General features: G+C 43.9%; 4 protein-coding genes across 13 annotated transcripts in view; 2 read left to right on the forward strand and 2 right to left on the reverse strand.

The window, feature by feature from the left end:
* Positions 1 to 6318: 6318 nt before the first annotated feature.
* Positions 6319 to 15169, forward strand: nap1l4a (nucleosome assembly protein 1-like 4a). 2 transcript variants are annotated; one of them, XM_030365128.1, is made up of 15 exons: positions 6319 to 6517; positions 7709 to 7744; positions 7840 to 7906; positions 8375 to 8519; positions 8636 to 8728; positions 9213 to 9344; positions 9677 to 9748; positions 10024 to 10163; positions 10323 to 10468; positions 11060 to 11079; positions 11200 to 11319; positions 11412 to 11450; positions 11531 to 11581; positions 12021 to 12059; positions 13589 to 15169. In XM_030365128.1, the coding sequence occupies exons 1-14, from the start codon at positions 6397 to 6399 to the stop codon at positions 12024 to 12026; spliced, it is 1188 nt and encodes a 395-aa protein (XP_030220988.1). In that variant the 5' UTR covers positions 6319 to 6396; the 3' UTR covers positions 12027 to 12059; positions 13589 to 15169. The 2 variants fall into 2 exon arrangements, with proteins under 2 accessions (XP_030220988.1, XP_030220987.1); XM_030365127.1 differs by lacking the exon at positions 12021 to 12059.
* A 103-nt stretch (positions 15170 to 15272) lies between these two features.
* Positions 15273 to 53693, reverse strand: acot19 (acyl-CoA thioesterase 19). The gene is made up of 10 exons (XM_030365126.1): positions 53418 to 53693; positions 31638 to 31737; positions 31346 to 31536; positions 30107 to 30276; positions 21519 to 21638; positions 21131 to 21213; positions 20702 to 20795; positions 20221 to 20301; positions 19605 to 19746; positions 15273 to 15735 (listed from the first exon to the last, which is right to left on the reverse strand). Exons 1-10 carry the CDS (start codon positions 53611 to 53613, stop codon positions 15605 to 15607), a joined length of 1308 nt encoding a protein of 435 aa, XP_030220986.1. The 5' UTR covers positions 53614 to 53693; the 3' UTR covers positions 15273 to 15604.
* Positions 53694 to 58624: 4931 nt separating this feature from the next.
* On the forward strand, positions 58625 to 66781 carry LOC115550841 (cytochrome P450 2D9-like). Its single transcript, XM_030366175.1, has 4 exons — positions 58625 to 58631; positions 61338 to 61372; positions 65696 to 65837; positions 66225 to 66781. Exons 1-4 carry the CDS (start codon positions 58625 to 58627, stop codon positions 66416 to 66418), a joined length of 378 nt encoding a protein of 125 aa, XP_030222035.1. The 3' UTR covers positions 66419 to 66781.
* A 3318-nt stretch (positions 66782 to 70099) lies between these two features.
* ap3b2 (adaptor related protein complex 3 subunit beta 2) overlaps positions 70100 to 72089 on the reverse strand; it is a 59480-nt gene continuing 57490 nt past the window's right edge. For 5 of the 9 annotated variants that reach the window (XM_030365120.1, XM_030365121.1, XM_030365122.1 and 2 more), the window contains one exon: positions 70320 to 70558. In XM_030365120.1, coding sequence (XP_030220980.1) covers positions 70369 to 70558 — 190 coding nt within the window. In that variant the 3' untranslated portion in view covers positions 70320 to 70368. Of the gene's footprint in view, positions 70559 to 72089 lie in introns of all 9 variants that reach the window. The other 4 variants (XM_030365123.1, XM_030365124.1, XM_030365119.1 and 1 more) reach the window with 2 other exon arrangements.

Here is a 72089-nt window from a genome sequence, read left to right on the forward strand (position 1 = left end):
GCAGTAAACTGTTATTCTTTAAATCAATGATATTAGGATAACACAAACAAACATGATGTCCAGACTCTTGTTACATTAATACAGGGCAACCCAACACATTAACCCTGGGACCCCATTATCATCCCATTTTCAGGCTCACAAGGAAACATGCAAACTTTAACATTTATACCTTGATCAAATCCATAGTCTCTCATGTGACCCCAACCGTTTATGGTAGTAAAACGGAGGCTGCACCTGCAGCAAACTATTATTCCTCCTGTAGAGAGGAGTGCTTCTACCCTGGAGACCATCCTGATCACGTGACCTCACATTCTGCGTCACTACATGGATCAGTCTGGACCTCTAGCCACCCACAACAATTTCCAGAAATCTCTATGTAGTCGGGCCAATCAGGGACTGTGTTGTAATTGATAACTTAAACGGGCCAATCAGGGACTGTGTCGTTGTGGTTCCCGCCCCCGACTCTGTTCCATCCCCCCAAGTGTTCTGTTATAACTTAGAAGGCCTGTATCCAAGACTTCCTGCTAGCTGCCTATGCAGATATTACAGTTTTGTATATATTTTTGCATTTTATAATTGTTTTGACATTTATGTATTTAAATTAAAAACATTTGCTCACACAAGGAATTTGTAAATTGTTTTAATATATTTAGTTACGATATATATTTTTTTACTATCAGATACATATCAATCTTGTTTTAATTTGAACATTTCTGGTTGTTGATGTTGAAGCCGCTTGTTTCTCCTCTCCGGCCTGACACATGCTCTGTGGCTCCTGATTAGATTTACCTCCCTGTAATGGGCCCCTGTCAGACAGTGGCCTCCAGGGGCTACGAACAACCCCATGATCAAGTCAAATGACACCCACACCCGACCAACACCCTCAACCCTATCACAAGTCAACTACCGACCATTAATAAACCATATCTGTTCCACAATGTCCCTCACACCATGGTGAACTCATAATTTTTTATTTTTTTTCTATTTAAACCTGGTCGGTGTTATATATTTAGATTCATTTTGTAGGTTATCCTTTATTTCCGGGTTACTCTCGCTAAAGATCCATTCAGAGAGATATAGAAAATACAATGTGCGGCAATGTTATAATATGATTATATGATAAACAATTTGTATCATAATATGTTTATATGACCGTGATCATCAATATATTTGTAGAATAATTGCATTTTCTTGCTTAAACAGCAAACCTCATGCAAAAAAGGATAAAAACCACAGACATGGTTATGACGTTGCTATCAAACCTAATCTTGGAGTGCGCCTTGGTTGTGCTTTGACAGCTTCAACAGGGAAACACTTCCTTCTGGATAATTGAGCGTGATTATATGCTAGCACAGAAAAAAAGAAAAAGAACATCAGTGTCGTTTGTATATGTCCTTGATGCTGCATGACATCCTGGAGTTTAACATCTGTCCTTGATGCTGCCTTACATTGTCGTGGAACATCTGTCCTTGATGCTGCATGACATTGTCCTGGAGTTTTACATTTTTCTCTCTCTCCAGCCAGAGAGAGAGAGAGAGAGAGAGAGAGGGAGACATAGAGACAGAGAGAAGGAAGACAGATTGAGAGAAAGAGGGATGGGAGACAGAGAGAGAGAATGAGAGAGAGAGAGAGAGAGAGAGAGAGAGAGAGAGAGAGAGAGAGAGAGAGAGAGAGAGAGAGAGAGAGAGAGGGAGACAGAGAGAGAGACAGAGAGAGGGGAGACAGAGTGAGAGGCGACAGACGGAGAGACAGAGAGAGACAGAGAGAGACAGAGAGAAAGAGGGGGAAGACAGAGGGGAGACAGAGGGATAGAGCAGAGTGGCAGGGATTGTTCTCGGGGTGTCGCAAATGTTTGTGTGACACAGGTAGAAAAAAAAAAGAGACACAGTAGCAAATTGCTTATCGGAGCAGATGAGAGCAAATTGCACTCATGTCATAGGAAGCGTGACCATAGACGCCCGCGCGGCATGAGTTGGATCGATGGCGCCAGCAGACGTGTCGTGACGCAAACGTGGCTGTGGAGATGTAGTAGTTCCGTTACCCCTTCTATCCTCCCCCTTCAGCCCAGACCCCTGCAGAGAACAACGAATGCAGCTGGCCTGTGTGTGTGTGTGTGTGTGTGTGCGCATGCATGTGTGAATAAGTGTGTGTGTTTGATTACAGTTTACAGATAAGCCATTACTGGTGCTTTAGCAGGCGGGGGTCCTAATGGAAGACAGAGCATGCAGGGGCAGGCCGGTGGGCAAACACAGCGCGGCGCTCATGGCCCTATCAATACTATCATCAGGCAGCTTGACCACTTCATTCACATAACCAATACCTCAGTGGGATGAGGCTGTCTGGGCTCCCAACAGCCCCAACAACAACCTTAATAAAAGGACAAGGTGCTATCGTAATGATGGGCAATTTAGTGCAGCAGAATGCTACAATGTGTGTGTGTGTGTGTGTGTGTGCGTGTGCGTGTGCGTGTGTGTGTGTGTGTGTGTGTGTGTGTGTGTGTGTGTGTGTGTGTGTGTGTGTGTGTGTGTGTTTGTGTGAGAGGGAGAGAGAGAGAGAGAGAGAGAGAGAGAGAGAGAGAGAGAGAGAGAGAGAGAGAGAGAGAGAGAGAGAGAGAGAGAGAGAGAGAGAATAAAAGATAGAAAGGAAAGAAAGAAATTAAATAAATAAATTCAGAATAGAAGAAAAAAATAATAATCGAAGAACGAAAGAGCGAAAAGGACAGAGGAAATCAAACGAGTAGAGACAGGATAAATGACCCAAGGAGAAGGGAAGAGCCAGGTCACATCCACTGACAGATAACATATATCTGCCTGGTGCATGTTAAGGTCAGGAAGGAGGCTGCTATGCCTGCGGCTGGGCTCACTATCACATCAGCAGGTCATGTGACTGATGACCTCACTACTGCGCTCTGTAAATGTTTCCCACTCCCCATAATCTGTTCCCCAAAGGCCCACCGTGTGACGCTACCGAAGTACACCAGTCAAGTACCATTGAAATTCCTTGGTTCAACACTCAAATGCAACGACATTTGTGTGATAAGATAGTAAGACAGAATTTTATTAATCCTTTTTATTTGGGAACAAAAATGATAATAATAGACCACAAAAAAATTCTGAAAATGTTGTATGCATAATAAGTAGAAATGAATGGGCAAAAATAAATGTAATCATGCTACAGATGAAGGAGATTAATCTTTTATTCAGGGGAGGGTCTGCCACTGCTACTCTGTGATGTATAATTACCAAACATGGTACACATGTGGTCCCAACAACACTTAACATAAAAGTAAATGAGAAAATGAATCATGTCCATCTGATATTCCACCATTCATTTATGTTACTCTCTTCAGACCAGATCTTATCAAAACAAAAGATTACGAACTTATCCAATATCGATTTAGCCTGCTATATCATAGTAGGACTGCTGGATACCAGGTTAGGAAGAACAGTACCTTGATGGCAAGCTACCTGAACCTTGAAGCCTGTGTCCCAACGCCAGGATTAGTTGAGCTGAAGAGTAGCTAACATTGGATTCAATGCCCAAGCACCATATGGTGCTTATGTGGGGGAGGCCCACACAGAGGAGGATGACAAGGTAATTGCTGAGTTTGGAGCAGGTAGACAGATTTACAGGTGGATCATGGGTGGACAGGTGTACAGATGTGGTGCGTGAATGACCACCTGAAGAATGTAAAAGTGGAGGTAGCATTAATGAGCTGGCGAGTGGTAAAGTGCTAGTTACGTGGCTGCAGCAGGTGTCCCTATTGTCTCAATGCTAACAGATGCCAAACCAATGAGGGAATCATCCTAGTTGCTGGTCAGCTTCATGGTTATTTTGTCTGCCTTCATCTGTCAGTGGAAAACAGAAACAAATGCTACATTACACCAGCACCTTAAACACAGTAAAATACATGTCCAAGAAACTCAAGGGGAGACCAAGGAGACAGAAATAGAAAGGGCTTATGCAAAGCTTTCTTACTCTAAATGTTACCCAATCACATTTGAGGTTTTGTGTGTGCAAACTGTTCTGGTAAATGTCACTCTGACAGAGACCCCCAGGGGCCCTGGCTGCCGCTCCTGTTAAGCGTGAGTTCTGGTTGCTGGTTGACGTCAAACAGGACCCTGACTGGCTGGCTGGCTGCCCGCTGCCCATAGGCCACCACCTCTATTTAAAATACACGCTGTGCACTATAGAATTATTATATTGGGTCATAAAACACTATATTATTCAGTATTATATTATATTTAATTATTGTGTTATACCATATTATTTATAATTTATAGTATGAACAGGGCTTATTGGATTGCTACGCTGCATTTTTCTATTCTATTATACTATATTGTGCTTTATTGTTGTAATATATATTCAGTAATACTTTTTATTTTGTATTGTTATCATGCATCCTTGATGTAATATGTACATACATGTGTTTTCCGAATGACTTATAATTATATACCTAAAGAGCTCAGTCCAGTCCACGTCCGACCTGTCCCTCTCTGCTGTATCACAGAGACACTAACCCTGCCTGACAGGGTGGCTAAATGATAGCTCTCTCCCTTCTGCTTCACTACTGCATCGGCCCACTGCCATTCGTCAGCACCAACTGCCACTTTATGACGCCCGTTTTCACAGTCCTTTCAGTCTAATGGCAACCACTTGTTCTGCTGCACTAAACGCCCCTTCTTCTCCGCTGCCTTTTGTTTTTGCACATTCAATGTCCATGACTTTCCATTGATGAATTTTAAATGATCAAACACCAAAATGTAAACGGGCAAACAATAAACAGATAAAACTCACAAACAGATAAAAACAGATAAAATATGTAACTAAATATATATTTTATATATTGATTACATTAGCGTAGTTTGCAGTTAATATAGTTTACAACTTATCAAGCAACAAGCAAATGCTTATTTACTATAATGCATGGTCTTCGTTCAAACCGTGACTATAATCATACTAGTGTTATGGCTATTTTTCAATGGTAAATACTGGCCAGTATATCATTTGTGTTAGGAAGGAACCGGCAGTTTGGTTGCATTGTGGTATATTTTCTTCTTCTGACCAAGGAGGAGTTTATGTGATCCAAGGAGAGGATAAAATCCATAAAAATATATAATGATGGATCATTTACAACATCCCACTCTGAGTGCAGTGGTTCAAGAAGAAACGGGGACATATTGTATGTCTTTCTCCCATTGGGGAGGAGGGTCAATGGAAGCAGAATGTGTGTCTCCTACTTCTGATATCACTGCACTAGTGTTGGTCGATGGAGTCTTTCTGCAGTCGTGGTTTGAGTTGCATGCACTGATGTAGCCCTCTGGTGGACTTCCTTATGCTGAGCAGGGCCACAGAGAAAAAGTGGTTTGATACAAAACATGGTGCTTGATGGGTTATGAAGCAAGTAAAACATATAGATGCATATATGGCATAGAAGATAATATATAAGACTGTTTTCACAGATCTGTGTCAATGTTGACAACACTCTTGACAATGAAACATAAATTATCGATTGAACAAACAACAATTGCCAATAATGTGTTTTAGCATGTTTTTTCCTAAAACAAAGTTTGACAAACTTCTTAAAGATGTAGATTTGCAGTATCAAGGACAAACCAGGTTTGCCTTTATAAATTCCACTCATCACAACCCACACAAACTATCCCTTTGAGGGAAGTAGTGTTGATCAGAGGTTGTGGGCCTGCATGCTTTCCATATTTAACCATTGGTTTAATAATCCCAGCGGTTTGAATTCGGAAATCTACCTTTCTACATTAAAATATTTTTGGGGTTACTTGATAAATATAGACGAATCAACGTTACCACCTCATGAAAACGAACTGGACGAGTAACTCTAGCTTAAATCTGTGCACAGGTGTGGTTCATGCAAACTGTCAGTTTGAAGAATGTCCATGAGACAAACTAGAATTGCAGGGTGAGTGATGGTACATGATTCAGTCCACAGGTGGGGTTGAGTGATGGTACATGAGTCAGTCAACGGTTGGGGGTGAGTGATGGTACATGAGCCAGTCAGTCAACGGGTGGGGGTGAGTGATGGTACATGAGCCAGTCAGTCAACGGGTGGGGGTGAGTGATGGTACATCAGTCAGTCAACAGGTGGGGGTTAGTGATGGTTCATGAGTCAGTCAACAGGTGGGGGTTAGTGATGGTACATGAGTCAGTCAACAGGTGGGGGAGAGATGGCACATCACTGATCAGTCAGTCAACAGGTGGGGCTGAGTGATTGTACATCAGTCAACAGGTGGGGCTGAGTGATGGTATATCAGTCAGTCAACAGGTGGGGGTTAGTGATGGCACATCAATCAGTCAACAGTTGGGGTCGAGTGATGGACAATGAGTCAACAGGTGAGGCGCCCCACGTAGGTCCTCCAGTGCATGTCTCCCCCCGGCCCCTCGACCAATAGGAATCGAGCGTTGTGGAGAGTGCCCGTGGCAGCCTCGCGGTACAAGAAGCGGAGAGAGAAAGGCGGCCAGCACGATTCCGCTGACTTTAAAGGTAAGCAGGGGAAACACTTAAACCCACGTTTGTGTTATCGAGTTCGTGCCCATCCGACCGCACTGCAGGGTAACAAAGACCATCGGAAGGACGACTTGCGACTGGTCTCGTGCATATATATTTATATATATATATATATATATATATATATATAATGGATCCTGCCGACGCTCGGGACGCGTGTGCTAACGGCGGCTAGCTCGCGCTAGCTTCCCCACGGGGCGAAACACGCTGCTTCTAAACCGCGAGGGGTTTCAATGATTTATTCAAGGCTGTTTTCAGTATTAGTTGCGGCCAGTAATTATTGCTATTCTTGCCGTTTCTGCTAGCCAGTTGCCCTGTAGTGCTGTCGCTTTGGTTAGCGTCGTTAGCAGCTGTCATAAACAAACTGAATGGCACCGGGACCCCACGAGGTCGGATTGGGATCCACAGTCTCCAACATGTGTAGTGATTGCAGATATTACTTTTTCATGTGGACTGAGTAGTGGTAAGTAGCTAAAACGAAGACACCCTATGTAGCAAAGCTGGTTAGCCTGTTCGTGCGTCATCGGCCTGCGCGTCAATGTTATCGCCGAGCTAATGTTGCTCTCTGACTGGGAGAGGGTATTGAGTTGTCGTGTTTCCCCGCTCTACCACAGCGACCCTTCCTGTCCCTGACTCTGACCTGTGTACGCCAGTTAACTGTCCCCGAAACCAGAATTATAAGAACACGAAAATGTAAGCTAGTAAAACAGGGACAATTCTTCCAACAGTTTGGACGAAAATCAATATCCGAAACATGTAACTGAAACGAAATTGCATGTATTGGAAGTCCCTCCCCCTAACGCTGCTTAATCCCATGGATAACCACATGGTACGGAATTCCCTATCTCTAACGCCGCTAAACCTTATAGCTGAACACATGTTACGGAAAGACCCGCCCTCTGCCGCCTTAACGCTCATTTGGATCATCCCGTCCCAGGCGTGCCTTCGTGATACCAGAACGTTGGGGAATGCGGTTTTGTTCTAGCTGTGATTTCGCAATCGCCTTTAGGTGGTAGTCTATTCTATGGTTGAGTTTTGTCAGTGAATTTTTGGCCGCATTAACTTGAAGTTTGACCTCAGCTCTACCCTATACGTCGCTTTGATGTTGCTGTTGTAACTGTTTATTTTGCTGCTTGTTTTATCAGTCATTTTACATATTTTAAACAGGAGGGAGCTGTCACGTTGTAATGGACGCAAACAAAGGTAAGGTGTCATATCTATTTTTCACTTTGTCACATTGGCCATCATATGATATTCTTACTACTCTGCTTACTGCTTTGTTTGCTGTCGTTTGGAAGGTAAAGGAGATCAAGGCATCCAGAGTTCGGAGGGACAGGGTCCGGACAGCTTTCACAACATGGAAAGGTGTGTGGGTGTTCACTGAAGACTGCCAACATAGCTGGTGCGCCATGTGGTTACATTATTATAGCTACTCCGGTCGTATTGTGGTGCACAATATTTGAAAAATTAAACCACACTGCTTTTGGCTTTGCGATGTTGTACTCTTGGCACTTTTTCTAAAGATTCATATTTACAATATTATGGGTGCATCTATCTTACTACATTTTGCAATGTGCTTATCTTTCTGATGCCTTGTAAGATGTTCTTCAGAACGTGTTGACTTTTTATTTCAATCATTTAGTAAAATGCAGCTTCGGAGCTTTTCCAGCACTACTTCTTAGCATTGTCTGAGGCCGGTTATATCACAGGTGCTGAGATTCTTGCATAACGGGCATGTTTCGGGTCTTCCAGCAAACTAGCTCAAATTGTTTTTTTCAATCTCATGGTCTGGGTTATTCCTCTACTCACAACTGCCCTCTCTCCTCCTCGCAGCCTGCTTCCTAAAGCAGTGAAGAGGCGAGTTCATGCCCTGAAGAGGCTACAGGTTCAGTGTGCCAACATAGAAGCCAAGTTTTATGAGGAGGTCCATGAACTAGAGCGGAAGTACGCTGTTCTTTACCAGCCTCTCTATGACAAGGTACCGGAGCCGGCTTACTACCGGGGATGCTCACTTTACCGTCACCATTTCCCCAATGTCTAACATCTGCATTGCATGTGTGGAGGTGCCTAACTCATTTGTCAATGTTCTTCCAGAGGAGAGACGTTATCACGGGAACGGTGGAGCCCACAGATGAAGAATGCGAGTGGCAGAGCGACCGAGAGGAGGAGGAGGAGGATGACCTAGCGGTGAGTTGACAGTTGTTGCCGGCCTCTCTTCCAATCAGCCCATACCCGTTGATTGTTGTTGTTAGTTTTAGTCTGATTGTTATGGTTTGGACTGTTGGACTCACTGAGTCTCAGCCTTCATATGAGATGTATGTGTATATAGTCTGTGTGGATAACAAAACATAAAAGATAGCTATTGCTGTTTATCTGCATGTTTTGCATGGGACAGAGTTATAAAATAGTAAACTCTTATTGTAACATGCTTACCTGGGATACATACACTAGGTACCTAATTTTTTTTAAGGTCCCAATTGTCAAAGAGTGGTTAAAAACTTGAGCATCGTATCGTTCTAGGTGTGTTACACAACTTCTCTCGCACACTTTAAAGGTCCACCGATGTCTTCGCATTTGATGGCGGGGGGGGCGGGGGGGGGGGGGGGGGCGGTGTGGCACTCTGTAAGAAGAGGTCAATCATTATTCGTCACTCTTCCATTTGGGTTTGTAGGAGCAACTGAAAAAGAAGGCTGCGGTTGAGGACAAGAAGGAAGACCCTACCCCAGAGGAAGACCCCAAAGGCATCCCAGAGTTCTGGCTCACCATCTTCAAGGGAGTAGACATGCTCAGCAACATGCTTGAGGTACCGTCAGATTCAAACGTTTGCATGGGCCGTTCTTGCAAGAATTGCATCTTAAAGCCTCCGCCAACCTCTTAAAAATAGTGCTTTGAAATCTTCTAATGATATCAAGACCCTAAATTACGTAGTTAAGTAAAAGAATGAATTTGCAAGTTATGCACCAAAAGTAAACAGCCGAGCAAGTGAAACATTTGTTTTGTTTCTTTAAAGAATGGGGTTCCTTATATGGCTTAAGAACAATGTATATTTGCAGAAGTACAGTTTTTAATGTTATTGATTGCCTATCTGGCCGTGTCTCTGACCAGAAACTTTAAATCTCCTAACTTCCTGCACAGGAACATGATGAGCCCATCCTTAAGCACCTGAAAGACATCCAGGTCAAGTATTCTGAGCCTGGGCAGCCAATGGTCAGTATTTGCGCAATAATAACTTGTGTTGTTTTATCCATATATCAATAAGGAAACGGTATAGTACCAGGAGATTGCAACATATGTGTGGTCTGCTTCAGCTTCCATGTAGACACCAGCTGTCCATTATGAAATGTGTTTGTGTTGTCAGTAGATCACAGGGACACCTAGAGTACAAATGAGGGCCTTGCGTTACTGCATATCATAACACTAACATGTTTGTCTGAATAATACATTTTGCAGCGTTTTTGTTTTCTGTTTTTTTTTTCCTTCAGAGTTTCACGCTAGAGTTCCACTTTGAGTCCAACCCCTTCTTCAACAGCACTGTCCTCACTAAGGTGTACAGGATGAAGTCTGAACCCGAGAGCTCAGAGCCCTTCTCCTTCGAGGGTCCAGAGATCATAGACTGTGAAGGGTGAGAACACAACACACACATTATGCTTGCATGACACAAATCTCCACCTCGAAGGCTTGCTCTGTTTTCAGTGAGTGAAACTGTATTTGTCTGAGTAAAGACTTGCTGTATCCGTATAAGAGGTGTGGATGTTGTCTGATTCGGTGACTGTCCCCTCAGCTGTCCGATAGACTGGCAGAAGGGGAAGGACGTGACGGTGAAAACCATCAAGAAGAAACAGAAGCACAAAGGCCGCGGCACGGTGCGCACCGTCACCAAGCAGGTCCCCAACGACTCCTTCTTCAACTTCTTCAACCCCATCAAAGGTGAGGATACACACATCTGACCAGGGGCTGGAATGACCGGCTATCAGTTAATGCAGCATAATTGTGTGTATGTATGTGTCCATATATGCATCATTAGTTTGAGGGACAAATCAACACAAATTATGCCTTTTAATAATTATAGCAAAGAATGAATAATTACGAATCAAGCCTTTGAGAACTCACAACACGCACACTTATTGTATTACTTTTTATTATTTTCTTTGTCAGACGGACAAAACACGCACTTGCATTCACGATCAATTTGAAAGCCATATTTGTTTGACTGCCATTTAATATATTTGGTATAGGCCTACTTAATCTATTGCAGGGTATATAATGTATAACGCCGGTTCTACATCACATGGGGTCAATCATGACCTCCCATGAGGAGGGCCCGCCTCTTTCTCCTGCTTCTGCTCGGATTTATAAATATGATTGCATTCGTCCTAATCATTGAAAATTCATTCAAATATATATTTAACAGTCAAGTTTAATCCTATTGGTAATTATGACAAAATTCGTTATATAACTTTAATCGAAGCATGCCGTATTTCGGTGTATTCTTCTAAATGTTTTGTTCTTGTCTTGCAGTCGCACCAGATGGAGAGTTGGTGAGTTGTTTTCATTTGAAACGTGTCAACAGACTCTTCCTTCTTCTTAAGCTGACTAAAACCCCTGGACTGTATCCCAACTCCTGCCGGAGACCTCAGCTGCTGTTTTGTGTTGTGTAGGACGAGGACTCTGAGCTCACCCTAGCCACCGACTTTGAAATCGGGCATTTCTTCCGTGAGCGGATTGTTCCCCGGGCCGTGCTGTACTTCACCGGGGAGGGTCTGGAAGACGACGACAGCGTAAGCACACGCACACCAAGCACTTACACACTATGGTTTGCTGGAGTTCCACTGCTCACTCTCCTGTTTTCCCCCCCTCTTATTTTGACTAGTTTGACGATGAGGAGGAGATGGAGGAAGGTGACGAAGAGGTTAGTAGGATGTGAGGGTCTCATCTTGGACAGGTTAGTGCATGTGGAGTGGCTCAGCATATCTCTCCCTGTGTGTTTAGGAGCAGGATGATGAGGATGATGATGAGGATGAAGGAGAGGTGGACACCAAGGTCAGTATCCTGTTATCAACAGCTGAATATGCATGAGAGCTTTCTGATGGGCTCATTATTAGGAAGTGACATCCCTGTAATTCTTTAAATTGTGAAAAGGGATAATACTTAGTTTGCCATCTGATCAAAATACAAATCCGCTTGAATGATGGAGAACCAGTGGTTTCCGGTTATCCCAACATGCGCACGCACACAGACTTGGGAACAACAGTCTAAGCAGCAGTCGCATGCATTTAATTTATGTTAATGATATGCATGTGTATATTTCCCGGGGGCAATGCACAAAACAAAATGCATGTATCAGAGATGGCTTTAAGCTCATTTCATCTGGAGTTCATACTACCAACAAATGTTTAGATGGTTGGATAAGGTCTTGTATGGATCTCGTTGTGACTTTTAAACTTGTCTCTCCCTTCCCCTGGATGTCTTTTCATTGCAGGCATAATCAAATCATTTTCACTGCATGCATTCCTACTAGGTAAGGGAGAAGCATACTTCTATACTGTTACCTCCCATCAGCTTGGCTTGGTCATCCCCTCCTTTCTTTAGCTCTATAACACATCTCCGCAGAAGTATGCTACAAAATTAGACATTTTTCGGATAATGAAAGATGGCCACCATATCTCTTATGAATTTTGCTGCTGTATCCAAGTATTGTTACGATTATTACAAGTTGTATGTGGTTTGTAAACGCACACAATTGAAAATTAACTGGCAAACGTATCAATTTGGGGATTTTGTACCATGCTTTTTTTTTTAGTCTATCTCCCATTCAGTTCTCTGGTTCTGTTGAGAATATACTGCCGCCCTAAGATCCTAGTTATGTTCCTAAAAGATCTGTTCCCCTCACCTTCCCACCTCCACTTCCACTGGTTCCCCTCCTCTTCGCCTTTCCTCCTAACAGGTGTCTAACCCAGCCACCTCACTCAGTGCGTTTACATGGGACAGTTAGATCAAATTAAGCCTTATACCGATTTTGCTACTCAAACAAACCGTGTCAATTATTCGAACGTACATGGCCTTTAAGAGATCAGAAAATGGCCGGAGCATGGCTGAATCTGCTACCCTAGGTGGCGCTGTAGCCCTTTCAACAAGTGGTTATAGAGCCACTTCCGGTTTACCTCTACTAGTGAACTGACAGCTGTCCCGCATACGGCAACAATCCCTTTCTCCTCCATGTAGCGTTTCAATCTTGACTTCAAAGTCACAGCAGAAATTCGTATACCCCAATTCCTTCTCCACCATGGCCGAGATAACCCCCACTACGAGTCTTTGTTGTGGAAGTACCAGAGTCTGAGAACCCGACGCGGTTTCATAATATTCATAATTCATAAGATTAATAATATCATAATATCCCTGTCAATTCGGTCGCGGCGCAGTGAATGAATTAATATCTAACGATTATTTTGACAGATGTGCCCGAAGTTACTACTTTACAACCTTGTTGATGACCAACGTTTAGGAATACATGTACTTTTAATTCAGCCTTGGGTGAAATCGAAGCGTGTGTGTACTGAATGCGTGTTGATGATGGGGGGTTTCACTTTATAGGGGGTAATGGCATGACACCGGCTTCCTCCATCATCTATCTATATAAAGAAACAATTAAATATTTATAAAGAAATAAGAAGGGTTTATAGCGACAACAACACGACTACCGTCTCCTTCTGGCTCACGTCCCCCGGCCGCAAGATCTCGAGCATGCGCAGAACGCGAAATCCGATGCGGGTTTACATTCAGGTAGAAACCGGACTATGATCGAGTTATCTAGGTGCTCTTATCCGATCTCGCTTGTCCCAAGTAGATCGGGTAAAGGTGTTTACATGCATTTTTAAAAGTCTGGTTGAGGTCTTATTTGTTTCTTTATCCGATAATGACTCTGCATGAGAACGCACTGACTCAGTCCTCTGCTTTCCATCTAGACCTTTTATTTTCATTGTGCTCATCAAGTTGTGGTTTTCATGGTGCTTCCTGGGCCCTCTGTGACTTGTGCTTTGTCTTCCACAGAAAGCTGAAGCCCAGCCTGCCGAATGCAAGCAGCAGTAAGCGGTGAGACCAGCTGGTGTCGGATTACGGCGGAGATCTTCTCACATTTCCTTCAGGTTCTCAATAAATTGAAGGCCCCCCCCCCTCTACCGTTTGCAGGCTCCGCCCATTTCCGATCTCACGTCTGAACGCAATAGAACGCAACCAAACAGTGTTTTTACGATGTGCATGACTTTTTATTTAGATTTTGTTTATCTTCAGTTTTTTCCTCTCCATACCACCTTCTTAAAAACAGCAAACTACTATTTTTGAATTGTAGACGGGTGGTTTTGAGTTATTGTTGAACAAAGTATAATCACTTGTATTCTAAAGGAGGCGTCCACGTCACCACCAGGGGAAAGGATCAGCCCCCAACTTAGGTTTTCATTTTTTGGTGGGGGGGGGAAATCAATGACTCAGGGTTTTTTAATACCAATAAGATGGTTTACCAGAACACTGCTGAACAGGAATGGTTTCACTGGGGTGGGGTGGCTGCCAGGTTTCATCCTAGGTTTGCTCATTATAAGACAAAATCTGAAATGTTTTTTTTCTTTTTTTTTATGTTCATTGTCATGTTGTTGGACTATTTATTTTGGTTTCACCTGGCTGTACGACTTGCATCATGGGAAATTGTAATATTCCCATCCCAAGTTAAAGGCCTGTTCTCATTGGCTCAAATTTCTCTTCGGCTTTGCGTATACTGCCAAATTGCGTCATTTTAAAACATAAAGTGTTTCCATGGTTACTAATGTGGTTATGTAATGTACAACTAGTTTGACTAAAGCATAAAAGCGCTTAACAGGCTGTTTTTGCTTGATGAACGTTAGTTATTCCCTTTGACACAGCCTGTATAAAAAACATTTCCAACTAGTGTTCTTGGACCCACAAGCTGTCTGTTGTAGGGACGTTATCTTGGCACTCTTATCTGGGACAACATGTCAAAATAATTTGTTGCGCTAGGTGGTCTTAACTAACACTTGATTTGATCCCCATTTCGTACCGCCCTGAACCATAGCCTCTTCCGTTTGTTTTAATGGAGGGCATATACAACAAGAACAGACTGCCAAGTTGGGACTGATGCTTTTGAACCCTGTAGTGTTCCCCCCCTCCCAAAATACAATTATTAAGGTTAACAAGAAGCCAAAAAACACCTTAACATGATTTGTACCAATTGTTCTGCCAATTATTTTTACTGACCATATAAATGTACTTCACTATTTGACATTTTGTTAACAAAATCATATTTTCCTTTTTAGTTTAAGATTCAACGGACTGTCTAGGGATGCATTATAAGAGGTTGCCAATGAGTTTAGTTCTGCACCCTGGTGTTTCTCTTGGTACTGTGGATGCAGGGCCATAATGATATGATGGTGTGATGCTGCGTTCTCCGCTAAAACAGAATCAGAATAAAAAGCTTGTAGATCTGGACGATCTCCGGCTCCCTGTGGGCCGTGTACTAGCAATGGCCTTATCTGGTTCTTCGCAATTTGTTACTTACGCAATATTTCTTTTCAATTTGTACAAAATGAGTTAAGATATTCTATTAAAGTTGTGGGACATAAACAAACTTCTTCGATTGGGTTTATTTGCTGTTGTCTGAGGAATGAACCGTGTCCACCTAGTCCAACTCTTGACAGGGATTCGAGGAAAAAATAACAACTGCAGGTTCGGTATTTTATAGGCTCAGTTTATGCCTCCATTTATATTTAAATGTTTTTCTACCACATTTGATACTTGCCTTTTTGTTGTTCAGATGTAAATTATTATAGATTGTTATTCATGATGGAAAATTACGAGGTATTCCATTTGGATGCTTTAAATAACAAGCATACGCTGGTTTTGCAGACCCTAGCTTAAACAATTACATTAATATCAAGCTTGAATGCTACAAAAGCATAACGGTCACAAGATCAGGAATCAAACTGCAGCATGAAATAAGATTTTGTTTACATCTATAATTGTAAAACCAATGGGCATGTAGACTGGTCCCAAATTAGATCAGGTACAGGAAGTGATGTCAGACTGCGGGCCATAGTACAGGTGTTTCTTAAGGAAGTCCAGAATCTTCCACCAGGAATCTTCCTGGGCGTGGCAGTGTGCTGCCACCTCTCCACCCCACAGAACTACAACTGACAACAGAATAAACAGGAATCACAATGAGTGGACGAACGTACTACTACAGCTTACAATGTATAATACTCAATACATATTCAAGTAAACTAGCATAACCTAGTATGACATATTTATACAACATTGTAAATTAGAAAATGCATTTCCTGCAGAAAATGCGCTAAGTGCTGTAGTAAAGTGAGGTTTAAAATATTTTTGAATAAAGCCACATAGATAAAGACATAAAGAAGCAAATAAAGTTCAGAGATTTGAACAAAAGTAAACAATGTAAACATGAATACCATTTTAGTAAATGTAAATGGTTGGAAACAAATAAAGTGACAGCAGAATGAAGAGCACAAAGCATTGCTAAAAATGCAGAAATGTAAAAAGAATTGAACTGAAGAATCTGAGGCCCCGTCCACAACCAAAACGGGCGAAAATGATCAGGTTTCGTTTTATGCGGTTCAGGAATATCTCCGTAAAGACGGAGTCATTGCGAAACCGCATCGAGCTGTAGAAACGCTGTAATAAATATTCAAGGCGCTGGTTCTCCACAGAAAAAAAGTGGAGCGCATCAAGCCTGCGTGCTGTTTACAAACGATCAGTCACGAGGAGATACATTTTCAATTGAGCAGAAGTACTTTTTAAAGTTCAGTTAGTAATTACATTTATCAAGGGGCTTCATTTGAAGCTACAAAAAGGATAGAAATAAAATAATTAATAAAAAATTCAACGCAATTCTGACGTCCCCCAGCTGGTGGGGGGGCTGATGACTATTTCCAATAGTATCTGTCTGCGTCCTGCCAGACGGAGGCGTAACTTGTAGTAGGAGGCGTAACTTGTAGTCGGAGGAGGCGTAACTTGTAGTCGGAGGCGTGTCTAGTACTTTTCTAAATCGCGGAAGTGATCTGTATGTAGCAGTGGTGCGCGGGTACATAAATGACCGCAACTCGGACATCAAATATTAGGCCTTATATAAAAATAATGCACCCGACCCGCTCATTTAAAAATATGCTCTTGATTAGCTTAATCATAGCCTTAGTTGAAACTGACATCCCTGAGTCATATATATGAAAAGAAGCCTATTACAATTTTACAATGTCACGTAATGCATAGGCCTATAGCAGTTTAACGTGGGGAAGCTGCTTAAGTTTAGCCTACTTAATCCCTTTATACCTTTAACAAAGAGACTGCAGATTAATAATTAAAAGAATTAAAGACAGCAGATTAATAATTCAAACAATTGTATTGAATACATATGGTTATTGATCGCATGCTGCATGTTTTCAAGGTCCTGCATGAGATAGAAAACAATGAATTAAAATAAATATTACTGATAGAAACAAGACAAGAACAATGTCACTAACAGGAGGATAGTTAATGAGATAATGATAATGCAAAAGCCTTCATATTATAGCGTTCACATTACAAGCCCTCTTTTTATATATATTTGCCGGTCTTCAATACATGGATTTCTCAGGTACGTCATCACTGTTGAACGGTGCAAACTCAGGGCAGAAAGAAGCTAGCTTGTACAGTATAGAGTATTTTGTGATTGTTCAGTGTGCATCTCAAACGTGTGCATCGAACTAACTTCACAGAGGTGGCGAAAGCTGGGGTTTCTTCCAACGTTAAAACAGTAGGCCTAAGCGTTCGAACATTTCGTAAAAAATGTTAAACAGTATCACAACCACAAGTAGTCTGCCCTAGTTCTAGAGTTCATTAAGCTTGTAAAAACAAAAAAAAATCATTCTTGTTAATCCACTTCTTTTTACTTACCGACATGAATATCTGAAGATCCGACTTCAAGGAAAATCTCGTGTGAACCGTCGTTAACAAGGCTTTTTTTTTTATCGCGAAAAGAGAAGATCTCGCGTGGACCGCGATTTAGAAAAGTACAAGTTACGCCTCCTAGTACAAGTTACGCCTCCTACTACAAGTTACACCCACTACAAGTTACGCCTCCGTATTGCAGGACGCAGACATACCCTACTCTTTTGCTGCGTTCGAGTATTCTCTGCGAACCGACACGGATCTCGGATCTGACGCCACGCCCACACTTCAAGCGTTTTATTATTTCACTCGGTCGTTGGAGGAAAACATGGAGGCCCGGAAAGCTGTTGTCGCGGTAGCATTGGCAGAGGACCAGGCGCTCCAAAATAAGTAGGCTATAGGCCATAGGCAGAGATACAGATGCAGTAAGGTATTGGAGTAATACGAGTGATTGAAATTGCCATTTAAACCACCAAAGTGGTCCAAGCACAATGAAAACAGTTCATACTTCAAGTCGCAATGGGCGCAGCCATCTTGAATTCTGTCTCGGAATTTTGCTAGGTCACCACTGAGTTAAACCGAGATGGCGAGTTCGCCGTCCGAGGAAAAGGGGCGTGTTTATGCGTGTCGCTAGGCAATGTCCTCAGACCTCCGAGACGGATGGATATTAAAACGCAGCGTTTCAGGCGGCCGGCCACACAAATCCTTATGTGGTTTCACCAAAAAAATCGGCTCCGTGTGGACGGGGCCTGAAAGGTCAAATGTATTGCCCTGCCCTGCACGCCCGTGCGTGCGTGTAGCGAGCTGGTGCGTGATTAAAAATAGCCCAATAGAGCGGGAAAAAACGCCCAATCTGGCAACACTGCCTGAACGTCCTCCAAAAGTAGTCCAGTGTCAACGTAAATCAATGACAACAACTGGAAACGATGCCGTTATGAAACTAAAACTGTGCTTCTGAATAAAATATAAATTATATCGAAATTCCGTTTGGATATTATTGAAGATACAAGTGTGTCATTTGTTAAATGGTTCGAACAAAGGTTGAAAATTGATTTAGTTACGTCTTAAACAGTTGAAGTACCAGATGACTGCTCTGCCGTCTTCCCATTGACTCCAATGTTAAAAAAACATATTATTTTAAAAGTTGAATATCTTATAAAGTACAAAATATTGAAAAAATCTGAAAAGAAGCCTGCGATTCCAAGCTATAATGAATCTGAATATCTTAAAATTTGAATGGAGTCTCTAGGGGAAAAATTGAGGAAGGAGATAGGTCCCTAAGTTTGAAGAGAATAATAAAAAAATAAAGAATAAAACTTATGAAGAACAATAGTTGAGCGCTGCATGCAGCACTCACCTAATAAAACTTATGAAGAACAATTGAGCGCTGCATGCAGCACTCACCTAATACTTAATCCTGATCAATGCGCTACCAATCAAACATTAACAAGATAAAATACAACAAGAACTGCAAGCAGTCACAAGGTGTTCCCAGCCCTTGCCCTTTACAAGTAAATCACGGGTGTAGTAATTACTCATAGACAACACTATGCCTCCAACAGGCGACGGGCTTTGTTATCACTCTCACACACACCCTCGGGCGTACGGTGACAAACACACGCACACACTTGATAGAATAATGATAGCTAATTAGCATATTCACTATGGGAATTTCGGCAGCAGGTTGCCAATGCCTTTTGTATGCATTAGTGGCTTTTGGCACTTATTTTGATCATTAGCGATTAGCATGTATAAGGTATTCAGAGTGTGTCTGTGGAAACCTATTAGTTAGTCGAGGAATCTTTATTATTTTTAAAATGTTAGCTCCCATATCGCCGTGAGTATAGATTTTGCCGTACAGTGACAGTTTCGTGAAAACATTTCTCAGAATCAACTAAAAGCCCAAATTACCCTTTGTACACATGATCTTTAAACATGCTTTAGTTAATAAAAATAATAATAATTGGAATTTAGAAATGGCAGATTTATTCAAAAATAAAAAAAGCAATATTCAATTAGTCGAAGTTACACTTACAGTATATTTTAGTATGTATTGAAGTACTTCAATATTTACTGAAACAGCAAAGTACATCTAGTGCCCCAGTATACGTACATTTCTCTCTGGACTCTGCATTAATGAAGTTGCTGGAACGGCAGTGGGGGCTGTAGGGGGGTTCGATTAGGTGACCAGTGTCAGGGTAGGACAGAACAGTGAGCAGGTGACCGTTACCTGACATTTCCATCATCTCCTTCATCTGGTGAAACCCAACAAGACATTACCCAGTAAGACATTCTGTCATTCAGTAGACACTTTTTAACGCTACGGGAAGTTCCTTCAGATCTACGCCAATAAGGGAAAGTTAACCACAAAAACATACATTTTCATTTGAAAAACATTCTGTTTGGATCTCAGTAAGTGTTGGTGAACATTTCTTTGTTATTTTCACCTAAATGTATGAAGTTGTTAGGGGCATACGGGACATTCTTTGTAAAACCCTCTTTCCAAGAGAGCTAATTTTCTGTTTTCTTTTCTTCTTGAGCGAGTGTGACATTACGTTTGACAACGACCCTCTATTCTTTGAATTTGAAAGCCAATGTGATTTTTTCAACAACAACAACAGATATGTATTGGTGGCTGCCATCAGGGTTGGATCCCAAAACCGTTGCTCTGGTGGTAAAACACTTTGAGGAACGTTCATTAAAAGGTTTATTTGTCCAGTATGGCTTACGTCACTCGCAGATTCCTCAGCAGGCCAGTTCTGGTCGTCCTCCCCCACTATGAGCAGCAGGGGGCAGCAGAGCTGTCCCACCTGGAACCAGAACACAACGGGTCCTCAGGATACTGGCACACACACACACACACACACACACACACACACACACACACACACACACACACACACACACACACACACACACACACACACACACACACACACACACACACACACACACACAGGGCGACTTCTCAAAAGCTTTAAAGGACATTATTTATTTTTAATCATTCAACTATGCATAGTATTGCCAACCTCCACCCACAAAAAACGATTGGTTTCAGAACAACAAGATGGTCTGGGAGTTTAAAATCCATATCTCAAAAGTGAAGACCGGACTTCGATACTCTAGTCGGCCACTAGGAAATATTTGCCATAGCCAGGAGAAGTGTAGGGCTTGGGGCAAAGAGGCTGATGCTGGAAGGCTTCTACTTACATCCACCTTCTTGCTGGGGTTGCTGGGAATGGGCAGCAGCAGGTCGTGCCAGATCACTCTTTTCTCTTCGTCGTAGCGGGTGTTCTTTTCATTCCTAAGTGGGACACAATACAAACTAAACTACATCTCGTAGAAGACCATGACGATGAAAAGCAATAGCAGTAGGAGGTACAGTTATAATGTCTACATTTAGCACATTTAGATTTAGGTTTAGTGCGGCTAGGTTTAGCAATGCAAGGGATCCCAGAAACTTCGGGCTTTGGGTCGAGCACCCTAAACATTAGAGGCTATCTTTCCCCCCAATAAAGGATTTCCTTAGCCTGCTGCAGAGCCAAGTGAAAACCAGAGATTACTAATTCACCTGTAGTTTATGATTCAGTCAAGATGCAGGATATTGAACCAGATGGCAAAGCTTCTTTAGTGACTTACTTTTTGAACTCAGCAAAAATATCCCCAAGGGACCCCCCTGCTGGCTGGACATGGCTCCCACTGATAGACACCAAGCAACTGGGCTGGAGCAGGAGTTAGTAATCAACAGTAATCACAAAATCTGTCCAAAAATAAGTGTTTGAGAAGCCAATACTATATCTCCTTAATATTTAGTCTTCCAACATTTTTTAAGGTGAAGGGTTGGCATCTTCCTCAAGCGTGCCGACTCTTAAACTCTAGGCTGGATCACCGTGAACTCCACTATACTCCTGCCTCACATCACTGTTCATGACTTGGATAAGATAAGATCTCTTTAGAGGAAGTGATCAAGACAACTAAAAAAATAAAATAATAAAGTGTAGATCAACGTAATAAAAAGAACATCTACCTTTATTGTGGGGGAATAAACAGAGAGACCCAGAGCCATGGAGGCACCAAAGGACAGGCCCACGATAGCGATACGCTCCCTGATCACCTGGGGGTGGGTCTGAAGGACAGAGAACGCTGTCTGGGGACACAAGAGGAGATACAACAATACATCTCCTACCCTTAGAAGTATATATATTATAATCATTCAGGTAAGACAGGCAATCAGATATTCAGATCTCAATATTCTCAAGTGTTGTGCTGGTTGTGGAGGTAAGACGTTAGACTATTGCCGCGTTTCCACTGCAGGGTGCGGTACGGTTGCAAAGGTGCGGTACGGATTGCGTTTCCACCGCCAAAAGTGGGCGTGACCCGGACTGAGCCGTACTCGTTTTGCCCTCGTTTTCAGTACTCCTCCGTTGGGTTACTGAAAACGAGACGAGACACCTGAAAGGGTACCGGAGAATTCGAGCTACACACCCCCTCCGTTGATCTGTCGACAGAAACGTCACTTCCGGGCGACGTGGGGATAAAAACAAACAAACAGTAGCCTCGAGGTATTATTCTTTACAATGAACATGTCGTGTAAAACGCTTGCTTGGGCGAACAAGAAGGAGACGTTCCTCTGCATTCTTGGGGAGGAAGACGTTGTTTACGATGTTTACGTAGCTGCCGCGGCGATCGACATCCGGCCTACCATAAAGGGTACTGTCGGTGGTGGAAACGCGACCTCGGAACTGAGCTGGGCTATACCGCCCCCTCCCTCCCGGACTGAGGCGAACCGTACCGCACCCTGCAGTGGAAACGCGGCTTTACCCTTCAACCCAGATGCTCCAAACTTTGTGTCTGGGTTGAAGCAGTGCACCAAAAAAGACCTTACCCAATTTTACTGTTTTACTGTGTCCACCTGCTTTGTTTCTGCAACAGCAACCTTTCATGTGATGGTGTATTCTCTTCTATCTATTCTATCAATATATCCCTTTTATAGTCTATAAAAAATTATCAGATGATAAAAAAACTGATCATAAAGAAACAGGGCAATGAACTTTAATTGGTTGAATCAAAGTGTTTTGAAGTTTAACCAAAGATAAATATGTAATGATTTATTATTTATTTTATCTCAAAATGTTTTGAACACAATTGTCACACTTAAAGGATATTAGTGGGCCCCTAACACAGTATTTGAAGACGTTCCTGAAATTCAGCCGAGGTGCAGAATTACAGCCACTACGAGCCAGTCCCACATTGAGCTTTCCCCAAACGCGCCGTTTTGGTGTCTGTAGCTTTAATGTAAATGAGGAGGAGAGAGGCTGGTCAAGGAGGAGGGTGGGGGTGTTGCCCTGAGCAGCTTGCGGCCATGGAACCATGCGCTGTTCACAGTGGATGCATCGCAATGGCGAGGCGCACACAGCCTTTGGCCGTGTTCTGTAAATATTCGGGAGTCCTGGAGCTCTATATCTAAATAATATATTATACATAGATATCTGTATCATATCATATATATTATCCCGGCCAAAAGCTATGTGCGCCTCCAGAAGATAATATGGATCTCAAACGACTGCGTCGGGTTCTCCGACATCTCTGGTTCTTCCACGTGTATATCAATCTGAAGTAAACTGAACGACGACATGGAGGAGAAAGGGATTGTTGCCCGCGATTGTTGACCGCGATTTTCTCCCGCCGGAGCCTTGCCACCTCGGCAGCAGGCAGCGCTTAGGCACCACCGCCTCCTGCAGCGGGCAGCGGTCAACGCCGAGGCGGTTGTCCCTCGGCAGCGGGCAGCAGGGCTCAAGCGGGAGACAATCTCGGGCAACAATCCCTTTCTCCTCCATGTCTTGGTTCATGTACTTCAGGGAGTCACAGCAAAAGTTCCCCAATACCTGCTCAACCATGGCTAAGATAACCCCCAGTACGAGTCTCGTTGTGGAAAGACCAGAGACGAGAGTCTGACGTTATCCAAATAAAGGAGTGTAGGCCTAGAACACTTGTGTTACAGTCATGGAGCTCTATATCTAAATAATATCATATAGCCTAATAGGCCTTCACATCATATAATACATATTATCAAGGCCAAAAACATTGTGCGCCTCAGGCTCCAGACGATATTATGAATCACTAACGACTGTGTCAGGTTCTCCGACGTCTCTGGTTCTTCCGCTTCCACATCAATCTGAAGTAGACTGAATCACGTGCTGCCGGCAGCTGGGGTGCTTCGCTATGGCAAGCCATCCCCGCCAGAAAGCGGCATCATTTAGACGCGTATCACCTTCATTACGCCGTAAAATACGCGCGTAAAATGTAGAAAAACGGCGTATTTTACGCCGTCATGCGCAAAAAAGCGCCGCTTTTTACGCCGCAATTGAGCCTTTCAAGAGCGCGCGTAAAAAGCGCCGTTTTGAACATCAAACCGCGCGTAAAATACGGCGCTTTTGTGCACATCACAACGCCGTAAAATACGGCGTTTCTCTAGTATGCTAATAATGTCCGCCCTTCTTTTCTCTCAGCCAATGCATTTGAAGTGTTTGCGCCCAATCGCTGAACAAGACAAGCAGACCAAATCAGTTCAACACAGATCTCCTCTCATTTGGCGTTAGTTGTAGCGTCATTCATATAGATATATATATTAGTTAATGCAGTTTTGACGTTCTGTTAACCGTGGTCCAATCGATAGAGACGCTTGCTATGTAGGGAAGAGGTTGTCGGATCGAATCCATTTATTGTCAGATTTGTGCTTTTGTCAGATGGTCACGCTTTTATGATCGCAATGCTTTTTAGTCCTCAAGCCAGACCTCCTGTGTTATAAGTTCCAAATTCAGTGCCTTTTTAGTCAGCCAGCCAGATCATCTAGGTGTCTTGTTACACGCTTTATAAGTTAATTATATTTAAATTATTACAGCCATGGAGCCTTTATTTTCGCGGAGTTATCGTAACATCCTCTCTTGTTCAATCGATATAAATACACAGTGGAAAGGAGTGAGAGGGAGCCATAGAGAGAGACACTGATGAACTGGGGAGCCATGCTCTAACAACGTTCAGAGGCTTGTAAACAGTCTACTGAGTCTGACACGGTGCTTAAATGGGCTCTGGAGACGCAGGAATGTTGTTGGATTCAACTATTTGTGCATGGAAGCAAAAAAATATCTCCCCATCAAGGCCAACAGCAGAGTAGCCTACGAAAAGAATAGACTGATATGAATGCTTCAAATATTAAAACCCGATTGATTAGGCCTATGCCGACATAATATCAGTCCTAATCCTGAACGCACCGTGCGTACATTTTTCACGGCATTTTCCCCCAGACAGACAGACAGACAGACACTTTATTTACCCCAAACTAACTTTCATAATCCAGCAGGTTACACAATACAAATAACTCTTACACAAATACAGACAGCCTATACAGTAGGCTAATACAGCGCCCACCTCAGCAAAAGGTAAAATGTAAAAAGAAGATATAAGCTACATTTAAAATACAGATGCTGTAGCCTACATAAAAATACAGATGCCACATGAAATATGAAAATAGGATGCAATGTATAAATATGCAAATCTAGGATATAACTAGGCTATAATGAGAATACTCGGTTACAGCTGTGCAATGACTATCCAAAATTAAATTAGTTGTATGGAAAGATTTTTGTCTATGGAATGATCTTGTCACTTTACTGCCACACATTGTGTGTGTCAGTAAAGTGATAGAATATAGGAGGAGTAGGAGAATCCGTGTATGGTTCGTTCTTTGAATATTCCGATTTAAAACAAAATCAGAAAAAACAATTATTGTTTTTAGTTTTTTCTGATTTGGTTTTGAAACTGAAAAAGGGCAAAAGGAATAAACAAATAAACGGCATTTGTGTTTCTGTGTTTTGTGTGTTGGTTTTTTAAACCCGAAACAGAAAAACAAAAATAGATACATGCATAGTTATAGGCTACACCAGAAGGCAGAACGCAGCGAAGAAAAAAGAGCCAACCACCTTAACCAGCAATAGACTGTCTAATTATATTTAGCCTTAGTTATGGACGCACTTGAACCTCATGGTGATTTTATTCGTGAACTAGGCTATTTGACACTGGAAAGACACACGACGCGATCAGTATACCGTTCTAAAGCAATCTAGTGCCCCGATGTGCTCCCTTATGACGGTGAGGAGGTTCTGTGTGGAGCACAACCTTCAAAGAAGAATTCTAGTATCCGATTTAGTTTCAGATAGTCCACTCGCAGACTAGTCGCCGGCTCCCATGGGAAACAATAAAGCTGGCCATTGTAGAATGCGAGAGACTCGATGGAACGTTTGAAACGTCTTTACATGTATTTTTATTCATCTCATCTCATCTTCGTCCGCTTATCCGGGGTCGGGTCGCGGGGGGAGCAGCTCAAGCAGGGGGCTCCAGACTTCCCTTTCCCGGGCCACATTGACCAGCTCTGACGGGGGGATCCCGAGGCGTTCCCAGGCCAGTGTTGAGATATAATCTCTCCACCTAGTCCTGGGTCTTCCCCGAGGTCCCCCCCTTCCCACTGGACGTGCCTGAAACACCTCCCAAGGAAGGCGCCCAGTGGGCATCCTTACCAGATACCCGAACCACCTCAGCTGACTCCTTTCCAAGTAAAGGAGCAGCGGCTCTAATCCGAGTTCCTCACGGATGGCTGAGCTTCTCAACCTATCCCTAAGGGAGACGCCAGCCACCCTTCTGAGAAAACTCATCTCGGCCGCTTTATACCCACAATCCGGTCCTTTCGGTCATCACCCAACCCTCATGACCATAGGTGAGGATAGGAACGAAGATCGACCGGTAGATCGAGAGCTTTGCCTTGCGGCTCAGCTCTCTTTTCGTAACAACGGTGCGGTAAAACGAACGCAATACCGCCCCCGCTGCTCCGATTCTCCAGCCAATCTCACGCTCCATAGTAGGCCTACCCTCACTCGCGAACAAGACCCTGAGTATACTTGAACTCCTTCACTTGGGCTAAGGACTAATTTACTACCGGTTTCCTGCTAAGAGTCATGGCCTCAGATTTAGCGGTGCTGATCCTCATCCCAGCCGCTTCACACTCGGCCGCCAGCCGATCCAGTGAGTGCTGAAGGTCACAGGCCGATGATGATCCAATGAGGACCACATCTTCTGCAAAAAGCAGTGACGAGATCCTCAGACCACCGAACTGCAACCCCTCCCCACCACGACTACGCCTCGATATCCTGTCCATGTATATCACAAACAGGATTGGTGACAAGGCGCAGCCCTGGCGGAGACCAGCACCTAGAACGAAACTGACTGGCTGCCGAGGACGCGAATGTATTTTTATTTATTTTTTAAAGCAACCTCTTGCCTGCAGAGCAAGCGTCTCTATCGATTGGGCCACGGCCACGTATATTTACTAATATATATCTATATGACGCTACAACTAACAACAAATGAGAGGAGAACTCCTCAAAGCAGATCTGTGCTGGCTGAACTGATTTGGTCTGCTTCTCTTGTTCTGCGATTGGGCGCAAACACTTCAAATGCATTGGCTGAGAGAAAAGAAGGGCGGAGATTATTAGCATACTAGAGGAACGCCGTATTTTACGGCGTTGTGATGTGCACAAAAGCGCCGTATTTTACGCGCGTTTTGATGTTCAAAACGGCGCTTTTTACGCTCTCTTGAAAGGCTCAATTGCGGCGCAAAAAGCGGCGCTTTTTTGCGCATGACGGCGTAATATACGCCGTTTTTCTACATTTTACGCGCGTATTTTACGGCGTAATGAAGGTGATACGCGTCTAAATGATGCCGCTTTCTGGCGGGGATGGCTTGCCATACTTCGCGGTGGTGGTGTCTCGTGGCAGCGGGCGGCGGGCAGCGGGGCTCAACGATGGCTGAGGTAACCCCCACTACAGTCTCGTTGTGGAAATATGAGAGACGTCAGAGAACCAACGTGTTATGTGCCATAACACCAACAGCAGAGCTGTTTTCCAAATAACAAAGAAGTGTACAACACTTGCGTTACAGTGTGTGTAATCACACACACACACACACACATGTGGCGCTTGCAAGGTCTTAGCTCATTGTCTTATTGGCGGGCCAAATTCTCTGGCCAGGCAAGGCAGAGGAAGGGGAGGTAGCTTGGCCCCTTACCCTGCGTTCACACCAAAAGATGCAAAAAGTTGCTGCACAGCAAGATCCCATTCAAAGTGAATGTAGAGACGCGTTGCAGGTTTGCTGCCGGAGCACTTGCTGCCGAGAAAACCGGCGGCAAATTTTGATTTGCGGCACGGCAAAATTTGATCGGCGGGCGCGTTCACGTATTCTGCGGCGCGACAAATGCTGCTCGAGTTTAAATATTTCAACTTTTCGGCAGAAAACGCGTGATGACAGCCAATCAGCGTTCAACAGCGTTGCCACTGAGGCGTTGCCACTGAGTGACATGCCGTAACAGCCAATTAGTGTTACTCCCTTGGAGTGACCTAGAGTTCACTACCGTTACATTTATTTAGTAACTCGAAAAAACCCACAAATCAGCATTCTGTGGTTGTGTTTACAGTTAAACTAAACTATGAGTATGCTAAAGGGCTAGAATAACAACCCCAAACAAAACGCAGTTGGGTGCCAGGCAGCACCAGCCTTCCAGGCTCCGAATGGTCTCATGAACCCATAAACGACGGGCATTCCGACGTCTCTCCCTCTTCCACAACAGGTAAAGACATGCAATGCTCGTAATGTCGGCCATGGTTGTGAATGAATTCAGAAGCACCGCGGGCAAAACTTGCCGTGCCGCGAAACTTCCCGCGCTGCAAAACTGCGGCGCTGCGCCGCAAAACTTGATTTGCTGCGCCGCAAAACTTCAGCGACAACGCGTTCGGGCAGCAAATGCATCTTTTGGTGTGAACGCAGGGTTATGACGACGTATGGGGCCACATTCCAAATCAGCGCGCTTGAGCTTCCATTTTTTCAAAGGCAAGCAGGATACCTAGTGCTCGTTTTACACCGAACGCAAGTTTGAGCCACTGGGGGACAATAGGCATGCTAGGGAAACTAATATTAATGTTAGAAAACCTCATAAAGTGCGATTTTCATGCCATGGGACCTTTAACAGAGTAAAAATTGTGTCACTCTGTAAAGTATTGTGTGTATTTGTTATATTTATTTTGGAAATAATGTAATTTTCTCTGAGGCTAACTTTAGTTATCGCTAAGGCAAACATTGGTTACCTCTGGGGGTAACTTTAGCTATCTCTGAGGCTGACTTTAGTAATCTCTGAGGCTAGCGTTATTTATCTCTGGGCAGTGGCGGCTGGTGGTAAAATTTGTGGGTGTGGCACAGTAATGGAGGGGGGGTCTGGGCAGTGGCCATAAAGTAGGTCTGTAATGTCACACTCGCTCAAGAAGAAAAGAAAACAGAAAAATATCTCTCTTGGAAACAGGGTTTTACAAAGAATGTCCCGTATGCCCCTAACAACTTTATACAGTTAGGTGAAAATAACAAAGAAATGTTCACCAACACTTACTGAGATCCAAACAGAATGTTTTTCAAATGAAAATATATATTTTGGTGTTTAAGTTTCTCTTATTGGCGTAGATCTGAAGGAACTTCCTGTAGCATTACATAAAAGCGTCTACTGAATGACAGAATGTCTTACATTGTTGTTGCTCCAAAAGAAAATGTTGAATTTGGTCGATTTGATTTCCTGTATTCTGGTGCATTTTGTGGATGAACAAAATAATTCAGATTCATAGCCTACATATCCTGACTTCCAGGGCCTGGACAAGCTTACACTGCATATACAGACCTACTTTATGGCCATTCCACCAGTCACTCCTATTTGTCCCATGGTTGGTCTATTTCAAATGCAGTTAGAAAAATATGGGACAGTTGCTTAATTTGTTTATATGCAACCGGCCAAAAGACTAAATTAATAGGTTACTTACTTGCTTCTTTTAAGTATAACATTGCTTGGTATATCCAATTCCTCCACTGAAATGTACGGAAACTAAGTGCTTTTACAACTCTCTGCTAGTTATCTATCTATCTCTTCTCTGCACGTAGTTGTGTTTCTCGAATGCTGCTGAGGGAGGTAGCCTATTTGATTGATCGCTGAATTGTCCAATCATGTGGTGTTTAAAAAAATATGAAAAACAATGCCATTGGTCTGGGCGCACAAAATTGCGACCTGGAGTCGAATTTTCATGCACCAATGAAAACCTGTCTCTGCTTGATAGACAGCAAAAAGTTTGCGAGCTCACTTCATCGTTACCGGTGACCCTGACTTGAAGGAGGGCATTCTCTCGAATGACCCATAACAAGCCTAGCCCAAAGAATTGCTGCTCCGACGCAGTTAAATGGTTGCTGGCAAGGCCTATTTATGGTGATTTATTCCGGATTTTTCATGGTTTATTCATCATAGTTGGCAGATTTATTCTAGTGAATATTTCACGGAGGGGCGGAGGCTGGAGCCCTAGCGCCCTCTATTTACCCACCGCCACGGTCACTGAGGCTAACGTTAATTATCTCTATGGCTAACGTTAGTTATCTCTGTGGCTAACGTTAGTTATCTCTGAGGCAGACTTTAGTTATCTCTGAGGCTAACTTTAGTTATCTTTGAGGCTAAAGTTAGTTATCTTCAAGACTAACGTTACCTGGAAGTAGTCGTTGCCCACATGGTATTCACCCCCTGCTGTCCTCCTGGGGTTCAGGTAGTTGAGGGCGAGGGTCACGAAGCCATGTGACGCCAGCAGCACTGCACGGGCCTCCGGCAGACTCCTGCCACCGCCTGGCAGGTCCAGCACCGCAGGAAACTGCCCCGGACCTCCAAGGGGAAACAGCGATTATATTTGCACACTAAGTGCTACGGAAGCTCATTTGCATTCACATGCGTAAAATCAAAGATCCTATCCTTATCTCATAATAACGAGATACTTATCTCGTAATTATGAGATTATTTGCTTGTTATTATGAGATTCTATCTCATAATTATGAGATACTATATTGTAATTAGGAGATAATTATCTCCTAATTATGAGATAACGTGACATTATTTTTTACTCATGTGAATGCAATGAGCTTCCTTAAAGTGCAGTATAATAATAATTGTAATAATTAAATTAATTAGACATATATTTCATGGCGGTCAAGGTCACCTTGCATCAAATAAAATCTGTTAGAATACTACTTACTGGTACTTTGTTGTTAATTGTATAATTAACAAAGTACCAGTAAGAAGATATCAGTAGATTAAACAACACAAAAAGCAATGGAGAATAACATAAAAAATTGATATTCAAATGTAAAGTAGGTGAAGTTGATGAAGTTAAAGTTGGTAAGCTTGTTAGATGTAGGGTTAATAGAGCAGTCTTGAATTCTGTAAGGGAGTCCAGTGGAAGTTGAGGGGGGAAGAAGTTCAGAAGTGTGGTTGCAGCATAGGAGAAGGTCATAGCACCCCTTGTGACGAGGTTGATGGCTTGAAGTGCCAGTAATGCATCCCTAATGCAGCAAATCATGGCAGACAAACGACTGCTTTTTAAACAGATTTAAAGGGTCAACATGATTAATATTAAAGGAGTTACCTTTAATAGGTTTTCAAACCATCATAACGATCTATCCTGGCTTCACTAAAAAATCAGTTAGCAATAGAATTGGGAAAACTAACTTACTTACCGTCTTTTTCTCAGGTGTCCCTACAAATTCTGCCGCCAAAGAGCAGAATTTGTACAAAAAAGTACACAGTGGCAATGTAGCACTATAACCGTGAATCACCATATGTACCATGTGCAACATGTACATTAAAACTATTATCACAAAGACCAAAGGGCTCTATTGTTATTTTTATATTTGTTGGAGGGGCATTCACCAAAAGGCTGTCCATTTTCAGTTCCTACCTGGAGGCAAGAAGAGGGTTCCGGTGACCCCACCCTCTGTGAGCTCCACCCTGCGGACCCCGGGGGCCATGTACCAGCGCTCCACCACCCTGCTAGCTAGAGGCAGCCTCTCTGTGAAGGAGTCGCTCAGGAAGCCCTGGTGCAGGGAGATGGTCACCAGCATGGGCGTCCCAGTGTCCTTCTTCCTGAACCTGAGGGGATTGTACATGCCATGGTTGACATATAAAGAAGATCCATTGTAAATATAAACACTGTTTGTATAGATACTCTACATAGTGTGCATGATGTGAACCTGAGGCTGGGTCTGCTCCCTGGAACTGGCCGGAGGCTCCACAGCAGGCCCATGGGCTCGTGACCACTGTAGGTCCCGCCCAGACACACATCTTCACTCACTAAAACATACACACACACACACACAGTACACACATCAACACAAACTACTAATACACACACACACACACCTATTCAAACACAAGTACACACACACACACACACACATATATGTCCCCACATACTAGAACACACAAACACACACACACACACACTACACCCCAAAACCACTTTTGCTGTGGGAAGTGTTTATCCATTAAGTACATCAAATCCCTTTAATCCATAGGTTAAATGGATGAAAATACAAAGCACGAAGTGCCGTTGCACTGGGCCCCCACCCCAGTCCCACTTAATACCTAATAATGAGAACCAAGTTTATATATCAGTCATGCAATGATATTAACTTATGCTTCTTGTTATAATGTGGACACTACATCATTTAAGAAAAACGATTGAATACATTGAGTATTATACAATGTTTTTATTTCTTATTAGCTTGATAGAAAGGCTTCAATTAAGGGCAACTCTATCCGTTATCATTGGCACAATACATTAGCAATTTTAGTCAAGATGACCAGCATTATTTGTTCCGTGCGGGGCTGCAATAACAACTGGAATAAAAGACAGGTGTCCTTGCAACAAAACTTTGTTGTACACGGGAAAACCAGGGCAGAATGTTGTGGGGCAACCTTCAATCTTCATCCTCCGCCATCCAGCGATTAGGACCGGCGTTTGTGGCTAAAGGCGCTCAATTTGAAGAACCCTCCAATAAAACCCTACTCTGTTATTTTCATTTTGTGGACAGCAGACCATCAGACCAACACCCATACCCCGAGAAATGGTTGGGATATGTTATTCCTCCGGCGAAAAAGGCTTGTCGGATGCTTGTGAGGCTCCAATATAAGATAACATTTTAGCACCAACAGCTATCAATTTCGCTAGTCGTTAGCCAGCTAGCGTCTAATGAGTATGATCGGCATTTACCCGTAACTATGCCTTGGCTTGACCTCAATAAAGGAACAGCTTTACAAGATAAGATCAGTTCGAGGCTTTCTAATTTGATGTCCAGGACTGGTTATGTTGAAAGGCAGCAAAATGATTAACCTTATCGTTGATAACTTACTGATGTCTGATGCTGTTATTTCTACAGAACCCTCAACCAGCTCTGCAATCCAGGAGACTGATGGGATGACACACTGTAATGCTTCTACACACGGGAAGTATACATTCATGGAAGATCACATCTATGCTGCTGTCAGTGACTCACTCCATTGTCCTCTCCTTCATGACCAGGCAACAGTGTCCTGAACAACATCTTGTACATACCGAACTTCTCCGGAATGATCGGCTGTGTCTACTGTACACTGGGTTGTCAGTGGATGCCTTTGAGGCTTTATCCGACGACCTTGAAAGAAGGATGCAGCATCTCTCAGCTACATCCCAAGGATCAACTGTTGATGACCCTGATGGACCTCCGGCTGAACCTATTGCAGGACGGCATCGCAGAGAGGTTCAGAGTGTCTCAGGCCCCGTCCACACGAAGCCGAAACGGGCGAAACCGTTACGGTTCGATCTATCCGGTTTCGAAGTATCTCCGTACAGACGAAGCCAAGCGAAACCGGATAGATCTGTAGAAACGTTGTAGTAAACATTCCAGGCCCATAAGGGGCGCTGCTTCTGGTACACAAATCCAGAAGAAGAAGAGGCGAGCATGCGCATAAAGGCTGCCCCCCTAACCACTAACAACACAAACAAACAGCTCTTCTACGATGGCGAACTAGATTCTCAATAAATAATGGCTTAGCAACCCAACAAGGGACATGATATGCTGCAGAACGATTACAAGCTTGTAGTCCGCCATCATCTTTTTTGTTGTGATTTCTGAGACTCCGCGGGCTTAAGAGCCATTGGCTAGGAGGTCGAGTGGTGGGGCGATGACGTCATGGTTTGCGGTTTCAGTCGGTTTCAGGCGTCCACACGAAACCAAAACGAAACCGGATAGATTTGAAACCACCTCCGAGGGTGGTTTCAGAAGTTTGCGGTTTCGGTCAGCGGATTCGCCGGCTTCGTGTGGACGGAAGGCCGAACCGTACAAGACCTTTGCGGTTTCGCCATGAAATCGGCTTTGTGTGGACTGGGCCTCAGTCTGTGGTCCGTAGGATAATCTCTCTGTGGCTGGACTTCATGGAGGAGAAGATGAGGTGCTATGATCCATGGCTGCCCAGGGAGACGATCCAGGCAACGATGCCACAGAGCTTTAAGGAACATTATCCATTAACCACATGCGTAATCTACTGTTCTGAGACCCCTCTTCAGAAGGCTCACAATCTGGAGGCGAGTCTAAAGCCCAGTTCAGACCAAAGATTCACCTTGCAACGGCTTGCAACTCGCAACTCCTTGCAACGCCTTGCAACGCCTTGCAACGAGACGGGCTGCGACGTTCTAAAACTGGGCAGTTCACACTGGCTGCAACGGGCTGCGACGCTAGGTGGTTTCCATAGCAACTGTGAACGCTCTGGCACATGCTGAGAGCCGCAACAACATCATCATTTGCGTAGGTTAGGTTAGATTAGTTAGGTTTGCGATTAGTTAGGTTTGCAATTAGTTTTATTTTTATTTTACTTGAGAGTAGGCTAGAGTTACTATGTCTTGTCATTCTCCACTACATCTGCATTGGAGTAAATAGCTGGAGCTTACAGTTAGTTTAGTTTACCCGTTGTTGGATACATTGCATTTTCCGGTCATTTGTCGTCCTCATATCTGTATGTGCACACAATTATTCATGTCTGTGATCATCACAGAGTCCACAAGCAGCAGGTCGCAATTCCCGATGGGTCACAATTCATGACAGCAGACGGTCGAAATCTGCGACCACACTGTAAATGCGGGGAAAATGAGTCAAACTCCAACCAAATGTTTTCAGGTCATTTGTCGTCCTCATATTTGTATTTGGACACAATTATTCATGTCTGCGATCATCACAGAGTCCACAAGCAGCAGGTCGCAATCCCCGATGGGTCACAATTCATGACAGCAGACCGTCGAAATCTGCGACCACACTGTAAATGCGGGGAAAATGAGTCAATCCCCAACCAAGTGTTTTCAGGTCATTTGTCGTCCTCATATCTGTATTTGGACAAAATTATTCGTGTCTGCGATCATCACAGAGTCCACAAGCAACGCAGGTCGCAATCAACGATGCCACAATCAATCTAGCGCTCCGTCGAATTCTGCGCCCACACTGTAAATGCAGGAAAAATGAGACAAACAACCCCAACCAAATCTTTTCAGGTCATTTGTCGTCCTCATATCTGTATTTGGACACAATTATTCGTCGTAGAATTCTGCAAGATTAAAAGTGCAAATACATCAACAAAATACGACAGTACGGTACCGGGACGGAGTAAGGCCGTGACGTACAAGTTGTTCTGTGCTGTGATTGGCTGAAGAAATCGCCGCGTTCTAAAACTGGACCTTGCGATTTGACATGTTCAATCTCTGCCGACTCCTTGCAACGCCTTGCGACGCCTTGCAACGACCCGTTCACCGCGCCCCTGCGACGTTCTAAAACCGTCTCGTTGCAAGCCGTTGCAAGCCGTTGCAAGGTGAATCTTTGGTCTGAACTGGGCTTTAGTCATTACTATGGACATAATACAATCAAGTTCCTCATAGCTATTGCACCATGTGGTTTGATTATGTTCATCTCTCCATCATATGGTGGGACATGCAGTGACAAGTTCATCACAGCCAACTCAAGGTTTCTAGAGTATCTGCGTCCAGGTGATGAGGTGATGGCTGACCGAGGATTTGTTATCCAAGATCTTCTGTTTGAACGTAAAGTCAAGCTCGTCCTGCCAGCTTTAACCAGAAGAGGCCTTCCCTTGTCTGAAGAAGACACCACCAACACCAAAGGCAGAACGGTTATCCAAATAACAAGGAAGTGTACAACATTTGCATTACAGTCCTGGAGCTCTATATCTAAATAATATCATATAATACATAGATATCTATATCATATGATACATATTATCACGGCCAAAAGCTGTGTGCGCCTCTAGGCGATATTATGAATCACAAACGACTTTGTCGGGTTCTAGCCGCAAGTTTTAGCCACTGGGGGACCATAGGCAGGCTAGGGGAACTCATATTTATGTTAGAAAACCTCATAAAGTGAGATTTTCATGTCATGGGACCTTTAAAATGTTTCTATTGTTTATTTTGTTCATTTTTACAAATCTATACCAAACTTTAACTTATATCTGTATTTTTATACACTAACGTGATGTCTTTGTCAGAGAGGGTCAATAAAATAAACTTGACGAGGCATTTACTAAATCCTTTAATGATTGAGTTAATGCTTTGACATAATACTAAAAACTAATTACAGTAAAAACAATAGCCAATAATATGTACAAATAGTAGTTAAAATATGTACAAGTAGTTAAGTAGTATAAAGTAATCATTTGCATAACTGCATATAACGCTCACAGAGCAACAGGCGACCTTCATTATACTCGTCTGAAACAAAAAGAAGCATGTCTCTGAAATAGAATGCTCTTAGTATTGGTGTGCTGGACTGACTGGGGTTGACTGTAGCTTTCAAAAATAGATATTCCTCGTTCTTGGAATGCGAAACACGACCGACCTTTCTGTCTGACTATGTTTCATGAACAATAAGCATATGAACATCTATTGGCAAAACTGAACTAAGAAGGTGGGGTAGACTGCCCAAACCTCCTACTGAGTGTTGGGGTTTATTCTGCCCCGTAGGAACCACCCAGTCTTACCCGGGGTACCTGCTATTTAACCACAAAGTCCTTCAGGTACCCTGGGGTTTGTCTCTCTCTTGCAGGGTAGCGTGCCGGACGCTCAGGACTGCCTGGCTGAACTGGGCCCCGCTCTGTTTGATCTGGAGTCACTGGCTGACCAGTGGGTTGCTCCGGCTCCGGTAGGATGGTCTGCGCTGCTGGCGCCACTGGAGTAGTGACGAGGTGATTTCGATTGCGGCGCAGGACCCAAGTTCCAAATCAATCTCTGTCGCTTCGTCTGCTCCTCCTTTTTGAGTTTGGTTGTGTCAGTCCAGCCAGGGTTCAGAGATGACAGAGTGACCGTAACTGTTGTTCTGAGCTGCCGGCCCATAGACAGCTGTGCTGGACTGTATCCATTGGCGAGTGGGGTGGCTCTGTAAGCCATGAGGGCTAAATAAGGGTCTTTTTCCTTCTGGAGGAGGTCTTTAACTGTACGCACAGCGCGTTCCGCCTCTCCATTTCTCTGAGCGTTTCTTGGGCTGGACGTTGTGTGTGTGAACCCCCACAGTGTAGCGAACCTAGTGAAGTATTCAGACCCGGTCCATTGTCTGTCATGACCTCAGACGGTATGCCATGCCTGGCGAAGATGGACTTGCAATGTTCCACTACTGCTACTGAGGTTGTTGATGTCAGTTTAGCTACTTCAATGAAATGGGAAAAATAATCAATCACCAATAGGTACTGGTTATCATTCCACTGAAACAAGTCAGCACCCACCTTTTCCCATGGTCTGTCAGGGAACTTTGTAGGAAGCAGTGGCTCTCTGGGGTTGACTCTTTCCTTGGCACATGTGTCGCAGCCCTCAACCACTTTCTGAAGCTGTGTACACAGTCCCGGCACCAGACAGATTGTTTGGCTCTTTCACAACACTTTACTATGCCTTGGTGTTCTGCGTGCAGTTTCTGAAGTATGTCTGTCTGTAGTGGCTCGGGAATAACTAGCCTACTTCCTTCTAGTAGTAAGCCGTTCTCCACTGATAGCTCCTCCTGGACCTGTGTGTATGGAAGGTAAGCTCTGTCTATTGTGGATTTGTCTGGCCAGCCCTGACTACAGTACCCTTTCACTTGGCTCAGTATTTCATCACGTTCTTGGTGTTCCCTTATTTCTTGTAGCCTCTTTTCTGTAGCCGGGAGGGTTGACATGACCATGTTGACATACAGGTTGACTTCCTTCTCCTGCTCCGGCTGCCCTCTGTCCCTAAACGGCGCCCTTGACAGCACATCCGCCGTTGCCAACTTCTTGCCGGCCACATGGGAGATGGAGTAGCAGAAAGCCATCAGCCTCATTCTGAGTCTTTGAATGCGTAGGGGGAGCTCATCCAGGCTCTTTGAACCTAGTAACGGAACCAGAGGCTTGTGGTCCGTTTCCACATGGAACCTGATGCCCACCAGAAAGTCTGAGAAACGCTCGCACGCCCATGTGATTGCTAAAGCCTCTTTCTCAATCTGGGCGTACCTTTTCTCAGTGTCTGTGAGTGATCTGGAGCTATATGCGACTGGCTTGAGGTGGCCCTCCTCCTGTCTCTGGAGTAGCACAGCTCCTAGTCCAAACGATGACGCGTCAGCTGAGACGACCGTCTCCACCTTTGTGTTGTAGAGCACCAGCCCTGGTGGTGAGCTCAGCTCCTCTTTGATGTTATTGAATGCTCTTTGTTGATCATGCCCCCACTGAAACATGTTCTGCTTCTTCAACAGGTCCCGGAGTGGCTGTGTCTTCTCTGCTAGATGAGGTAAGTACTTCCCCAGGTGATTCACCATTCCGAGGAACCGTCTCACTCCGCTCACGTCGTCCGGCTCCTCCATGTCTGTCACTGCTCTCACTTTGTTAGGATCTGCTCTCACGCCGGCTGCATCTATGATCTGTCCGAGAAATTTAAGTAGGCTTTTTGAGAATTCACATTTCTCACCACTCAGTGTGACGCCTGCCGTTTGCAGCCTCCCCAACACCGCCAGCAGTCGTGTGTCGTGCTGGGCCTGTGTGTCTCCGTACACAAGCACGTCGTCCATTTGGCACAGGACGCCGTCAAGTCCCTCCAGTATCTGGGACATTCTTTTCTGGTAATGTTCAGGTGCAGAGGATATGCCAAAGCAGAGGCGATTAAAGCAAAACCTCCCAAAGGGAGTGAGGAATGTTGTGAGGAGGGCGGACTCCTTGGCAAAGGGAATTTGCCAAAACCCTGAGTTAGCATCGATCCTTGCCTGGCTTCGGCACAGTGACCATTCCGGCGCACCAGTCTGTGGGTTGTTCAACCCTTGATATCACCCCTATCTCTTCCATACGTGAGAGTTCCATCTTCACCTTAGACATGAGAGGCAGCGGGATTCGACGTGGGGTTGATATGGAGGATGGTTTGGCGTCTGCTTTAAGCTCTATCTTGTATTCCCCCTCCATCTTGCCTAGCCCTTTGAACAGTTTGGGGAACTGCTCCTTGACTCTCTCGACTGAATCCAGTGCCACTGTGTCTACTCTAGCCACTAGCCCAAGTGCCTGAATAGCTGGACGTCCCAGCAGGCTAAACTTCAGACCTGGGACTACATACACTGATTATTATCACGCAAGCCTACAACCAGTCTGTCCCGAATCATTTCATCATGCAGCTGCCCATAGCCACAGTGCTCTGCCAAATAGTGGAGTGAAGTGATAAAACTGTCCACCGTCTCCCCTTGTTCCTCCTGTCTCTGGTTGAATTTGGCACGCTCAAAAATAACATTTCTCCTCACCACGAAATGTCCCTCCGTCTTCTGCTTCACAGTGATGTACTCGCTTGCTTCTTTCCCCGTCATACGAAGTGAAGTGACAATGTCTTCCGCGTCATCCCCCATAGTATAGATTAAAGTGTTCACCTGGTTCTCCTCCGACTGAAGCTCCAGACCCGATGCAATCCGAAATCTCTCAAACCTCCGAAACCACTTGGGCCACTCTTCCGGCTTTGTGAAGTCAAACTTGCCTGGCGGAGGAATCTGGAAGCGCTACATTTTAGTTTCCCAACTGCCGCAAACGTTAGCTATGCTAAAAACGTATAAAACTCAAAAGTGACTAAAACGGACGTGAGTTCTCTCCAGTTAGTTTGGCTGAACCAAATCTCATGTTCACCCTAACTGAGTTACCTAAGTCTTTTGACACCATGTAGAGTTAGGTAGTTGTAACTCGGACATAAGTGGGGAGAGAGGTTTCCAGCGTGTGCTCTTGAAGCATGACTTTATTCCACTGCTTGTTTACAACCTCTCCCGCCTAACCACCAGGGGGCGACATCACATCCTGTGTCCTATAAATCCATTAACACTACACTTTCCACTATGTAAATATTGATAAGCCTTGGTTTCTCCTGAAAATTTTCATGGCCGACCCATCGACGCCCACCGACAGCACAAAATTATTAAAAATATCCCCATATGACACCTGAGGCCACCGCCGCATGTCATCCACCCACTCGGTGGAGTTCATTAACCTCGGATGACGAAGTACAATCCCTCCATCCGAACTTTTGACATGGTTTTTTGTCTCTACCCACGTTAGCCTCTCCATCTTAATTCACCGGGTATTTCAATGTAGCTATCTAGCTGTAGCTAGCCGACCGTAAGTTTCAAAACAAAGCGGAAGACAAACACATTTAAAAAGGGGCGTGGCGGAATAAGGTGGAAAAGCCCATACATATATATATATTAATGATGCCCTACGGCAGCGTCTAGAACGTCACCATAGGCCGCCATCTTACCACAGTAAAGCTTTCTGGTGGACTCTGTTGTAGTGGACGTAAGTAAGTGATCTGCACAAACGCTAATACTCTTATCTCGCTGAAATCTTGACGGATTTACAAACGGTTTGGTTTCTTACAAACGTTATGAACGTGGTTATAATTCTGGATGCTTCAACATGTTTAAATTGCAGCTTTTCTCTTCGAAAAACGACTTCATCGTGCAGCTTAGTTGTGTATCACGGGTAGGCTACTAGCTACCCAGTAATTTTACATTGATGGGAGAGGCAGAATTGCTATTTTCAATATAATTTAAGTTGAACATGATTAAACTGAAGTTGCACATGATTTCCAATCGGGTTTGTTGGTCTTACATTATGAATTCTACAGGAAAATGCTGACAAGTGAAGATGCCAGACTTTTGTGCAGCCTACGGATGCGTTAATCTGCGAACTCTCGAAACGAGAACACGTGGGATCACCTTTCCCCTGTAGGATATTACAATATTATGACTTTTATTTTTTAGGATAATCGTTAGTTACTTACTGGAAGTATATACAATACAGGTCCTGTTACACAGGAACAGCGGGGCTAGTATGACATAATAGTATTGCTAGATTGTTGTTGACACAAGGCTTTTTAGAATATTTTTGTTAACACAATCACTGAATGGAATTTTGGACACATTTTTATGGTTTTTTGTGTGGCTAATCTTAAATACTGATTGAAAATGTTGACAATAATTAATATATATGGTTGCATTTCTCACTTTTTTATGGTTTCAAACCTATGGTGACATCATGCCTCCAGTGTGTCTTGAACAGCTACAAAGGTTGCACATATTATATTCATATTTTATCGTATTTGTCTAAATGCATACTTGACTGTAGATAGATTTGAGTGAAGTTACCAACACAATAGATTGCTGAGTTTTAGTAGCCCATATATTGATTTAACATAAATAACATGAATACCTTGTGCATGTGTGTATTTATTGCACCTATCTGTTCTGTTTAATGTTCTTTTCATATGAAAACACATGGTTATAATTACATAAATACATCTCTGTACAGGGTGGGGATTTCAACATGCAGCCTTTCTTGATGTATATTTTTAAAGGGAAATCTTGTACCTATTTTAGAACATTATTCTATTTTTCTTAGAATCTAACAATTATTCATAAGTATGTACTGTCATACCTACATCTCTGACGTTTATAACAAACCAAACCGTTTGAAAATCGGTTAGAAATTTAGCAAGTTATGGTTATTTAACAAGTACATGAATCACTACCAACACAATGTTATTGGTGAGCAGCTTACTGTGGTAAGATGGCCGCCAGTGGTGACGTTCGACGCCATTGGCCAGCCCCGCGGACGAGGCATCTAGTTAATATAATTATATATCTATGGATGGGACTCTCTAAATCGACGCCACTTCGCCCTTGGCGGGACTTTACGTCCTATGTCACTCGCTATGGGTGTGCATGTTTGCACGTAGTCGTCACTCGCGATGGGTGTGCATGTGAGAAAGGTTTTGGCTTTTAGTGTCTATGGGTTGGTAATAACGGTTCTGATGATTTTTCTGATGGAAAAGTGGTCTTTTATTTCCATAATCTTTGTTCAGTGAATGCATAAACCCGTTTGTTAGTTAGCAGTTAAACAAAATGCGATCTCTTTGTTTACAGATACCAACGACCAACGTTTGAAGACTGATGATTGGGGGTTCGATTCCCAAGTGATGCAAGGTTTTTTCTTTCATTTTGGACTGCACACACATCGCGAGTGACGGATACTCGCACAATGTACACACATCACTGTGTGAGAAAGAGGTATTGAACCCCCAACTCACATGCGGGACGGGACGCAACCAAGGAGTCAGTTGGTCAAAAAGCAGGAGTCGGCTCAGAGAGTTGAAGGTTGCAAAAATGGTGCCGGTTTATTTACAGTACCCAAAAAGTACAAAAAGATGACACAAAAGAATACAGCCTCTCGGCAAGCTGTTGCATATCAAATGCCCGACAAGTACAAAAAGATCACACTAAAGAATACAGCCTCTCGGCAAGCTGTTGCATATCAAATGCCCGAAACCTTTTTCCCCTCCCATGTCTCCGCATTAAATAGGCCTACCAATCAGGGCCGATTGGGAGAAACCACTGGGATAGGTGACACATCAATATCACATGATCAATCAAACACCACAAAACAATAACCCCAACACTATATGTTCATCAAACGATGCATACCAATATATACACACACACACCCACAACAGTCTTTTTTTTTTTTTATAACTTTGTTTATTGGAGCACATCACATCAAACAATATAAATCTTGTAAGTTACATGTGTGACCATCAATGTTTTTTTTTTTTTTTTAAACAAACACACATTAAGGAAAAAATAAAATGAAAAACAAGACAGTATTAACAATAGTACTAATAATAAATGAAAACAAAACAGAAAACCCACCCTATATCCCACCCCAAGCTGGTTCACCTTTCTCCATCAATGTATCCAATAAATTGCACCTGTGCATTGACACTGTTGCAACAGTACAGCAGAAAAAATAATAATAATAATGAATATACAAATATATATATACATATACAGTAGTCTATCTAAGAGGTAGGGGTCATGGCCACATTATCAAAATATGAGAGGAGAGGCTGCCATGTAGTGTAGAATTTCCCACTCGACCCTCTAAGCGAAAATTTGATCTTTTCTAGCTTAAGGAATGACATTAAATCAGTCTCCCAGGACTTATCTGACGGGGGTTTTGGTGACTTCCAGTGTAGAAGGATACATCTGCGGGCAATCAGAGAGGCAAATGCTAAAACATTTAGCTTCCGTTTGCTAAACTCAGAGTAGTTAAGAGGGACACCGAAGATAGCAATGAGTGGACAGGGAGTGATATCTATATCTAGAACCTTAGATATAATCTTGAAAAAGTTCTTCCAGAATCCCGTTAGCTTAGAACACAGCCAGAATGTATGGGCTAGGACGGGACAAAGGCACATCTATTACAGGCATCGCTGGTGCCAGGGAAAAACTTTGCTAATTTGGCCTTACTGAAATGTATTCTGTTTAGTACTTTGTACTGTATTAAGTTAAGACGGGCGCAGGATGAGGAATAGTTCACTTGTAACTTTGCCCTGACCCACCAGGAGTCTTCAAATTGGATCCCTAGCTCATTTTCCAATTCCTGTCTAATTTTGATGAGCGGAGAGGGGTTTGATTGAAGGATACACATGTACAACTTGGATAACCTCCCCTTCAGGCTTTCAGTAAGTCCGCAGGCAGAAATGGGAACGTGCTGCAATGGTCTTTAACAAAACTGCGTAGCTGAAGATAGCGGAAGAAGTTGCTTTGGGTCAATCCATGCTTATCTGACAGACTCTTAAAGTCAACAAATGTTCCATCTACAAACAGATCTCGGAATGATGCGATACCTTTCCTCTTCCAAAGTGTAAATGCAGAATCAAGTTTGGAAGGTAAGAAAGTATGATTATAGCAAAGTGGACCAAGGAGGACGAAATTATTTAGTTTGAAGTGTTTGCGGAACTGTGTCCATATTTTCAAGGTTGACAGGATTACAGGGTTTGAAGTAAAATTTGTGGCTGAGAATGGCAAAGGGGAGCACGTCAGAGCCACAAGTGAGGAGGTGCGGCAGGAGAGGGATTCCATTCTGCACCAGCCTAACTCACTCTCATACCACCAGCTGAGTATTTTTTGTATATTTGCTGCCCAGTAGTAAAACATGAAATTAGGCAGGCCCAGGCCACCCTCTTGTCTTGCTGCTTGCAGAGCACTTCTATTAATCCTGGCAGCCTTGCCTGCCCACAAGAATGGGAGGATGATTTGGTCAAGCTCCCTGAAAAAAGACTTTGTCAGGAAGAGAGGCAGACACTGGAAAAGGAACAAAAACCTGGGTAAGACATTCATTTTTATAGTTTGTACTCTACCCGCTAATGACAACGGCAACGTGGACCATCTCTGTAGGTCGGCTTTTATCTTAGTCAATAGTTTGCCAATGTTATTCTTATGCAACCCTTGGAATGAATTAGTAATGTTAATCCCTAGATATTGAAAATTTTCCGTTGCAATAGTGAAGGGTATTTGTGACACAGGTATTTGTCCCTGTGTCAGTGTTGTGGCTTTAGAGTTTAGTGGGAAACACACCATTTTTTGGAGATTGACTTTGTAGCCTGAAAATTTACCGAATTCCTCTAGCATCTCTATTATTTCTTTTAAGTGGCGGGATCTGTTATATATATTAGTAAATCGTCCGCATACAGGGAAACACGATGTTCAATATTCCCCCGTCTGATACCCCGCAGATATGCTGTCGTTCTCAGCAGAATGGCTAACGGTTCGATAGCAAGGGCGAACAGCAGAGGTGACAGTGGACACCCTTGGCGGGTTCCGCGGGACAGGGGAAAGTACGTTGAGTACTGCCTATTTGTGTTAACACGGGCAAGGGGCGATGAATAAAGCAGGCGTATCCATGTTATGAACGTCCTCCCAAACCCAAATTTTTCCAGCACCTTAAACAAGTACCCCCATTCCACCCTGTCAAAGGCCTTCTCCGCATCCAATGAGAGCACCATTTCGGGCTTCCCCTCACTGGACGGGGCAGAGACAATGTTTAATAGACGTCTTATGTTTGATGACAGCTGACGTCCTCTGATGAAGCCAGTTTGATCCTCAGAGATTATTGAGGGGAGAGATGTTTCCAATCTTGATATAGGCCGATAGGAACTGCACTCTGCAGGATTCTTGTCCTTTTTAAGGATAACTGAAATAGAAGCCTCAGTCAAGGTTTTTGGCAGTGTTCCTGTAGACAGGGAATGATTATACATATCTAGTAATAGAGGGGCTAAGAGAGTGGAGAATTTTTTATAAAATTCGGGCGGCAGCCCATCAGGCCCCGGTGTTTTCTCATTGTTCATTTCCTTAATGCTTTCACATATTTCCCTTAAGGTTATTGGTCGATCTAGTGACAACTGCGTTACAATATCAACAGTTGGTATGTCTATGTTATCCAAATATTCGTCCATGTTTGAGTCTATAGGAGGGGGTTCAGAAGTATAAAGTTTAGAATAGTATGCTTTAAAGGCCGCATTGATCTGCACGGGACACGTTTTAAGACCACCCAGCTGACCAATAATTTGAGTTATGTGTCGTGATGTCGCTTGGTGTTTGAGCTGGAGGGCCAGCAGTCGGCTTGCTTTGTCGCCATATTCATACAACATCCCTTCAGATCTCATTATAATTCTTTCTGCATTCCCTGTAGAGGTGAGATCAAACTCTGTTTGGAGATTAACCCTTTGCTGATGCAGCTCTGGAGTAGGCTTTATTGCATATTGCCTATCAACCTCAGATATTTTACCGGTTATGTCTGTTTGTGTCTTTCTGCGTTGCTTATTAGAGTAAGAAGAGTATGAGATGATTTGTCCTCTGATGGTGGCCTTTAGGGTTTCCCAAAGCAATGAGGAGTTAACTTCTTCTGAGTTATTAAAACACAAAAAGTCTTCAATAGCCTGCGTTATAGTAGAACAGAACACATCATTGGACAGTAGCGACGTATTGAGCCTCCATTGCGGGGTCCCCACTGATGGAGAATCAAATCTGAAATCTATTAACACAGGGGAGTGGTCTGATATGACTATTGCCGAATATTCAATGGAATGAATAGATGGTAATAATTCTTTATCGATACAAAAATAATCTATCCTTGAGTAGGAATGATGTACATGCGAGTAGAATGAGTAGGCTCTGGTGTCATCATGTAGGAGTCTCCAGGGGTCACCACTTCCATAATCCTCCATGAACGACTGTAGCGTTAATGCCATTTTCGACAGTTTGGTCACTCTGGGGCTTGAGCGATCCAGCTGAGTGTCCATTACACAGTTTAGGTCCCCTCCAAAAATTAAACGATGTGTATCCATATTCGGAATAGCGGATAAAAGCGTAGCCATGAATTCAGAGTCATCAAAGTTAGGAGCATACACGCAGACTAGTGTAACGGGTAAATGGAATAGTCTGCCCGTAACAATGATGAAGCGCCCATTGCGATCAGGCACTATACCCTCTGATATAAACTGAATTTTTTTAGAAATTAAAATGGCAGCCCCTCTGGCTTTCGAGTCAAATGATGAATGAAATACTTGTCCTACCCACAGGCGCCTAAGCCTTGTATGATCACTTATCTTGAGATGGGTCTCCTGAAGGAAGACAATGTCAGCCCTATGTAGTTTGAGATGTTGAAAAACCTTTGCCCTCTTAACAGGACCATTTAAACCTCTCACATTCCATGAAATTAATTTGACCTGTAGCTTATCCTTCCCACCTTGACCATCTATTCCAATCATGTAGGTATACTAATGTACATAACTGAAAAGATATGATAAATAAATAAAGACAGCATATTAAACCCGCTGCACACACAACAGATACCAACATTTGTATTCAAAGGTGACCAGTACTCTCCCTCCCAAATCCCCCCCCATAAAAGAAAAAATGACGAAAACAAATAAAGAAATAAACCCAGCAGCATTAGAACAGTCTGCCGAAGTTCTTCAAAGCCTATGCTCGTCCTTCCGTGGAAGCGTGCCGCAGGTCTACTCTACAGTTCCACTCCTAGTAATGCAGTATCTACAAACTTTATCCAACACAAGAAGGGATTTGCTCCCAACACTGAACACATACACTGCAAGTGCACCTATAATAAAACTTTTTTTTTTTTTTAATCTCTACGTTTACCCTCTTCACCCCATTTAACACAAAACTCGCCTTCAAGTATCGCAGTCATATTAACGCTAAATGCGATCCAGGCGTTCTATCAGTTATTCACAGTCAGCATGTAATATCTGATCACTCAAGCTATTTAGTGCTTGGCAGTGATGCACAAACGAGCAGGGTGGCGCAGGGAGAATGTGATTCCTGCGGCATAAAGTCAAGCCTTAATGTTCTTGAACATCGCTCGCTGCTTGGCCAGGCCCGCACTCATGTCGGGGAAGAACAGGATTCTGTTGCCATCGAACTTTATACCTTCCTTCTGCGATCTCGCCCACCGAAGCACACGCTCCTTGTCCTGATAGCGATGGAATCTAGCGATGATGGCTCGTGGACGTTGTCCCAAGGCAGGCTTCGGAGCAGGTGCACGGTGCGCTCTATCCAGCTCAGGAGGTGTGGGGAAAACATAATTTCCAACAACTGACCGGAGAAGCTTGGAAATGAACTCCGACGGTGAACCTCCCTCCAGACCCTCCGGTAGGCCAACGATCCTTATATTCTGTCGTCTGGAACGATTCTCAAGGTCCTCCGCTTTGGATGTTAATGCAGCATTGGCCTTCTCCAGGTGATCAAGCCTCGTTGTAAGCTCGGCTATCTCGTCACTTTGGGTGGAGAGTGTATTTTCAATGGTCGTTATCATTTGGTTGTGAGAGTCCAATGACGCGTTGATAGTTTCGAGAGACGTCCATATAGGTGTAAGGGAGGTATCCAAAGATGTCGTGAGGAACGTTTTGAGTTCAGCCGCCAAACTTTCTTTGTGTTTGTCAAGTTCCTGCACCAGGCTAGCAACGGTTAGCGACTCCGGCATCTTAGCCGTCGGTGTTGCTTGGGTTGGAGCAGAATCTTTCACCTGTCGTTGTTGTCTCGACATTGAAAAGCCAATTGAATCGATCTGAGATATAGGCCAACTTTTCTTAAATAATTAATACAGTTACATAGGGTAAACTTCACTTTGGTGCACGAAAATCATGAAATACACGGAGCCGTCCCAAAGCGTGACCGACCCCTCACATTGCAAAACCGGAAGTCGACAACACAGTCTTTGATAAATAAATCACACCAACCATAACGACACTCAAAGTACAAACGCTACCTCACCACCCCCGCCATTAGCAAACCAAATGAACTGTCCCGGAACAGAAAATAAAGCCCTGGTTCCCATGCGGCACGCGTTCCCCATGGACCAGTTTACCGGACGGACAGGAAGAAGGGTAGTTGACAAACACATGTATGTGTGAATTATCTAGCATGTTTGTTAATAAATGGTGTATTAAACTGTGGTGTGTGGTTGTTTGTAGTGTGGTGCTATGTGTGCATGCAAAAGGTAAACGGCTAAATGGTAGCATCTGGGGAAATGCGACCCTCGCTTTTCACACACTGTCTTTACAATTTCTAGGGCAATCGAAGTTTAAAGATTGTCAAGTGGTTAACTCTTGAATCACATGTACTAAGACCTGATGGGTTAGTGGTCGGAGAACAACTCATTAACACGGGAATAAGGGGTTTGATTCCTTAATGAAGCTAGCTTTTTTCTTTCATATTGGACTGGATGTTTGTATGCCATTTTGCGTAACTTGTAGTTTATGATGACGAAATGTTACTGGGGTTAAGGTTAGGGTAACGGTAAGGGTAAGACACAAAGTGTTGCAACACAATATTTCTTACACTAACACAAAGTCCAAAGTTTTGATGACTCCAGTAGGAAACTTAAGATACCTAGAGAAATGCGTGAGTGCTCACAAAACATCAACAAGTCAGCAGTGTGGTACAGGGTGATCATTTCTGATATACAGTACAAAAGCTAAAACTATACTACTACTAGCCAGGAGTGGGAAAGATGCAGACGCAGACTTGGGAAGCAATAAGACACACCCACACACAGTTGCCTGTTGCAAAATGGTTCAGAGTTTAATAGAAATAGTTAGGGTTAGCTGGTATGGCGTTATCTGGTATGGCTATAGTCTAATGTTAGCTTAGTTTGTGTTGTTTCGTCATGTTAATCGCTAGTAATAGTAAGTCATTTGTAGAAATATAGCCTCTCATCACAGACTGTAGGAATGTCACCCACCCTCCATCGCGTACGACACGCTCGTAATCCTGTAGTGCAAGGGAGTTCGTGCACAGATCCCTGAGACAAACGGCTACGCGCACACATGCACACCCATAGCGAGTGACGTAGGACGTAAAGTCCCGCCCAGGGCGAAGTGGTGTCGATTTAGAGAGTCCCATCAGAGCAATAGTATCTGTCTGCGTCCTGCAAGGCGGAGGTGTAACTTGTAGTAGGAGGCGTAACTTGAAGTCGGAGGAGGCGTAACTTGTAGTAGGAGGCGTTACTTGTATCCGGAGGCGTAACTTGAAGTCGGAGGCGTGTCTAGTACTTTTCTAAATCGCGGAAGTGGATCTGTATGTAGCAGTGGTGCGTGGGTACATAAATGACCGCAACTCGGACCTCAAATATTAGGCCTTATATAAAAATAATGCACCCGACCCGCTCATTTAAAAATATGCTCTTGAATAGCTTAATCTTGATATGCTCTTGATTAGCTTAATCATAGCCTTACTTGAAACTGACATCCCTGAGTCATATGCATTTACGAAAAGAAGCCTATTACAATTTTACAATGACATGTAATGCATATAGCAGTTTAACGTGGGGAACCTGCTTATGTTTAGCCTACTTAATCCCTTTATACCTTTAACAAAAAGACTGCAGATTAATAATTCAAAGAATTAAAGACAGCAGATTAATAATTCAAATAATTTTATTGAATACATATTATTATTGATCGCATGTTTTCAAGGTCCTGCATGAGATAGAAAACAATGAATTAAAATAAATATTACTGACAGAAACAAGACAAGAACAATGTCACTTACATGAGGATAGTTAGGCTTCATATTATAGCGTTCACATTACAAGCCCTCATTTTATATATATTTGCCGGTCTTCAATACATGGATTTCTCATGTACGTCATCACTGTTGCACTGTGCAAACTCGGGGCAGAAAGAAGCAAGCAACATCTACTAGCCTGTACAGTAGAGAGTATTTTGTGACTGTTCAGTGTGCATCTCAAACGTGTGCATCGAACTAACTTCACCGAGGTGGCAAAAGCTGAAGTTTCTTCCAACGCTAAAACAGTAGGCCTAAGCGTTCAAACCTTTTGTAAAGAATGTTAAACAGTATCACAACCACAAGTAGTCTGCCCTAGTTATAGAGTTCTTTAAGCTTGTAAAAACAAAAAAAATCATTCTTGTTAATCCACTTTTTTTTACTTACCGACATGAATATCTGAAGATCCGACTTCAAGGAAGATCTCGTGTTAACCGTGATTTTACAAGGCTTTTTTTTTACCGCGAAAAGAGAAGTTCTCGCGTGGACTGCGATTTAGAAAAGTACAAGTTACGCCTTCAAACTACAAGTTACGCCTCCGTCTTGCAGGACGCAGACAGACCCTACTCCATCAGAGCCAGTCTACGAAGAGCCTGGGCACTTCCTATACGCCCCATTGTACCGATCTTGGTTGTAGTTCCATTAGACATCCACTGGGGGTGATCGCGGGCGAGTCCAGATTGAATGGGAGTCTATGGGGCTAGACGGCTAAATATATCTCTTTCACCTGCTTGTCGTTGAAATATCGCAAATTTTATTGTAGATTCCGCAAGTTCAATATAGATTATAGTTCTAAAGTCAAATGAATGAGTACTTATGTCCTTTCGATTTCTTACAGTTTGGGCCGTTGTTGGCCGTACACGCTAGCATTCTGCTAATGAATGCTGATTGGTCAGGGACGGACTTGCGACTGATTTTTTACCGGAGACCCCTCTTGATGGCATCTGAAGCTGAAGCACAATCGGAGGACTTTCCGTCAAAGTTAATTTTGCGTACTGTATTTATATTTTCCTGCAGGCACTTTTATTTTTTATAGTTATGTATGGTGAAAGTACATGGGTATAAATGGAATTTCTTCAATTTCTTGTGTTCAATGTTCAATGTCTTACGGTACGATATGACAACCTTAAATAATACAGTCAATGTCCCACTCAATATCATTTCATCTGTCATTGTCTATTTTTCGAAAATAAATTTCTCTGCCCTGCAACACATAGGCTAGTTTACACATGTTTGTTAAATGAGAAATATGGTCTAGGTCACATTGAAACGGTAATTATACAAACATTATACCAACATAGCAACAGGCAAGTTTATTCAAACATCACACTAACAAGAACACAATAAGAAGAACAGTAACAGTAAATAAACAAAATAATGAGAAATGATTTAACTACACTGAACATACTGAACAGAGGCAGGAAAAAAAGACAGAGGAAGAAGACTTGTCCGTTGTCACAGCATCAAGGTCCAACTAGAGATCAAGAAAGGAAGAGGCATGAGGAGGAGTACAACAGAACACTGTGCTCTCTAGGAGATTGTTTACTGATGTAAACTAAGTTTATGCAGTCTTACAATTATGATTCAAATCCAGGTTTCTATTTCAGGAGAAAGATAGATAATCAGCCGACAGCCAGCCAGCTGATAGCACCTAGCACTAGATAGAAATCAATAGCAATGTCGTTACAAAAAAAAAAGCTTTATCATCGGCACTAGTGAGGATTAAAAAAAAACACTCTCTGTAAGTAACATACATATGTAAAACAATCGCGCATTTCTTTTTTTTACATCAGCTCACTAAAACTCTCTGTAACTCGTGCATTAAGCAAAAAAAAAGCCTTACCTCCAACAGCTGGTGTTATCGTGAGAAAAGGGAATGATGCGCAAGTGCCGAAGTGATTCAGAAACTGCCGTAAAGCAGTACCTCTGACAGTATGACAATGTGTGACGTCATCGCATTTTTTAACGCCTTTTTAGAACAGATACGTGACCTTAAAAAAATGCGATATTCAGCTGAGTTTATTATCCTAGCCCCACCTTTTGAATGCAACTTTCAAATTACTTGACAAAAAATTACATCGTGAGAAAAGTGGATTCTGAGGGTAAAACCCCATAGGCCTCCATTCATTCTGGACTCGCCTGCGAGCGCCCCGCGTGGACAGAGATTATTACTGTAACCAGTCCAGTCCGCCATCTTGGAGTGGTCATCCGCTCCACTCAGTGTAATCCGTTTGGCTGGAGCAATGAACTGTCAGCGCATTTAATTAATCATACCTCACTGAAAACCACTGATTTTCATGCGTTTTTTTGTCATACGTGTAGCTATGATAAAGGCCACATGTGAAAAGTAATCCCCCGATTCCTATTGTGGATGGTCCGCCGATATGAGCAGGAATACGCTGAACAGCCCGGTGTAAGTACCATATCGGCTCGGCTTCCAGATCGGCTCGGGGTCCGTCGTCTGCTGATTACGTTACACAATATCATTGGCTGTACGCTTGAATGGGCGTACATTGTGATTGGCTGTACGTCGGACAGTTGTGATTGGCTGTTTTGTGCTGTAGCTCTGGCTGTAGTCATAGCAACCACGAGGCAACAGCGAGCACATGTGTGAGCGCGAGTAGGTCTATGTCTAGTTTCGGTTTGTGTTGCCAGATTGGGCATATGTCTCGTTTTTCCAGCCTCACGTGATTCAAAGTAGCCAAATCGGGCTGAAAATATGCCCAATCTGGCAACACGGACGGCTTATCTTAACAGCCAAGATGATTCCGAGGGATGTTTTGTTTTTAGAAGAAAACTATCCATACAGATAGGTTGGGAATGGTCTATGTTCAAAATGAAAGATCATTATAGGCTCTTTAATTTAAGCCATAAAAAACCTTATTGCTCTAGATAACGTATTGTGTGACGTAATCAGCAGACGACGGACCCCGAGCCGATCTGGAAGCCGAGCCGATATGGTACTTACACCGGCATCCTGTTTCTGCTGCTGTTGCTGCTCCCGGTTGACCACTCCAAGATGGCGGCCGTATTTCTCGCGTCCCAGCAGCCAATGCTCCGTATATGCTATAAGATGTCTATGAATCCAACTGCCGGTCGCGTCTAGCAGCAATAACAATGGCAGCCCCCGTTCGCAGTTGTTCTTGTAGTGTACCGTGTTGCTCTACATCAGGACGTATACAGCCATACCTCAGCTTCCACGCTTTCCCGAAGGACGAAATAAATCTTGGGTGCGATTATTTTTTTGCCCAGTACTGTCCTTACGTGCGAGTGATTCTAGACTGCACAGAAATCAGATGTGAGGCACCCTCATCACTCACCCTCCAGTCTGAAAGAATGGTATAATCCATTCCTGTCGCGTCCATTCCCTTTTTTTTCTTAATTTAAAGCCCTTAAAGTTCTACGGAAACCACGATGAACCTGATGAACTGGTTGGAATCTCGTCACACAGAGACTCTGACCCTTCAACGTTAGTGATGTTGTGTTACTAAAACGGGCCTTCTGTATCGCTTTCTATGGTAATTAATGCATCTATTCATTTGTTCATCCTACCGTCCACCGCCCCGGCGGAGTCGCTGACATAGTGACCGAACGCCTCCCAGTCATCCCCGTCCTCCGAGCGGAAGAGCGTGTGCACCGTGAGCCGTTGAACCGGAGCCGCGTGCTGGACCAGGACCTTGATCTTCTCGTCCACGAGCCCTCGACACGGGTGAACCGAGAGCCACAGCATAGGTCCCTGCACGGCCATTCTCCATGAACGACTAATGAAACACAAGTATGGGCGCACCGTTGAGTTGGATACAGTTCGAGGTTGAACTGTTCCTATAAATCAGTTCCGAAGTCCAGCTTCAGCCAATCAGGTCGTCGTCGTCCCCCCCCCCCCCCCCCCCACACACACACACACACACACTCCCTTATTCTGCAACTACACACTGCCAACGGAATATCGGGTGTTCATTTACAAAGCTATCTATGGAAGCTGCGGAAGCCTTGATAATACAAATATCCCCATGGTCAGTCATAATTATGTGACCCCCAGGGGTACTTGAATCTATAGTTTAGAGAATGAATAAACCAGACTTTCAAACTATATCCAGGTGTGTCCAATGAAGGCACAGAAATGGGACTGATGCAATCAATAAACATTTATTGTACAATAATCAATGAACATGCTGGTTAGCAACAAGTGCAAATAAAACCAATGCAGTTAACAGCAAATGAAAAAAAAACTAAAACACTGAAAACAAACACAAAGACACTGAAAACAAATACTCTTCCCACAAGAGATGATGTAAAAATGCCCATGGGCCACACAAGAAAGACAAAAGACAAAACAATTTGGGTTAAAGGGCAACCACTAGCCGGCCTTCCCCCTAGTCTCCCAATTAGCCCACGATACGGATGGCAGATGTTTATAGCACTCGTAGGTTACATTAAAATAGATACAAGTAGACAAATTCGGTCCTGGGAAAAACAGTGACTGGTCGAACAGACGACGGCAATCCTCCTGTAATTAAGAATCACAGTTGACACTAGAGTTGGCGCTACCTCCTCTCATCAGAATCCTAGTGTTAGTATAGCCATGATTAGGTGGAATTATAGCCATGATTAGGTGGAATAAAAGACTAACTAAAGAGGATAACTTACGTGTTTGGGCCAGCCTAGATGAACTAGACCTACAACTCCAGTACCAATGCGTTCACGTGGATGACGCGAAGCAGTGCACTCTCACCTGACGTGAGCTTTCTGTCCGTACACAAATAGCGGACATGAAATGATCAATGCTAAAAACACTACTCCATACATTTGTATTAGAACGGGAGCAAGCACACTTACTTGCTGCTACCCCGTGTGACTCACAAATCGCTGTAATGCGATCACGTGTCAGTAGACTCGTGGTTGTGTGCACCATTTACTGGTCACCATATAAAAAGACACCAAGCCAGGGTTACGTGCAGACACCAGGCTGAAGCTACAAACAGACATTAGACTGTGTTAGGCGCTGCTTAATAAGAATACGTTTGCATAAAAGGATAAAACGAACATTTCAAAAAGACTCACGTTCTGTTTACGCAGCTGCTACGGAGGCGTTTACTTCCACCGTCTTTGCACTAATACTGAGTTTGCATCTCTTTTAAGACGTGCCACATGTGCCACCTGATCTAGATTATTGCCAGTGGGAGGGGCCAAGGTGCATTACCCATCACTACCGTCCTACCTGCTACATTCACCCCCCCCTAAATGTCAAGTAAAAAAAAAGAATGTTACAACCAGGGCCTAAAACCAACACCCTGGGAGCTGACAGTCACGTGAGCTCCCATGTGTTCGTCATCGAGTGGTTGTTCGGTTGATGTACCCGGGAGGTTGTAGGGGTTCGAATGGTGGCCGGCTGTTGTTCTAGTGGTCCTTCTCGGCAGGTGGTTGCCCTCAGGCACTGGCATTGGAGCTTCAGCTCTTTGAGTGTGTTCTACAGCCAAATCTTGTAAGATTTGCTCCTGCTGGACAGGAATTTGAGCCGACGGCACACCAATCACAATGGGGACGCAACTGTTCTGCCCATCCAGACAAGAGGTGTCTGGAGCTACCATTAGTGCAAAATCCTCATTTTCATCTACACTACTATTTGAGTCTTCCAATAAAAGATCAGACTGATCGAGATTGGGCTGTGGGTTGGCAGGTGTAGGCAGGGGTGGGCAGGGGTCAACATGGAGAGGGCGCATCTCCTGTCTATGAATGTTCTTTCCTGGACCCTGCTGGTCCCTTGGTCTGATTTTGTACAGGGTGCCAACCTCATCCAAGCAACCGACCACCTCGTACACCACATGGTCCCAGTGATCCTGAATTTTGTGGCGACCAGGTGGGTGACTCCGACGGTACACCAATGTACCTGGAGGTAAAATGGGCAAGGGAGCAGCTTGATGTTTTGCTCGCTGCTTGGCCGCCGCCTCAAGATTTGTTCGAGCCTGCTGATAAACAGCAGAGAGGTGCTCCCGATGTTCCCGGACCCACTCTTCAGAGGTCATTTCAGATGGGGAGTCAACTGTTCCCAATAGCGAGTCAAGGGGAAGGATAGGCTTCCGCCCAAACATTAGTTCATATGGTGAAAACCCAGTTGACTGATGGACCGTAGTATTGTATGCAAACAACACGTGAGGTAGATGGGTTGGCCACCTTTTCTTCTTTTCCGAGGCCAAAGTCCGGAGCAAATTGTGAAGCGTACGATTAAATCGCTCACATTGTCCGTTGCCCTCAGGGTGGTATGGACTTGTACGGGACTTGTGAATGCCATATAATTGACACAGCCGCTTAAACAACTCTCCCTCGAATTGACGACCCTGGTCTGAATGAATGCGTTGTGGCACACCATAGGTATAAAACCACTGTTCGGTAAGAATCTGTGCGACGGTTGTGGCCTTTTGATCTACGGTGGGGTAGGCCTGAGTGAATTTGGAAAATACATCCGTTACAACCAAGAGATTTTCTTTCCCATCGCTAGACTTTTCCAAAGTGGTGAAGTCGATGGCTAGAATTTCTAAAGTACTGGATGCAAGGAGACTACCCATGAATGTTCTCAACTTCGGTTGCACGGCTTTTGCCACTACACATCGCTGGCATTCACGACACCAGCGCTCGATATCTCTGCGCATGAAGGGCCAGTAACAACGTTGACGAATGAGTATGGTGGTCCTTTCTACCCCTTGGTGGCCATAATTATTGTGCAATGCGGTCAAGACTTCCTCATTTAATAGCTGAGACAGCAGTAGTTGCATCACCTTTTCACTACAACCAGGGACATGACTTTGCCTGTAAAGAACACCACCATCTACCTGTATGTTGGCCCACTGACGCACAAGTTCTACCACAGCAGGGGACTCTTTGGCTCGTTCCAATGCAGTGGGGGGTCTACCTCTCTTCCAGTATACCTGAAAGGCGCTCAGCACCGGGTCCTCTGACTGGAGGAGTTGGAGATCAGCCCTAGTCCTTACTGGGGAGGCATCTATGGCCTGGATGTCAACCTGTCCGGGAACATGAGTTGTCAAAACACTTTTGATCTCCGTAGGGACAGAGATTCCCGGTGCTACCACGTCTATGGAGTCTGGGGCGGGCAATGTAGGCAAGCGAGACAATGCATCTTCATTCCTGTTACATGTACCTGGGCGGTACTCAATCTTGAAATCAAAGAGAGCCAGCTGTGCCGCCCAGCGTTGCTCTACAGCACCCAATTTGGCCGTCTGCAGATAACAGAGGGGGTTATTATCAGTCAAAACAATGAACTTTACACCTAGGAGGTAATCTCGAAATTTGTCTGCTACAGCCCACTTAAGGGCCAACAGCTCAAGTTTCAAGGCAGAGTAATTGTCCATATTTCTTTCCGTTGGTCGCAACCCCCTGCTCGCGTAGGCTACTGGCCGCCGCTGTCCCTCCCCCTGCTGTTGGGACAAAACAGCACCTAGCCCAAGCCCACTCGCATCTACCTCGAGAACAAAAGGCTTGCTGAAGTCTGCGTAACCCAGAACAGGTGCACTTATCAGCTTTGCTTTGAGCGTCTCAAAAGCCTTTTCACAGCCCCAGTCCCAGTGGTCCCGCAAAGAGGCATTGAAACCAGTTAGTTTCTTCTTTGGGGCTGGCTGTAGCTTTGCTACCAACTTATGCAGAGGAGCTGCATACCTTGCAAACCCCTCAACAAAACGCCGATAGTATGATGCAAACACAAGGAAAGAACGCAAGTCTGTAACGGTAGCTGGTATTCTCCAGTCTCTTACTGCACTGATTTTGTCAGGATCAGTTGAGACACCCGAAGCTGAAATTATATGTCCCAAAAACTTCACCTCCGGCTGAAAGAAATGACACTTGCTCAATTTAAGCTGGAGGCCATGGGAAGTCAACCTATCCAACACAAGTTCTAGTCGTTCCAGATGTTGTTGGAACGTTGAGGAAAATACCACAACATCGTCTAGGTATAGAAGGAGGGAGTTGAACTGCTGATCTCCAAAGATCCTTTCCATTAGCCTCTGGAACGTCCCTGGTGCGTTACACAATCCAAATGGCATTCTCTGAAACTCAAAGAGCCCAAATGGGGTGCAAAAAGCTGTTTTTGCCCTGTCCTTTTCCGCCACCGACACCTGATTATAGCCGCTGGCCAGATCTAAAGTGGAGAAAAGAAAAGCACCTGAAAGAGCATCCAAGGATTCTTCAATCCGAGGCAATGAAAAGGCATCTTTTCTAGTTTTCGCGTTCAACTGTCTATAGTCAACGCATAGACGGATGGATCCATCCTTCTTCTTGACGACGACAATGGGTGAAGAATAGGGACTACAGCTATTCTTTAACACTCCCTGCTCCAACAACTCTTGGATGTGCGTCTTCACAACATCATACTGTGACGGTGGCAGTCTACGGTAGCGTTGTCGCACCGGAGTCTCATCCATTAATGGGATTTCGTGTTCCAGAAGGTCTGTGCAACCCAACTGCCCTTCCCCACGACTAAAAGCTGCACTATACCTTTGAAGTAATGACTTTGCCTGTTGCTGCTCTGAATCTGTCAAATTAGGCCAGGTGGCATCGGCAAGGCCCGGAACGTGAGAGGTGGTGGCCTCCATGACTCGAATGCAAGCTACTGGACCTTGGTTACTATTTTCTTCCTGAAAACAAATGGGCTTGTTAGCAGAACATACCTCGATCATATACAATTGACCCAAGGTGGTGCGTGGTCTTCCTTACCCACATTGACTACCGGCACATCAACTGTGCCATGCCCAATGCGGAGTAAAGAGCTAGGAATGAGCAAATCTGGTGGTAACTGCCAGTCTCCCTCTCCTGGCTCTATGAACGCTGCGGGAATCAACGGGCAAAGCCCCTGCCTGCATACAGCTGAAACCAGCTTCATAGAGCCAGCAGGCACAAGAATGGAGGAGCCCGGGGGGGTTGAAACCTTACCCAGGAAACCAGAATTTGACAGGCCTTCAAAGGTTTGACACTCCAGCAGAGCCTGTTTCCAGACTGCAGGCACATCACTAGTGGAAGGAGAGGTAAATAAACTATTGCTCCCTTGACAGAACATTTCGCGCAGACAGCCACGAAGAACGTTCATTCCGATCAGCCCTGGGACAGTGTTTTTTTTTAACTTTGACCCAGAGGCTGGTGGATCTTGGACGACCAAAATGCCTATGGAGGGAAGCACTCTACCCAAAACTTCTATGTCCAGCTCTAAATAGCCTTGATAGGGGATATCCAACCCATTGGCTGCCCTTAACTGTAGCCATCCACAAGAGCGTAGTTGGGTTTGCCCCTGAACTTGGAAGTGTTCTTTAAAGAAGGATTCTGTGATGGTGGATACCATAGAACCGGTGTCAACAAGGCACGTGATGGGCACTCCTCCCATTTTAACATCAGACACAGGGCATTGCCCTATAATCATAGAGTGGGGAGGATAACCTGAGCCTGCTAAGGCCCCATCTAGTGCTTGGCTCCATGCACTAGAGGGTGCTAGTTTCCCGGTAACCCACTAGATTGTACATCGCCTGTATTAACTGTCCTCTGCCCAAAGTCATTCCGTACATGCGGTCCCTGCCTTTGAACCGTTAAACAGTCCCTTGCCATATGGCCAGCCTGGTCACACCTCAAACAAATAGGCCGACCATCGGCTGCAAATTTGTAACGCTGGGGTGGATTACCTGGCCTACTGTTCGAGTTGAAAGGCATTGCTGGTTTACCTGGCCTGCTGTTGGAATTGAAAGGCACTGGTCCGGAGGACAAATGTTTTAAGATGGTGTCTAATTGGGTTTGTTGTCTACGCAAACAATCTTTAAGTTCAGCCAATTCGTCGTTTGATTTTGCAGCCACAGCCTGGGTCTGAGCTCCCCATTCCCCTACCATTCCTGCGCTGGCATCACAAGAGAAAGCCCTAGCGCGTACTGGGCGGGCCCCTTCCCCATCGTCTGCCCAACGAAATGCTTCTCTACGCACGTTCAAAAAGGACGAGCCAGGATTGAGGCGAATAAATTGTTTTAGTTCCCTACGCAACATTTTATCTCTAACGTTTTCCACAAAGTGATCATGGAGAACCGAGTCAGGGTTAGAAATAGCACTTGAATTTTTTCGTTGACAGATTTCCATTAATGCCATTATCGAATGTGAAAATTCGCGCAACGTTTCTCCCTCGCGTTGGCGACATTGGAAAAACTTTTGTTGGGCCTCAATGTAAGAGTGTGCACAGCCTAGATGGGCCAGCCTAGATGAACTAGACCTACAACTCCAGTACCAATGCGTTCACGTGGATGACGCGAAGCAGTGCACTCTCACCTGACGTGAGCTTTCTGTCCCTACACAAATAGCGAACATGAAATGATCAATGCTAAAAACACTACTCCATACATTTGTATTAGAACGGGAGCAAGCACACTTACTTGCTGCTACCCTGTGTGACTCACAAATCGCTGTTATGCGATCACATGTCAGTAGACTCGTGGTTGTGTGCACCATTTACTGGTCACCCAACCCGGTATCACGCGATTGCGTGCTCATGCGCACGAACGTTAATCTATTGAAGCGTGTTCCAGTGTACGATAGTCCGACTTTTTGCGTGCTACACAGAACGAAATGTAAACCAATGCTTTCTGAATGGGAGTGTTGTCAGACAATGAACGTGCTCCACAAAACGGTACGAGAGAGAAAGAAAGAGAGAGAGGGAGGGACAGAGAGAGAAAGCGAGAGAGAGGCTTCAGAAAGGGTGTGCGCAGAAAGTACAGTGCACCCTAGTTATGTTTATGCCAAAACCACAAATGCTATATGTATATATATATCTATATATATTGCCTAATTATATATATTGCCTATATATATGTATAGGCTATATATATAATTAGGCTATAATTATATTATTTAGCGTGTAAATCTATAGCCAAATTGTCGAAGATGCCCGAGAATCTCCGGGGATATAAGCATGGGAAATCGGCGAATCAGACCCATGAACCTATAAAAAATGAGACGTCATCTCAAGCGGGAGAGAACGTTTGCGGTGCTGGTTTGTGTCACGTAAGTACAGTGCCGTGTTCCAATACCCGTAGTGTCCGTACTTACTAGCCAAAATTTGAGTACGCAGTACGTTCCAATTCAGATCCGGCGAAAAGAAGTATACTTCAAGGACCCGGATGCCGTACTCAAAACGGGCTAATCGTGAAGTGTGGATCGAAGGACACTCCCCGTACTCAACGGCAGCCATCTTAGCTACGTAGCGAAAGAGGCGGAGCCAGGCTGAGCCAAAGTCGGCGCATTTCCTTATGGAGCTCCGTACAGATCATTCATTGTTGAAAATTGTCTGTGATAACTAATAAATGACAGCTTTTGGCCACGCGTTTCAACTTAAAATTGTCTGTGATAACTAACAATACGACAGCTTTTGGCCACCCGTTTCTACTTTCACCTTTGATACTGAGAAATTGTGACAATACACGGATATATTAAATGCAGGTGCGCTGCTCTGTAGGCAAACCGCGAAGGAAAAAAGGGTAGCTGCTTCATCTGTTCTTTTTAGAATTGTATGTCTTGATGTTTATTTTATCTAGCCATCTATTCTCTTGTTTTTGGCTATGTGAATGAACGTCCGCGTCGATGCCTCGATCGCAAGTCCAGTGTCGCGAGCGGACGTTGCCATGGCATCTAGAAATCATACCGTATTTAATGGGTTGTAGTGAGTGTAACATAATTCACCTACAGTATTTTGTTATGTGTTGTTCTTTCAATTGTATTAGGCATGTCGTTTACTATCTTGGTGGTTCAGGGATCGCTGTCCCTTTTAAGGATTACGAGCAAGGGCGTAACCACGCATTCTTTGGGGGGGTCGTGTCCCCCCCAATGTTGAGAAAATACTAACCTGTCCCCCCCAATATACAGCAGGTTAAAATGTAAAATATATGTTCTCTTTTTATGAACCCTGTCAATGGATCGGTCTCTTGTTATGCAGTGATGTTGCTAGGTACGCGTCCTGCGTCCCTGACGCATTAAAATCTGAAAGGACGCACTAAACTCACTATCCATGCGTCCCGGGGACGCATCTCATTTTCCCCATGAAAAACGATACATTGTGAACATTAAACAACTCGTGTTTAATCACAGTAACTGGCCAAAGAAACCTTCTTGTGAGCAGATCGGACAAGCGCTGTTTCAACCCTCTGCGCATGTACTCGGCGCAGATGTGATCCCCTGTACAAGGTATCGCGACATGCTAATTTAGCCGCTACCAAAACAACTAGCTCGTCACCGCTGATTTCATTTCAACAATTAAAAATACGAACTTCATAGTAAATAAACCCACGTTTCCACTGCTCGATGCTGTGCTCATTCGTGTCGAATGAGCAAATCAAACAGGATTTTTTTGCAATCCTTCTGATTGAATATATGTACATTTATGACAAAATCGTGAGGACTAGGCTTGTGACACACACACACACACACACACACACACACACACACACACACACACACACACACAAATGTGGCGCTCGCGCGGTAATAGCTCATTGGCGCCACCTAGTGATCATTATGTGCAAATGCACAGCCTCTCATTAAAATGACTTAGGGGTCATTTGACCCCTCTTGCGGCGCTAGGAGTAAGTAAAAATGGCCCGGCGTTTCTAGTGTTAAACATGAACGGTTGAGTACTCCAGCTCTAACCATATCATACCACCATCAAGGAGTTTAACACTATTAATTTAATTTAAGAAATAGAATAATAATAAAAAAGAAACACATTTTTTAAACTGGGGAGTCGGGACCCATTGAATTTCTCAGGGACCCACCCAACTCGCCACCTGTGGGTCCCGGGGACTCACTACATTGAAAACCTATCAACATCACTGGTTATGTCTTATTTATTTTCAATTTATTTCCGTTTGTTGAGTGTGTGAATCCCCCCTCCTAATTGTACACTTGTGCGATTTAGTTTGAAACCGCCTCGCGACTTTCTGCGTTGTCATGGTTACCCCACACTCTTTCTTCAGTGAGAGCCAAGAAAGTAAAGTTGAGTAATGGAGGATTTGAGGTTACCTAAAAAGCAGAAGAAACTGGACCAACAGCCAAGCATACACAGTTTTTTTTCAGACAGTAAGTAACTTGACAGGCATGCTGAAAGCAGTGGCCAGACAGGGACATGCTCTGGACATGCAGGTGATAAGGTGAGAATTTTGAATATGAGACTAGACAGCCTTACAACATTGTATATAACCTGGGCCTACATGTCAGCAATACATAAAAGTAGCCTACTTCTAATACAAGCAGAATATATAGACCTAAATGATCACGAAGGTCAGCCACTGTTCTTCTGATAACATAATGACATGTGGTCATGGGTATGTGGTATTTTTCCATTGGAAGCTATCCTTTTTGCTACAGTACTACTGGAAGAGCATAATTGTAATTGGTAGGTGTGTTTAAGGTCAGTAAGCAGCTAACCAAAACAAAGTGTGTGTGTGTGTGTGGGGGGGGGGGGCGGGGCAGACATTACATTATTACACTATTCCTTTAGATGTGAATTCAAATGGTCAATGTAGTCCTCGAAACTATGTTCTAAATGTCCACATTTTCATAAATAAATATAGAATTGTAGGCAATGCACTTAACAAATAATAATAAAAAATTGGACCCCCCCAATGTCTAAACCATGGTTACGCCCTTGATTACGAGCGTCTCATGACGTCAGAGCCCATGCAGGATTTGTTTACCTTCAGCACGTTTTGATTTCCTGTTTCTCTCTGGTGCGGCCACACCAACCGTTGGACAACGCGAGTGACGCTTGACCAGTGTGTGGTGGTTCAACGCTTCCAACGCGTCAACGCGCCAACGCAGCTAGATGAGTCCATGTCCATGCAAGTGAACGGAGCGTTCCCTCTTCGTCATAACTATCAAACCAAACATCCTTCACATTCACTGAGCGAACATTATGAAAGTAAAATGCACATTTCTCGCTAAAAATGTTTCCATAAACGCATTTAATGGCGTAACTATGTAACTATTTCCACCCAGAATAAAGAAAAATGTCGGCCGTTGCTGCGCTGGAGTCCGAGGTAGGAAACCCAAACGCCGCCGTGTTTGGGTGATAGAGTTTAGATCAGGTCAGATTAAATAATCTCGGATATAAATAACAATAATCGGGTTAAATAACTTCACATGGTGTGTCTGGTGTGTTTCCAGCATTCGCAGTGTTGATCAGCAGAGAAGCAGTCCGCCAAGACGTTGAGGTTGCTTAGGAACCAGAGACTCTGTCCATGCAAGTGAACGGAGCGTTCCCTCTTCGTCATAACTATCAAACCAAACATCCTTCACATTCACCGAGCGAACATTATGAAAGTAAAATGCACATTTCTCGCTAGAAATGTTTCCATAAACGCATTTAATGGCGTAACTATGTTACTATTTCCACCCAGAAAAAAGAAAGATGTCGGCCGTATGCTTCTGTGCAAGCTCACTACTCTCTGCCAGTGACGTCGGGTCAAGCTCCACGCTGATTGGCTACCGCGGCTAAGCGTCACGCGTTGGAGCGTTGAAAGTTCAATTTTCTGAACTCCGGGCGTTGGTGCGTTGGGCGCGTTACTGCGTTTACGTGCGTAATTACGTGCAACTGCCGCGCCTAACGCCCCCAACGCAACGCTTCAACGCTTCAACGCGTGTACCGCGCCTAAACCAATGGTTCCCTATGCAAAAATGCCGATTTTCAACGCCCCTAAAGCGAGCAACGCGGTTGGTGTGGCCGTACCGGCTACTAAATAAACTCAACGTGCGAAATTGTATCTCTCACTTATGGCAATTTCCACAGGGTTATCATTAATATTGATGTGTAGGGGTTGTTTATAACTCGTGAATAATATTGTTTAGACCACGGTCTGGGGGAATACTCTGATTCTGATTGGCTGCAGTGCGTGCATTAACTCCTGATATAGCCCTACAGACACCTGCTAAGTAGTTCGCGTCAGTGTTTAGATTCTCTGCCCGATATTTCCCACCACTATACTCGGGCCGGGCCTTTGATCGAGCGTTTTTATTTTTATTTTACCATTGGTTTATTGGCCTAATCTGAGGAGAAATCTATGCCATAAACAGAAATATTATAGGCCTTTATTACACGGGTCTCCTCAATGCCGTGGAACGCTCCGTTCATGGGTAGTAGTCCGGTGACTTGTCTTTGACTCTCTGTCCCTCCCTCTCTCTCTTTCTCTCTCTCGTACCGTTTTGTGGAGCACGTTCATTGTCTGACAACACTCCCATTCAGAAAGCATTGGTTTACATTTACATTACGTTCTGTGTAGCACGCAAAAAGTCGGACTATCGTACTCTGGAACACTCTTCAATAGATTAACGTTCGTGCGCATGAGCACGCAATCGCGTGATACCGGGTTGAAATAGCAGCAGGACCAGGAAGGTAAGCATAATGAGGAATGTCCAGAGGTAGTGGTGATCGTTCATGTGGTTATTTATGTATTTCACAGGGGTTATTGTTTGTTTAGTGTACGTATGGCCCAGGGGAAGAAGCTGTTGGTTAGTCTGGTGGTGCGTGATTTCATTGACCTGTATCGCCTGCCAGAGGGAAGCAGATTGAACAGGTCGGTGAAGTCGGATCTGTAAGCCTCCGTTCTCCACATCTGTAAAGATCCACGTCAAGCTTCACAGAGAAACAAGGTTGTTCTATGCAGAGCTGCCTAGATTAATACTTTATCCCAAATGTGCATGAAACCAACAGCTGATCCAGAAACACAATCTGCCCCAGTGACAAACACTCCTGTGTCTCTAGAAATCTCTTGTGATTTCTTTCTATGTTCTGTGCTAATGTGGTTTCCAAGGGAACGATCATCGTCCCCAACATGGCCTCCGTGTTGTCCGAGGAGGGCCAGTGGAAGTTCCCTCACGATTTCAACCCAGAGAACTTCCTGGATGACCGGGGAGAGTTTGTGAAGCCGGAGGCCTTCGTACCGTTCTCTATTGGTGGGTGGACCAATCAGGGCGCAGGATATACAACCAAGTGTGTCACTGCATTGACCGCCAGATCAGATTCACAACGCTCAGCAGGTCTGCGACGCCCGTCAAGCCAACAGCAGATGGGATAAGCCTGAACCAATCAGATTCTTCAAAAGCCCTCAACGCATTTCATTCTTTGATCACTGAAGTAATGCAGTATAGATCAACTATTTCAATGGCAGTATCAATGCTCACCTCTTTGACAATGGCAATGAGTTCAATGATTGGCCGACAGTATATTGGCCGACAGTATATTGTACACACAGAACCAGAGATGAAATGGCAAAACGTAGGCTGGATCAGAGTGCTATTATTCCCTGGATGTTGCATTGTATCGTGTTCTCCTGTGTCCAGGTCCTCGCGTGTGCCTGGGGGAGGGCCTGGCTCGCATGGAGCTGTTCCTGGTGCTTGTGACGCTGCTCAGAAGATTCCAGTTCATCTGGCCCAAGAATGCTGGAGAACCAGACCTTAGGCCTGTGTTCGGACTCACCATCAGTCCCCAACCCTTCAACCTGGAGGTTCGCTTGAGAGGGACAGAGAGGACTTGATGAGAGAGAGAGAGAGAGAGAGAGAGAGAGAGAGAGAGAGAGAGAGAGAGAGAGAGAGAGAGAGAGAGAGAGAGAGAGAGAGAGAGAGAGAGAGAGAGAGAGAGAGAGAGAGAGAGAGAGAGAGAGAGAGAGAGAGAGCTTGATGGGCGAGAGAGCTAGCTTGATGGGCAAGAGAGAGAGCTTGATGGGCGAGAGAGAGAGGGAGAGGGAGGGAGAGAGAGGAAGAGGGAGCGAGAGCGGAGAGATCGAGAGAGAGAGATTCTTGAGGACCTGTGAGTCCTTTTATTTGATGGAAGAACAAAAACAGGTCAGATAATGGTTGGGTTGGCTATTCTTTTTTAAATTAAATCATGTGAGAAATGATTATATCTACTGTGGTCTCTGCACCCATCGTTTTCTGATTCTCATTGTTTTTCTCATTGTGTATCATATATGAATTTTTTGTGCCTCTTATGCTGTTCCAGTTTTATATTTCTATATTACCATAATTTATATATATGATAGATATGTATTTGCTGATCAACAGTTGTGAAATCTTAAAAAGGAACAGAGTTCACACATCTGTTTAGATTAGTCGTTTTCTATATCATGGTTAAACATGCAAACCACTGATGATATCCTTACATTGTTGGGATAGATGGGAAACATATATTTTCGATATAGTTTTCCATGTTTGGATTTATTTCATTTCGATTTTTATACATCAGGACTACATGTCACAACCACACAAGGAAAAATACTCAACCATGAAAGTGAACTTGGTGTGGGCATGGTTATCACTGCTTATTGTACGATTAATGTTATGAAGTCTATAATTGCCTTTCTGGGGGTTTCAAATCCCTTATATTTGACTGTGACCAAACAAGACGGGATCCTGTTCATGGTTAATCACCTTTGAGACCGTTAAGAATTGATGTGATGGGGATGAAAGCAGTCAGCCAAAATCTATGTTGTTGCCTTGTTAAAAGTGTGTGTGCCTTGTTAGATCTCTGCTGCATAGATGAGCAAGGTTTACTTCAGTCCACTGGGTAGGCTGGTAGACTGATCTAACCAGCACATTTCTAGGTGGACACACCCACTAGTGATGTCATATGGGGCACATTTTCGAAACGGCTTGTAAGGCTAATCACACTCACACCTGGTGGTATAATATGTCCCCTTTAAACAATGTTATAACTTCATAAAATAATAAACCAAATGCCAGTTATAGCTGATAAAGTCATGAAAAATATTTCTGGCTATGTTTGGTTAGGTCATTTTATATCCATCTAATGCAGTGGATATTTAAGTCTGATTCTTATCACATGTTGATCTACATTACATTCACACATGATCCACATGATTATATCCCCTATGTACTATGATCAATGCAAGCCATGTGTTTCCTGACCAGACCAGATACTGCAGTTAGATACCAAAGCAATGAAGTTCAATGTGTCACACTGGCGTTAATAGTAAATCCTAGACTGAGTGTATTTACATACGCAATTTGTATTATTTATACCCTTCCACCTTTGTAGTCTCCTTGGTTGTCAAATTAGAAGCCAACCATAAAGCTTCAAAAACCTTTAATATTAGAAGCAACCATGTTATCAAACTATTTGGCCGGTTTGCTAAGAGCCCAGGTTAATGGTTCACATTGTCAAGAGGAGACATAATAAGCCATGCTTTGTGCTCAACTCCCCCCTTCTCATGCCATAGGCAGCTGACCAGCCACTGACATCTTTCTAGGCAGGTCCCATAACTATATCTTTCTTTTGGAGAGTTACAGTTCAACAAGTCAAAATGGTAAAAGTAGGAGGCAAGGACGGATTAACATGACCACGGGCCCTGGACACAAACCAGCCACGGACCCCTACCAACATGCAAATACACGCACTAGCACACTGAATTTGGTCGCATATTATAACTCATGCAATCCACAATCACACACATAATGCAGCGCGCAGCCAGGAGAGAGAGAGAGAGAGATTATCTAACCCCGCAGCTGCGGGCATGCATAGTGCCAGCCGCTTGTCTTAACGGCAGAACATGGAATCTGTCCGGTTAATATCATGACTTTAAAAGCACCTAATGACTTCCTTGAAAGAATTTCTTCACCTTGTTCTTGTTTTTTGTTAAAAAATGTTGAGATGGACAGGATTTGTTGTAGCCTACCAGTGCAGTATCTTTAGTGTCTTTTTCTTTCTTTTGTTTACGCTTTGCCGACCCACTTAGCACACGTTTCTCCATTTTCACTGTAAAATAGAGTACTAAAGTGAAAACGTCACGTTTTCCTGGCAACCGGATTTTCACCGAACGAGAGATGGCGTTTTCCATTGCTGCCAAGTGTTGTTTCTTTCAAAATGAAAACAAATCAATTTCAAGGGGTGAAAATCACTACCAATCTAACATGTCGAGGCTTTCATGTATTCCCCTGGGGTTTTACATGGAAAAGTTTTACTACGTTACTTTTTTTACATATGAATACATTCGATTCTTAATATTATTCACATCATTGGTAAAGCAAACTCTCAAATCGATTTTCAAGAAAAATCGTTGGGGTTATGAGACCGGAGGTTGGCTGCGTGTAGTCTGTTCCAGATTGTCTGGGCAGAGAGCCGTCGGCCATATCGTCCTGCAAACCTTGACTGCAAATCTGTAGAAGACAGCCTACAGTGCTGTCAGGGTGACATTCTTCTCGGGGTGTCGTCTTCTTGGGACACCCACTTCGCGGCCTGTCTTTGTCATGCCGTATTATATGGAACTTGGCCTTCAGTTTGGAGAGGGTACTAGGGCTCACTCCAAATAATGCCGCAACTTGGGTTTTGCAGAACACCAGCTTGTAGTTGCCCTATCGATTTGGCAAATTTTTCATGGCCGCAACCCACATACTCAGCTCTGCAACTCATCCCACAAGTGCATGTTCCTTACAAATGGAGCACCATTTGAAAGGGAACTATACATGCTTTCCAACGGTATAAGATTTACTGCCTAAAAGCATTGTTACCACAGAGAAATAATCAACCAAACACAAATTTCCTTACTTTTTGTGCTGAGTTTATAGATATATCAAGGCCCCCCTCATTGGCCAGGGCCCTGGACATGTGCCCACTTTGCCCAAGCGGTAATCCGTCGTTGGTAGGAGGTTTCTCTTTTTAACTGTTTGAACACAGCTGAGCAGCCTGGGTCTACACACTACTGCGCCTACTAACCGACTCTGAGATGTTTCATTTGTTTGTTGGCAATATGGGAGAAAACTACAGAGACACGGCAGTTTGTATGTGCCGGAGTGTAAGCGTGTTGGACAGAACAAAGATACAGCTGTGGAAGCTGCTGAACACCCGTTTGGAATATAATGGAGGTCAATGGATCAACTGCCAAATGTCAGAACGTACCGACACCGCGAGATGGGGCGACTTGAACAGATGATGCCTGATTTATGTCTGGATTAAGACAATGTCACAATCTAACCTGGGGTCTTTTAAGAAACCGGCCAAACCGTTTAAGGAGTAAACTCAAACCACAACAGTGATGGCGTAAATGTATATCATCTGAAACAATTTTGATCCAATACGAAAACAGCCGTTGTTCATGTACCCCAGGTGGTGCTGTTTATACAGTTTAAGGGGCTTTGCTTAACTACTACGATGTCATTGTAAGTCATGTCCGATTGTCTAACAAACCACTTACATTACACTCTTGCCTTCAGTCACGCTTTATTTCAATTTCTATCTACTAGAGTTGTTTCACAAAGCCGAGGTAAAGGGGACATCTTTAGAGGGAAAACAAGTCAAACAATAAATAACTTGGGTTTATTCACACTGACACAACTTCCAGCGGGAGAACCACCGCGTAGGGGGTGTTACGGTACGTAGGGTGAGAAGAGGGGTCATGTGACTGCGGGGTCACTGGGTCAGCGGGTGGTGTTACGGTACGTAGGGTGGGGGTGAGGAGGGGTGGCCGCGGGGTCACTGGGTCAGTGCCAGCAGGATGTCCTTCACCAGCATGGTGCCGATCACCATCTTCTCGCAGTTGATGGTCAACTGGGACGGCCCGCTCTCTTTGGTCGCCACGGTGACTAGCACCAGGCTGCCGCTGGTCACGGTGCGCCCAGCAAACCTGTGGACAGGAGGACCAGGAGGAGGAGGAGCAGGAGAACTGAAGGTCAGAGTGCAGAGGTCAAAGTAGCCAAGAGGTCAGAGGTTAAGTTAAGGCCAAGGTCAGAATGGAAAGTCAGAAAGGCAGAGGAGACCAGATCAGGGTGTTAGGGGTCTGTACTTCAGGGTGTTAGGGTCTATACTTCAGGGTATTAGGGTCTGTACTGCAGGGTGTTAGGGTCTTGTTGGACAAAAGCAATTTAAACTTATTAACAAATTATAATTAACAAATTATAATAAATGGGAAACACTGGGGGCCCCTTACATCAAGAAACTCCTGAAAACACAGGACTTAACTGCTCCCTGGTGATTACTGGAGGAGGACTGCTCCAAACTAAATTTTGTTGTCTTGTACAATGACAATAAAGATTATTCTATTCTATTCTCCCATCAAATCAGCACGACAACATTTCCTCAATGTGCATACATGATACAGCTGCATTGTCCTTACAATTGTTATTTTCGATGTAAGGAAAGCTGACTGAATACTTAATAAACATGAAAAAATGTGTGTAATTTACCCACAAAACACTATAAATAAAATAAACAAGGCCATCACACAGAATGAACATAACATTGTTTTGGCCACTGTCATCGTTACTCAAATAAGAGTGTAACAGAGGCGGAGTGGCCGTCGGGACGATCGGGAGATTTCCCGGTCGGCCGGCCGGCCAGCGAGGTCAGGTGGACCAGCCCACAATTGTGTAGCGGCCTGCGAAGTCAATTGGACCGGCCCATAGTTGTGAGCGGCCGCGAGGCGTCTGCAAGCCGGCCCTGAGCATAATTTTGTCCCGTCAAGACGCAATGAAATTCCCATGAAATAAACAATATATGTCTCGATAACATCCAACCAATATTTATACCACTTGCTTACTCTCTATGTCTCATTCATGTTTTGTTTTTTTATATAATTTATTTTTACTTCATTTAATTCTTCATTATTCAGGCGTTACAGAACTTTCATGGCCATAAATAAATAATACGAACTACAGTTTACTTTGATTTGTTTGTTCTTGAATTGACGTAGAATGGAGGAAAGACTCCTGGGATTGGGAAATGCGTTTATCCATAAACAGCTTGCAGGTCAAGTCCATTTTCGGAAATGGAGGGGAATATATGAGCGGCCCCACGTCTAATGGCATGACCCTAAATACGCGTCAGACAGAGAAGGCGAGCAAGCAAGTTCATGGTTGCTTGCTTTTGCTTGTTGTGGCACTCATGGAAGGCAAGAAGAGAAAAGTGAAAGGAGGGGCTGAAAAGGCCAGAATAAAGAAGAGGCGGATGCTGGAGGGGGATGCATCTAAGTGCTCAAAAATAACGGATTTATTCCGAAGTCAGACATTAATGAGTTGTGCAGGTGAATTGACAGAAAAACAGTTAGCCAGAGCTCCACCATTGACGTTATTGCTGGGCGGGAGCTAGCACAAGCTGCTAGTCAAATGTGTATGTGCTGGCTGGTATATTTCAGACGAATTAATGACTTAACTGATCTTTCTCTTTTAATGGATGGAGAATATGTTAACAGATTTGGA

Source organism: Gadus morhua, chromosome 9 (genome assembly GCF_902167405.1).
Source record: "Gadus morhua chromosome 9, gadMor3.0, whole genome shotgun sequence".
Taxonomy (NCBI): domain Eukaryota; kingdom Metazoa; phylum Chordata; class Actinopteri; order Gadiformes; family Gadidae; genus Gadus; species Gadus morhua.

Bases quoted from the DNA above. Each gene is read 5' to 3' on its own strand.
- nap1l4a (XM_030365127.1), top strand. From the start codon at position 6,397: ATGTCTCCCCCCGGCCCCTCGACCAATAGGAATCGAGCGTTGTGGAGA. The intron at 8,520-8,635 runs GTACCGGAGCCG...ATGTTCTTCCAG, and splicing joins ACCAGCCTCTCTATGACAAG to AGGAGAGACGTTATCACGGG. The intron at 11,080-11,199 runs GTGAGTTGTTTT...TGTGTTGTGTAG, and splicing joins TCGCACCAGATGGAGAGTTG to GACGAGGACTCTGAGCTCAC.
- acot19 (XM_030365126.1), bottom strand. From the start codon at position 53,613: ATGGCCGTGCAGGGACCTATGCTGTGGCTCTCGGTTCACCCGTGTCGA. The intron at 30,277-31,345 runs GTAGGAACTGAA...TTCCCCTTGGAG, and splicing joins AACCCTCTTCTTGCCTCCAG to GTCCGGGGCAGTTTCCTGCG. The intron at 20,302-20,701 runs GTAAGTAGAAGC...TTCTGGTTCCAG, and splicing joins ACCCCAGCAAGAAGGTGGAT to GTGGGACAGCTCTGCTGCCC.
- LOC115550841 (XM_030366175.1), top strand. The intron at 61,373-65,695 runs GTAGCTGCTTCA...GTGGTTTCCAAG, and splicing joins AAACCGCGAAGGAAAAAAGG to GGAACGATCATCGTCCCCAA. The intron at 65,838-66,224 runs GTGGGTGGACCA...TCCTGTGTCCAG, and splicing joins CTTCGTACCGTTCTCTATTG to GTCCTCGCGTGTGCCTGGGG.